Source organism: Lactuca sativa, chromosome 4 (genome assembly GCF_002870075.4).
Source record: "Lactuca sativa cultivar Salinas chromosome 4, Lsat_Salinas_v11, whole genome shotgun sequence".
NCBI classification, from domain to species: domain Eukaryota; kingdom Viridiplantae; phylum Streptophyta; class Magnoliopsida; order Asterales; family Asteraceae; genus Lactuca; species Lactuca sativa.
The window spans coordinates 325,742,098-325,814,186 of record NC_056626.2 but is presented as its reverse complement, the minus strand read 5'-3'; the positions used below and the strand labels follow the sequence as shown (position 1 = coordinate 325,814,186).

Here is a 72,089-nt window from a genome sequence, read left to right as displayed (position 1 = left end):
GCATGACCGAAGCCTCGACTGCCTCGACTTCGGATGGGACGGGTTGCTGGGGAGGCGGGTCGGATGGGACGGCGGGTTGGACGGGACAGCGGGTCGGACGCTTCGGACGGGTCGGACGCCTCGGATAGGGCGACGTGGACGATCAGAGGCCAAGTCTCTCGGGTACGCAGGGCGTAAAGGGGTACGCAGCGCGTACCTCGGATGAGGACGCTGACTCCTCTTCGGATAAGGTCCGATTTTTGAATTAAATAAATATATAATTTATTTAATAAACTTCAAAAATTCATATCTTCTTCATACGAACTCCGTTTTCGATGGTCTTTATATCCACGCATAGGTGAGACTACGCTCTACAACTTTCGTTTAGACTCCGTCGGCAAATTCCGAAATTATATTTTTTATTATTTATTTTAAACTCATCGTGTTTAAGGAATTTCTTTGAAAATTCATAACTTCTTTATCTGATGTCGGTTTTTGCCAGACTTTTTACCGCTGGAATACCATTATCGAGACCTTCGATTCTCGTTTAGGTCATTCCGGCCAAAAGTCGCTCGATCTCCGATTCGAGTTTTTAGATGTCTGTTGCTAAGCCGAACTTGGAAAAAATCATAACTTCGCTATATGAAGTCGGATTTGGGCGTTCTTTTCACGTACGATCATGGTTCAAAGACATTTAAACATAGAAGGAAATTAAATAGAACTATTTGTACATTTTATTATGAAAGTAAATTTTATTACTCAAAAGTGGTTACAATACTTGACCCTTTTTGGTCATTACAAAGAGTTGAAATATCGGGTTGTCACAGTTTACGGCCGTAAACTCATGGTGGGGTCAAATATGGGCAAAAATGACTTCAAACACTTAGGGGAATTTTTCTAGGTTTGGTTCAAAGTCTTGGAATGGATTTTTATGATCAAAATGACACATTTTAGGGAGTTTACGGCCTAGCATGGTCTCATGGCCGTAAACTCCTATAAATCCATGAAAAGTTGTGTTTTTGGATCCCAAACTAATCACATGTGATTGCTAAAATTGTACCAAAGCCTTATATGCATTTGTTTGAAATTTTGAAGGGATTTTTGGAGTTTACGGCCAATGAGACCCTTCTCATGGCCGTAAACTCTCATAGAGAGTAAATCCTTGTGTTTTAATGCCAAAAACTTGTTTGTATGGACTTCTAAAATTCATTCCAAGGCTTTAGGGGTGGTTTAATGACATTTTGACATGGTTTTATGAGTTTACGGCCAATGGCTATGTGCTTAGGCCGTAAACTCCTAAATGTGATGCATTTGATGTGTTTAAGGCCTCCAAACCATTTTTAGATGATTCTAGGATTTACCACAAGGTCATTGGTTGAGTTTCAGGGCATTTGGACATGTTTAAAGACACTTAATCCCCCATTTAGAGGAGTTTACGGCCCAAGCACATGCCTTGGCCGTAAACTCTTATTTGTCCCCCAAAAATGATGTTTCAAGTGTCCAATTGCAAAGATCTAAGTTCTATAATTCATAACTAAGCCACATAAGTGATTTGGAAGGGTTTAAGGGGATGAAAACCCTAGATATATGAGTTTACGGCCCAAGAATGATCCTTGGCCGTAAACTCCTTCAAACCTCACAAAATTCATGTTTTAATTGATTAGAGTCCATATCTAGAAGCCTTTTAGCCATATCTAAGTCCCAAACTTGTCAAGGAGGGGTTTAAGGGCTCAAAAACCCACTTAATATGAGTTTACGGCCCATGAATGCTCCATGGCTGTAAACTCATGAATATGGTCACAAATCATGTTTTGAACTCGAAATTGAAGGCTAAGAAGGTTACAATACAAGCTAAGGAATGTACCTTAGAGATTTGAAGCCTTAAATTTGAGTTTTGGACGCTTAAACTCGGATTTAGGAGAGAGGTTAGAGAGAGAGTAGAGAGAGAAGGAAAAAGCTTCAAATGGATGCTAGAACACGTTTATATAGGTCTTAAAACTTGTACGCGGTGGAATTCTACCCGATACCGACGTTAAACGCAGCTTTTGGTCGCACCCGATTAAGTTACCGTCACCCGGCGGGGACATTTTTAAAACTTATGAAATAATTATATTCGGGCTAATTACGTGAGTTCCTGAGTGATTTAGACACTCATTAAATTAAAATCAACGTATAAGTTTATATAATTAACTCAAAGAGAAAACGGAATGAATTTGATAACGGCGACCTTTTGGGTAGAACGGGTTTTGGCGACGAACAATTTCAGGTTGTTACATTATCCCCCCGTTAGAGGGAATTTCGTCCCGAAATTCAAAGAATAAGACATAGATCATGAGTTTGAAATGAGACTCGAATGGATTTGTTACATTGGATCTTCACTTTCTCAAGTGGAATCGAGTCTCTACTGGGCGTTCTAGTGAATTCTCACTATCGGGACGTGTCCTTGTTTCGTACCTTGACTCTCTCTCAATCTATGTTATCAATCGGTTTTCTTATGGAAGTTCCAACCCTGGACGACTTCGGTTTCCTCAAGGAATTACTAGGGTTTCGTTGGGTAGAAGCTTCTAAGGATTCGAGACATGATGTACTGGATAGATGTTAACAAGTTCTACGAGCATCCGAACCTTGAAGATTGTAGAATCAATCTCTACGAAGATCTCGAAAAGTATGGCGTGGAACTAAACTTTAGACGTTCGAATGAAATTCTCGGAAACTCTTCGGGACAAATATTTTGTCACACCCCTGAACCAAGGATGGCGGAAACGTCCAGGGATGGAGGACTTCATGTGTAGTATCATAACAACAATGGTAATAGTGATGAAAGTAAACACAACCAACATATATATATTATATATATATATATATATATATATATATATATATATATATATAATTGAAAGAGTTACATCATCGTATGAATTACATGTTTCAAATTCAATTACAATATGTTGACAAAATATGATAAGTTTGACGCCTCAACGTCCCATCCTCAAAAGTACTTTGTTACCTGCTTAGCGATTTCCTGAGAATACAAGCAGTTTGAAAAAGTGTCAACACAATGGTTGGTGAGTTCATAAGTTTTTGTATATCTTTATGAAAAAGCTCGTCATGTAATGGTATAGTTGTTCCAGAAAAATCCGATATTTTTCTTAAAATGAATAATGTAGTCTTGTATCCAAAGACTGTAATGTATGAGTAATCTTCCATATTTACAGAAAATAATGTATGTTTATTTCAATTCAATCGCATATGATATTAGTGAAACTCTCGTAATTTCTTAAATTTGTTAATACTTTCTGTACGTGTAGTCCTAAATCTCAGGACCAAGAAAATAACAAGTATTGTCCATACTTAAAGTTATAAATGTGGTATCACATGATGTGTAGTCATAAATACCAAAACCGAAAACGTACAGTAATACCTGTACTTATTGAGATAAAAGTGATTTTAAAATCGACATAAAACTCATTTAAGTTTTATAAAAATCCCGTAAGCTTTATGTATTGTTATATCCTTATGTGAGCCGCTATAATCATACTATGACTAATGAACCTGCCACGACGTTTCTCAGGCGTCGTAAAACTGAAATGACATTTGTCACCCGTAGACCTGCAGGTCCAACTGTAGCTAGCAGCAAGGTGTGGGGTGTCAAACCCAATATAGATCTATATACAACTATCACGTTCTCCCTCCAGGAGACTCTGATTATAACTAACAGGATTTTATATCCCGCACTCGGACGTACGGAAAGAGAATGTCTCACAATTTAGGTTAACAAGTTTACAAGTTGTATGCGGGAGTGTAAAATCTTTCTGTATGAATGTACCCTTTTCGTACGTGTGTGTTATGTGATGTATCATAAACTATACCTATTATAGTTTATCCAAAATGTTTGTAATATGTAAGAACTCTTTTATGAAAAAGCGTTAGGATTATGAAATCCACTAAACTATGCTTTTTATAGTTTATATATATATATATATATATATATATATATATATATATATATATATATATATATATATATATATATATGTGTGTTCTAAATAAATGAATAATCTTATCATGAATGACTCATTTTCAGTTTATGATGATAAACTAACAAGGTAACACATTCAATATGTAAAACTTGACATTATACACTTTGCTCAACATAATACAAAGTGTTATAAAAATTATAAGCTGTTAACCAATTTCCAGCCTTTCTACACTGTTTTTGAAAGTTCATAGAAAAATCATACGAAGTGGAAAACTAAATCCGTAAATTCTGGGAGTTCCCAAAATGTGTCTAGTTTACTCATAATTTTTATCATGATTTTTAATGACCTGCAACTTAGGTGGAAAAGTCCATAATCACAGACTGGTCCGGATTGGTGTTTGAAATGATAGGCAGTTTTGTAAAAATCACCATAAATTGTAGAAAAATCGTATGAAGGTGTGCAAGTAGTCATTTTAAAGCTAAGAAGTGGAACTATATGCACCTAAAACAGTTTTGAAAACTAAAATGTTTAAGATGTCCAAAACAGTCCGTGAATGGAGTCCAACTTTTCTGATGAAAACTGTTAGAAGAATTTAGTTATGTTCTTGGTGTTTTAACTTGTATTCCCCCCCCCCCCCCCCCCCCCCCCCTAAAAACTTGAGAAAATATGAAAATGTAAGGGTATAAACTCACCTTAAGTGTTTTCAGTAGATGATTGTTGAAGAATGGAGGTGCTTAACTCAAGGACACTTGGAATGTCTTGAAGATTTTCGAGAATCTAGCATGATAGTTATGGAGTTTGTATGAGCTATCAATGATTTGAGTAGAATGAAGTGTGAGAATCACAAGGAGGGTGGATTACACTTACCAAGAGTGAAAGAACACTTGATGATCAGCCTTGAGATCGTGAGTTAGAGAGAGAAGTTGGAGAGAAAAAGTTGGAGTTCAATCTTGGTGTAATTGAGAGTGTTTGAAGAGAATGAGGAGAGAGGTTGTAAGATCAGCCCTTAGATTGTGGGGGTGACTTGTGAAAGGGAGTAAAAGATACAAGGTATGGTGGGGAGGAGTGTGGGTTGTCATGGAGTGGGTGTGGGGGTTGCTTGCGTCATAAACTAAGGTAAGGTCAACACTCTTCTTTTGTACTTTACCAACTCCTTTTTAGATAAGGTTTTATCCTTAAAATGTGATTAAATCATTAATTTAGGGGTCTTATAATTAAAAATTAAGTTTTGGGTGAAAATCCTATGTTAAAATAATTAAAAATGGGTTTAAAACGCAAAAATACGCAAAAACGGGTGAAAAATGAGCTTTCCCAACGAGACTCCTCGGATCTCGGCCGAGGTTCGGTCAGAAGGGGCATGGTTCGGACGCGAGAGGCTGAATCCGGAGGCGGGAAGCGAAACGAAGGCTCGGTCCGATGAGAAGCAGTCCGAAGCGAAGGCGAGGGTTCGGTCCGAAGTGAGGCCAGAACCGAAGGAACTGTTGTGAACAGTAATGAACAGTACTTTCGGTTCGGACCTTCGTTCTATGCTGGGTTCGGTTCGGACCTTCCTTCTATGCGCGGTTCGGCTCGGATGAACAGTGACTTCGGTTCGGTTCATGGGTCAGCAGCTTCGGTTCGGCTCATGAACAGTACTCTCGGTTCGGTTGATGAATAGTACTTTCGGTTCGGAGGGTTCGTTTCCTTAAGTCCGTTTTTCGCGTAGACTTCCGTTTTTGGGCTATTTTTCGCCAAATTCGAGGGTCGGGATGCCCCGAGTGATTATAGAAAGTTGGGAGAGATTTCGAGAGAGATTTGAGAGAGATTCCTCGTTCTCAGAGAGATTTGGGAGAGATTTGACGTACTTGGAGAGATTTCACATACAAAGAGATATTTGGGGGAGATTTCACATACTTAGAGAGATTTGACATACTTGGAGAGATTTCACATACAGAGAGATATTTGGGAGAGATTTTCACATACTTAGAGAGATTTGGGAGAGATTTGACGTACTTGGAGAGATTTCACATACAAAGAGATATTTGGGAGAGATTTCACATACTTAGAGAGATTTGGGAGAGATTTGACATACTTAGAGAGATTTGGGAGAGATTTGACATACTTAGAGAGATTTGGGAGAGATTTGACATACTTGGAGAGATTTCACATACAAAGAGATATTTGAGAGAGATTTCACATTCTTAGAGAGATTTGGGAGAGATTTGACGTACTTGGAGAGATTTCACATACAGAGAGATATATGGGAGAAATTTCACATACTTAGAGAGATTTGGGAGAGATTTGACATACTTAGAGAGATTTCACATACAAAGAGATATTTGAGAGAGATTTCACATACTTAGAGAGATTTGGGAGAGATTTGACGTACTTGGAGAGATTTCACATACAGAGAGATATATGGGAGAGATTTCACATCCTTAGAGAGATTTGGGAGAGATTTGACATACTTGGAGAGATTTCACATACAGAGAGATATATGGGAGAGATTTCACATACTTAGAGAGATTTGGGAGAGATTTGACATACTTAGAGAGATTTGGGAGAGATTTGACATACTTAGAGAGATTTCACATACAAAGAGATATTTGAGAGAGATTTCACATACTTAGAGAGATTTGGGAGAGATTTGACGTACTTGGAGAGATTTCACATACAGAGAGATATATGGGAGAGATTTCACATCCTTAGAGAGATTTGGGAGAGATTTGACGTACTTGGAGAGATTTCACATATAGAGAGATATATGGGAGAGATTTCACATACTTAGAGAGATTTGGGAGAGATTTGACATACTTAGAGAGATTTGGGAGAGATTTGACATACTTAGAGAGATTTCACATACAAAGAGATATTTGAGAGAGATTTCACATACTTAGAGAGATTTGGGAGAGATTTGACGTACTTGGAGAGATTTCACATACATAGAGATATATGGGAGAGATTTCACATCAGGAGAGATAGAGTGAAAACGATTGAGAGCGTTTTCGTGTGGGATGAATGAGAGTGTCCGGCTTTGAAATGTAAAGTCCTTAAACCCCGTTGTGCCATGTTTTAGGATCTTACACACTCCCTATGAGTATGCAACATCGTTTTATTGTTTTTGTTCATTGTTTAGCACTAATGCTAAGGAAATTTAAACACATGAACTTTCCAAGTGGTGTTTTCTCATTAAAATAGTGAGTTATACAGTAATTACATAATATAAACCCTATCATACAAGGTTTTAATTGAGTTGACCGGTTTGACTCGTTGACCTTGTCCGGCTTAGACTTGACCCGATTTTGACTATTGTCACATATTTAGTAGAAAGGGCTACTAACTTCTCGTTTCTTAATGATCACAGAAACGAGGGATGTGTGGTAATTCGTATAAGGAAAACTCTTGAGTTTTAAAGCATGAACAATACGAAGGTTTGATGCCGAAGATCATGAGAGTTGGGTTGAGGAAAAAAATATAGACAGGCGACCCTCTCGAAATCAAGATAACAACATGAATGAGACTCAGTCATTCCATGTTAGATGTAGCATCAAAACATTCCCGTGAAAAGTTTCCCATTTAACCGAATGGAACAGAATAGTCCTCTGGACTGAGGATTCAATCTATAGGTATGAAGTTAGGGTTCTCAATCTCATTGGTTAGTCGTCTCGACGGTACACATTTCGATTACATACGAGGGATTAAGTTTAGAAAATATTCGAATAGATAGATAACAGGTTTCCCTTTTTGCACCCAAAAATTGAAAAGAGTTGCAAGTATAAGAATTATCAAAGAGAGATATACCTGCGGCAGCAGAGGGATTTGTGGTTGTAGCTGTCTTGGGACAATTCCTTTTGAAGTGTCCAACTTCACCATAATTGTAGCAGGCCGGACTGATTCCCACTCCGGATGATTGGTTTGATGGTTTGGCTGGTTTTCTGCAGGTTCGCGCAAGATGGCCCTTATTGACACAGTTGTCGCAGATCCTTTCGCGACATGGACCAGGAATGCGGTGGTGGTAGTTACACTTACCACACCAAGGAAGGGTACCAGTGTATCCACTGGCGGGAGTGTGGGCTGTGGAACCGACAGCTGAAACAGCAACAGGGGCAGTAGCAGCATGGACTGCTACCGTTTGCTGTTTCTTAGAAGACCCTTGCGTACTCTGGGCCTTTCGCTTGTTCCAGGATTTCTTTTTATTTCCACCTCCACTAGTGACTGGCTCGGGGGTGGTAGCTTCCTCATCGGAGTTGTCTTTGTGATCTATCAGGATTTTCGCAAGACATTTGGCACTGTCATAAGTGTCTGGCTTCGCAGCCAAGACATTCCCTTTTGTTGGCTGGGTCAACCCCCAAATGAACCTCTCTATCTTTTTACTCTCCGGGGTAACCATTCCCGGACAAAGTAACGCCAAATCGTCGAATCTTGAGGTATAAGCAACTATGTCGGAACCCTTCATCTTAAGGTTCCAAAGTTCATGTTCTAGTTTCTGAAGTTCGCCCCGAGGGCAATACTCTGCGAGAAGAAGCTCCTTCATAGCTTCCCAACCTATAGCATTGGCTACAGGTAAAGTTAAGGATTTGACTCGGCCATTCCACCAAGTCAGGGCTTTGTCTAGGAAGGTACAGGCGGCAAACTTGACTTTATCAGACTCCGAACAGCCACATATTTCAAAGATTGATTCGATTCTCTCGAACCATCGGGTTAAGGCAATGACACCTCCTGTGCCATCGAAGAATGTCGGTTTTGCGTTCATGAAGTCTTTATAGGAACCCCGTTTTTGGTGTCCCTGGCTATCATCTGGGTTTTGGGTTTCACCTCCTGAACCCCTAGAGTTCAGTTGAGGTAAGAGAGCTGATATGGTAGTGGAAATGGTTGCCTGAAGTGTTTCCCAATCGATCTGAATAGGAGGTGGTGGCGGAGGAGGATTGCTGTTGTTCGTTGAGCTGGGTCTCTTTCTTGGAGGCATCTTGATCTAAAAAGATCAGGAAAGAGAGGATCATAAGTCCTCTGAATTGAATCAAGAGATATGGGATAGGAGATATCTCATCAAGGCAAATATAGCATCATACTAAGCGATAAAGCAGAGAGGAGTTATCAAGATAGAACATTTTATTGCTAGAGAAATAATCAAGGAATAACGCGTATACAAGGATTTCTACAAAGGATCGGCTAGAGAAATACTCCCATAGTATTTCATGGTTCGCTGCAGCGACGATTTGTTGTTTGGGATATTAGGTAAGTTTTAGGTATGCCGCATGCCACAGTCACTCCCAAGCACATGTTGGCCGTGTCTCGAATGAATATAGTTGGCCAGGCTACATTGACCCTAGACACGACTACATAACTACCCAGGTTTAACCGCAACGTACAACACCCATTTACTTATGTTTTGTTCTACTTATAGTTACGGATTTCGACGGCTCGGCATACTTAAATACTTTTGAAAATACTTATATATTGTGGGATACTTTTAGTTCAGAGCACTTAGGCCCCTTAATGTTTATAGTCTTATACCATGTAAGGTTTGGTATTCTCTGTTCACTATAAACAAGGGCTCTGATACCAATCTGTCACACCCCGAAAACCAAAGGCGGAAACGTTCCCGGGGTTGACTCCACGTTGAGTATCAAAATCCAATGTACATAGTAATCACAGTAAACAACCATTACATTACATATATATATGAAAGTTTACATTTGGTTCAAAAGTAATTTGTACAAAAGTTATACATATATCATATGAACAAAACGAGACGAGTCTTCAGAGCGTTCCGTCTTCATCAAAAGATATCGCCGGGTACCTGTCTAACTTGGACCTGAGAATACAAGCAGTTTGAAAATCAGCATAAAGCTGGTGAGTTCATAAGCGGTTTTGTTTTGTGAAAATGTATCGATTTCCTTTAGTTTTCTGAAAAGGTTTGACATCCAAGAAAATCCCATATTTTCTTATGTAAAGTAGTTAAGTTATCTTTCGTTACAGTTCTATTACAAGTTATAAGTTAACCCCAGGAAAATCCCATATTTTCCTAAATGCAAGATTGATTGAATAACACAGAGTATAGTTTAATATACAAAACTATAATTTAGACGAACTGTAAATAGAAAGTATTTTGAAAACCTTGGGACTAACATCCCGAACCAGTTATAAGATAATTCGATAAAGACCATGGGATCACTATCCCGAAAATAGATATAAGATAACTTGATAAACCATGGGATCACTATCCCGAAACTAGATATATGATAGATTGATAAAATCATAGGATTATCATCCCGTATAAGATTTAGTTTCAAAACCATGGGATTACCATCCCGAACGAGATATAGACACAAGATCATGGGATTATCATCCCGAACGAGATATAGACACAAGATCATGGGATTATCATCCCGAACGAGATATAGACATAAAACCATGGGATTACCATCCCGAACGAGATATAGATACAAAACCATGGGATTATCATCCCGAACAAGATATAGATTCTAAACAAAATCCTAGCTGTGAATAAGTTTATATTAATACGTATTGTGAGTCGGGTAACCATGCTGATATGACAACGAGACCTCCTTGACGTTAGTCAGACGTCGAATGATATACAAAATTTGTCACCCCAGGCGTGCCCGCCTAACTGTAGCTAGCAGTTAAGGTGTGGGATTGTCAGTCCCGAACAGATCTATTCACAAATTCCTCGCTCTCCCTCCAGGAGACTCTGGTTACACTTCCGGAGAGGATTTACTTGATCATCCATAAAGGGTAGTGACTATCTCACAAGCTAGTATTAAACTATTCACAGGATTCTCATACGATACCAAACATACAAAGATTTCAAGACATGATACAATGAAAATAGTTACATACAGGAAACTATCTGGCAATACATTCAAATGATACGGAGATAAACTGAATCAGACATAGTTTATCAAATAACTTTATACAAATATCAGTACATGATATAAAGAGAATTATAGAACCCCAAATTATTCCCATAATAATTTGATTAGTTTGGTTATTTTCTTAACTAAAATCCATTTAGTTGAAATCGATAAATCATTCCTTATGCTCAACATAATACATAAGGAGTAAAAGAGTTTCTAAGTTTGCCAGATAATATTTGAAACATATTAATGTTATAATTCGAAAACAGTTATAGTTTTGCTTGTATTCCCCCCCCCCCCTGGAAACATTGAAAAACACGGAAAAAGGCGTAGGGGTATGAACTCACCGGACGAGAAATGTGACGATTTGGATGCTAAGAGTTGATCCGGGGCTTGTAAATACACGAGGTTCCTAATTATAATGTAAAGATACACATTTGTATCTAATTAGGACTTAGTTTATTTATATGATAGGGACACTTGCTTCAAGTCGCGAAAACACTCTGATACGAGTGTTTGGAGGGACCCGGGTGGCGTTTAAGGACGTGAATGATGCAAGGGACTTAGGAAATGAGTTGGGACTTCAAAGGAACACCCCCTTTAGGGAGTTTACGGCCACAAGACCCATTCCCCATGAGTTTACGGCCGTAAACTCATGGTGGGGTCAAATATGGGCAAAAATGACTTCAAACACTTAGGGGAATTTTTCTAGGTTTGGTTCAAAGTCTTGGAATGGATTTTTATGATCAAAATGACACATTTTAGGGAGTTTACGGCCTAGCATGGTCTCATGGCCGTAAACTCCTATAAATCCATGAAAAGTTGTGTTTTTGGATCCCAAACTAATCACATGTGATTGCTAAAATTGTACCAAAGCCTTATATGCATTTGTTTGAAATTTTGAAGGGATTTTTGGAGTTTACGGCCAATGAGACCCTTCTCATGGCCGTAAACTCTCATAGAGAGTAAATCCTTGTGTTTTAATGCCAAAAACTTGTTTGTATGGACTTCTAAAATTCATTCCAAGGCTTTAGGGGTGGTTTAATGACATTTTGACATGGTTTTATGAGTTTACGGCCAATGGCTATGTGCTTAGGCAGTAAACTCCTAAATGTGATGCATTTGATGTGTTTAAGGCCTCCAAACCATTTTTAGATGATTCTAGGATTTACCACAAGGTCATTGGTTGAGTTTCAGGGCATTTGGACATGTTTAAAGACACTTAATCCCCCATTTAGAGGAGTTTACGGCCCAAGCACATGCCTTGGCCGTAAACTCTTATTTGTCCCCCAAAAATGATGTTTCAAGTGTCCAATTGCAAAGATCTAAGTTCTATAATTCATAACTAAGCCACATAAGTGATTTGGAAGGGTTTAAGGGCATGAAAACCCTAGATATATGAGTTTACGGCCCAAGAATGATCCTTGGCCGTAAACTCCTTCAAACCTCACAAAATTCATGTTTTAATTGATTAGAGTCCATATCTAGAAGCCTTTTAGCCATATCTAAGTCCCAAACTTGTCAAGGAGGGGTTTAAGGGCTCAAAAACCCACTTAATATGAGTTTACGGCCCATGAATGCTCCATGGCTGTAAACTCATGAATATGGTCACAAATCATGTTTTGAACTCGAAATTGAAGGCTAAGAAGGTTACAATACAAGCTAAGGAATGTACCTTAGAGATTTGAAGCCTTAAATTTGAGTTTTGGACGCTTAAACTTGGATTTAGGAGAGAGGTTAGAGAGAGAGTAGAGAGAGAAGGAAAAAGCTTCAAATGGATGCTAGAACACGTTTATATAGGTCTTAAAACTTGTACGCGGTGGAATTCTACCCGATACCGACGTTAAACGCAGCTTTTGGTCGCACCCGATTAAGTTACCGTCACCCGGCGGGGACATTTTTAAAACTTATGAAATAATTATATTCGGGCTAATTACGTGAGTTCCTGAGTGATTTAGACACTCATTAAATTAAAATCAACATATAAGTTTATATAATTAACCCAAAGAGAAAACGGAACGAATTTGATAACGGCGACCTTTCGGGTAGAACGGGTTTTGGCGACGAACAATTTCAGGTTGTTACAAAATCTCGGTCCCCTACAAATAGCAATCGAAGGCAGCCAATTTTTGTTTACAATTTTCACTTCTCTTACCCTATGCTTTCCTTTAAGTTGCAATAAATACCCCTAACCCTAAAATACTATCCTAGCATCATAAGCAAGTCCCGAAGAGCCTGAAGATCCCGAGAAAATGATATTTTCAAGTTGAAACTTCGCCCACGCAAGGCCCGTTTTTCAACTAAAATCCCTGGTTTTGTCAAAGAAAGTCATTTTTAGGGGCGAAGTGCTGCCCAAATTATCATTTTATCATTCGGTTATTTCACGGTGAGTTCAATATAGGGACAATTGTATGTTATATGTTATATGCGCAATGTGCTTTCCCGTGTTATTATGATAATGGATCTATACCTTTGGCCAGACGTGAATGAGTAAGCATCACTTTGGTACTAGTATGTAGCTTTTGACCATGAAGTGAATGAGTAAGCATTCACTTTGGCATTGGCAGAAGGCTAAGTAGGGCTGAAGCCTGATAGCCAAAATGTTTATTCAGAAATCATTTATTTTTCCATGCCACATGGTCTAAAGTCTTATTGATGTATATCATGTTGAAATTGTCGTATTTCATTGATTGTAAATCTTTGAATCAGATTATTCGTTGATATGGAAAGCATGTCATATGGTACTCATCTGCCTTTGTTGTTCCTTGTTCCTCTTTGCTTCGGTCATATATATATATATATATATATATATATATATATATATATATATATATATATATATATATATATATATATATATATATATATGGCATAACGTTATATTGTAACTGTTGTTGAACTCACTAAGTGTCACCGCTTACCCCTCTCAGTGTTTAATTATTGCAGATGATAAGCATCCAGTATAGTTAAGTACTGTTAGAAGATGTAGAATGGATAATATTATAGCTTTTGTATTTTGTGTATAAATTCCTGAGAAATTATGTAATATATAAAACTTTGTAAAAACCTTATTAGTCGGTTTGTAAAAGACTTTGCAAAATTCATAACTTCTTCATACGAGTTCCGTTTTCGACGTTCTTTATGTCTACGGTTTCGTATTTATGAGTACATTGACTCTTCTTTACATTACTTTGGCTAAAAAGTAACATATCTTTGTTTCGTATTTTATGACACATATTGATTACTGTGTCAAACGCGATCCTTCGAAAAATCATAAATTCTTCATACGATGTCATATTTTGGCGTTCTTTATATTCACGGGTTCGTAATCATAACTACTACAACTTTCGTCAAGGTTATTTATCCTAAAGAATCTTTTATTTTTAAATTTTTATTTAACACAAATTGTTAAGATTAAAATAAGCTTTTATACAAAATATTATATACTTATAACATCTGCCCAAAATTTATGCACATAATATATATATATATATATATATATATATATATATATATATATATATATATATATATATATATATATATCACAATTATATAAACACATATCATGTTTGAAGAACTCTTATTCATTTATTCATAAAAAATTACATTATCAACTAACATAAATAAAAATTCTTTTACAACATACCTAATGAAAAACGCGAGCGTTACACCTATAATCTCCATTTTTAGTACATTAATTAGAGAATATCTCATGGAGAAGATATGTATAGTGCACAAGGTAACTAACAAGAGAATTGTATTCTTACCCCAACTATATAATGTTTGATGTAAATAAATAAGGATAAATCTTGTAATTGTATTTGCATCTACAATGGCGATTTCAAGTACCGTGTTACTGGGAAATATCTTGAATAATATATTGTTAACACAAAGGAGAGGATGTGTACTTGTAGAAAGTGGGGCTTAATTGGGATCCTCTACATACATGTTTTTACTACCCTTTATGGTATGACAGAGCATGGGGAGGAGGTTGTGAAACCAAAAGATTGGGTGATGGTATAGATTAAGAACATGGAAGGAAATGTAAAGCTTCAAACTTGATTCAAATAATGGGAAGGAAAAGTGGCCAACGCCTGAAACACCAACCATACTAAACCCTCCTACACACCACAAATATGTACAAGTTATTTGGCATTATGTTGGCATTATAACATTATATGTTTTATATATTAATTTGTGTGTATGTGTAGGTTAGTAGACCTAAGAAAAAGAAGAAGATTGTGTTTATGAGCTACCAACACAAGGAAGTCAGTCTGAAAATCAACCTACCAAGCTTTCAAGGAGGTAACTTAGGTTGTGTTTGGCGCACCACAGCAAGCTGATAAACTAGCCTATTTTTCGAGCTTTTTTATGTTGTCGTGTTTGTTAAACCAAAAAGTGGCTTATAAGCTAGCTTTATGAAAAGCTACTTAGACTAGCTTTTTATGAGTTTTTTTTTTTTTTAATTTTCCAAATACACCCCTTAATTAATTATAGAAATACATACTCTTATATGTCCTTTTATGTAATTTTATATATTTCAGCTAACTTTTCAGCTAGTTTTACCAAACATTATTTTTTATCAGCTAGTCTTTCAGCTTTCAGCTAGCTTTTTATTTAACAGCTAGTTTTTCATCTATCAGCTAGTTTTTCAGCTTGTGCGCCAAACATAGCCTTAGTGTGATTTATAAGAGATGAAATAACATGGGTTATAATTCAAGGACTTATAAAGGGTAAGGAGGTTATATTGATCATATAGGGAGATATGGAGTATGAGGGAGTAGATCAGGGATTCAACAGGCCAACATGAAAAGGAAAGCAACTATTTATGGAGGTGGAAGTAGATTATGGATGCAACATGTACTGGAGGACGAGGGCATGTTTGTTGTTTCTTAATTACACTTGATGTTTATCTATTATCTTTTAGGAGTTATGTCATAACTCTAGTTTTTTGGTTTGGTAGGGTAGTTAAGTTATGGATTCCTTTGTTAAGTGGGTTAGAACTATCTCTTTTTGGTTGAATGTTTAACTTAAATATCTTTATATGATATTTTTTGTCTTTTGTTACAAGATTGTTGTAACTTACAATGCTAATGTTTTTGTTGTTTAGATTGGTAAAATGCTCAAAAGTATAATGTTTTGTCTTTCCCTATCAATATGGTCACAAACCCTTCAATATTGTCAAGTTTTTGACTCATTTATTTCATATGGTTTAATCTCTTGCCTAATGGATACACTATTGATAAAATGCTCAAAATTATAATGTTTTGGTTCATAATAAAGTATTTGTAAGGACTTATCTCGTTACTATGTATTAACATCACAACAACATATTACACATATGAATTCAATAATTCTAAACACAAACACCTTCACAATCAAGTCAACATTTTTCATTGCATCATGATTTCCATTTGCAATTCAGCAAGTAACAATAAGCCAATTACGTACACTTTAAACTTGATAAACATCCCATACAACTAAACACATTTTTTACAACAAAACCCCATTCTTCCTCTAAGAACCTACAACACCCCATATATACCTAATCCTTTATTAGATGCCAAAAAACCAAGCAACAAGGAACAAACCCCACAAAAAAAACAAATACTTATATTTCTTAGCATCTTACAACTCATTCATGGACCTAAGTAACTTAGGAATAACTTCAACTACTCTTTGACACATTGGGGGATCCAAGCAACCACAAAACCATAATTGTAAAATGATATGAATAATTCGATGATTCTCATTAAACACAATCTAAAATGCAAAGATATACAATACAATATCTTCTAATATACCCCCGCAGTTTGAGCGGGAGGAAACCGAACACTCAAACTGGATTTGAAGCACTAAAATAATTGTTTTGGAAACCCTTCGGTGAAGATATCCGCATATTGGTGGTCTGTTGGAACGTGAAGCCCACAAATTCTTCCAATCTGAACAAGTTCTCGAATAAAATGAATGTCAATTTCGACATGTTTGGTATGTTGCATAGGGTTATCAAAGAGGTAAACAACTGGAATTTTATCACTACAAAACGATCATTGATTTAGTAATAAGAACATGCAACTCGGGTAATAGGTTTTGGAGCCAACTAGTTTTGACAGTAACATTGGCAACGCCGTAATTTCCTGCTTTAGCGCTCGAGCGAGATACGAGAATCGGGACACCCCACAATCAGCGCCAGAGTAAGCTTTGATGTGAAGGTTTAGGGACACATAAATTTGAATCCCTTGATCAATTGTTCCTTTGAGATATCGAAGAATGCATTTAAGGAAGTTAAAATGTGATTCCCGATGTACATGCATAAATAAACACACTTGTTGAACAATATACGTATTATCAACTCTCATGAATGTTAAGTATTATAGGGTCCAACTAGACTCCAGTAAAGAGTACCATCTTGTAGAGGTTGATCGGATGTAACACTAAGCTTTGATGAAGTGTTAGATGGAGTAACATTGGGATTGCGATCCGTCATTATTGCCATATCAAGAATATATCTTGCATATGTAGATTGAGACAAAACTAGGCCCTACGAGTTTCGAGTGACTTGAATATTGAGAAAATGATGAAGTGTGCCCGAATTGGTCATTGCAAATTCCCGAGATAACAAGTTGATGCCATTTCGTAAAAATGAATCAGAGAACGTAGTTAGGATAATGTCATCTACGTACAATAAGAGGTATGTTGTATCTTACCCTTTGATATTATCCAATGTGATCTATGGACCTCCCCCTACAAAGCAAAACAAGTTATAAATATTATGGTCCTTATTGATAACTTTACTCAATATGTGTAGGTATACCCTCTCAAATTTAAAGCTGAAACCCTCACACGTTTCTCCCAATTTCATTCAATTATTCAAACCCAATTCCACACTAAAATTAGAAGTTTTCAATATGATATGGGTGGTGAGTTTGATAACCACAACTTTACAATTTTTGCATTCCCATGGCTTTACATTTTGATTTGCTTGCCCTCAAACGTCCTCTCAGAACAGGAAAGCCGAAAGAATGATCGCCACCTAAATGAAATCGTTCTTGTTTTACTTGCTCATGCATCCTTACCACCATCTCTATGAGTTGATGCTCTTCATGCAGTTGCCTACTTACATAACATCACACACACCAAAATCCTCCACAACCAAACAACCACATCCATGTTATATCGCCGAAACCCATCATATAGCCATCTTCATGTTTTTGGTTGTGCATGTCAAAGGAGGAATTATGGTTTTGGGTTGAGAGGTTCTAATACCATAAAGTGGTATGAATAATTTGATGATTCTCATTAAACACAATAAACGAATATATAGATACATCTAGGCTAACTTCCTGAAATATAAAGATATACAACAATAATACAATATCTTCTAATAACATCTTCTAATAAATTGTTCCCCTTTCGTGAACAACACCATAACCTCCGACCTAGATTAAGATTTGTATAAGATGTCACGATTACTGCTTCGGTACCACATACACTAATTACCATATTCATAATATCTTCGTGAACCAAATGCAGAAAGAGAAGGAAGAAAGAGATGAAGAAGGATGTAATAAAACTTCTCTTCTAACCTTTTACTTATGCATGATAAGGCCCCCTCAAGGAAGTGATAGTTTTTTTTGTCATGTAAGGCCGGATGGTATCGTATGCGGGGAAGGCTGCGGGAAGAGTCCCGCAGTGCGGAACACCGCACCGTGGGTGCGGGGAGGAGGGTGGGGGTGGGTATGTCACGTTCTCACTCCTCTTCCTATTGGTTGTTTAATTTTTTTTATTCAAACGACTATATAACCGTTATATATATATATATATATATATATATATATATATATATATATATATATATATATATATATATATATATATATATATATATATATTCTTTTATCACACTATAAATACCACAACATCCAACCATTTTTTTAACTCATACCTTCTTATTCTCTCCAAAAAATATTAATCAAAAGGTCATCATCTTCATCATCCGATTCGATGGCTCTAGAGGAGACTAAGTTTATTGGTTTCATCATGGCGAAAATGGTTGCATACTTTCAAAACCGACTAGGCGAAACATCACGTGCACGATCTAAACCAAGAAAGTCGCGGTTGCGTAGAAATCGCGAAGCTGGACATGATCATCTTATAGAAGATTACTTTGTAAATGACGCCATCTATGTTGTAAAGTTTTGACGTCGGTTCCGGATGAGGAAGGAACTATTCTTACGAATTGTTGGCGATTTGGAAGGCCGCTTTCCATATTTCCAATGGAAATTGATGTGAGACGGATAAAAGGTTTCTCTCCAATTCAAAAATGCATGACTGCAATTCGTCAGTTAGCATACAGCATGGGCACAAACAAATGTGACGAGTATTTTAGGATGTTAGAGCGTATCGTGCGGGAGTGTGTGTACAAGTTCTGCAAAGCGATCTGTTTGGTTTATGGGCAACGATGTTTGCGTAAACCAACTATGAATGATATCCACCAATTGTACACGTTGCATGAACGAAAACATGGATTCCTTGGAATGCTTGGTGGTATCAATTGCATGCATTGGAGTTGGTCATTATGCCCCAACGCATGGCGTGGTCAGTACATGAAAGACGACCACAAAGAGCCGACGATCATTCTAGAGGCTATCGCATCACATGATCTTTGGATATGAAATGCATTCTTTGGTCCAGCTGGTGCAAACAATGACATCAATGTGTTAGACCAGTCACCGGTATTCAACAATATCTACTTTGGAGAGTCGCACGATGTACCTTTTCAAGCAAATGGGGTAGCATATAAGCGTGGATACTATCTTACTGACGGTATATATCCTCCCTTGTCTGTTTTTGTGAAATCCTTTACATGTCCTAACGACCTGAAAAGGAAAAAGTTTAAAGAGGCGCAAGTGTCAGCTAGGAAGGATGTGGAGCGAACATTTGGTGTACTTAAGAGACGTTGGCAAGTACTAGCAGTCGGGGTAAGGTCATATGAAATGAAAAGGTTACAACACGTAATATATGCATGTATCATATTGCATAATATGATTCTTGAAGACGAAGGAAGAGCGATATGTCGGTACAACGAAAATGAAGTTTTGTCAAATGTCGAAGGAGTAGTCGTTGGTACACAAGAGTATAGGGCAAATAGAAGAGAAGTACACAATCGCGACATTCATCATGCCCTTCGTGCTGATTTGGTGGAGCACGTTTATAGGACTCATATTCAGCCGCCGATAGAGTTTTCTCACGATGATTTGTTTGAAAAATCAGACGAGGATTCTGATATGTTTGTCGAGAGTGAAGATTCTGATGATGAGAGTGACGTTCAAGAGAATGATGAAGACGATGAGGTCAATGGCGAGGACGATTATTCCGAATGACGTATTTTGGTTTTTTTTTTTTTTTAAATTAGGATATTAGTTATGTTTTCTATGTTGTGGTTTGTTTGATTTTTTGTTTATGCGTTTTTTTTAATTTTCTACTTATTTAAATATTAGGTTTAATGTAATTTTATTTTAGTTAATGAAATGCTTTTTATTTTTAATTAAATTTTATGTTTATTATTAATTAAAAATTATAAATCATAAAAAACAAATTTATTTAAAAAAATAATAAAAAAAACAAAATAGTGAGGGAAACTTCCCACCCATTCCTTGGGTTTAGGTGAGGGAAAAAAAGTGAGAGAAAGGGTGATGTGGCCCACAAAAAGTGAGAGAAGTTTCCCTCCCATTCCCTCCGGTCTAAGGCTATGGGGAGTGGTCACCACCAACCCACCAGAAAAATGGTGCCACCTCTGCACCACGTCACCTTCACCACCAACCTACTCCATATAGGAAATGTCACCACTAACAACATTCACTTTTTTATTTTTTATTTTTTAAACATTATATTAAATAAATAACATAATTTATAAAATACATAACTTTTTTTTTGTTTTTTGTAACACTATATGAAATAAAAAACATAATTTATAACATAAATAAATTTTTTGAAAACACACAAAAAAAAACATTTCATTAATTAAAAACATAGAAATTTAAAACCTAAATTACTAAAATACACATAAAACCTAACAATCTTATATTACACTACTTAATTAAAAAACAAAAAAAAAGTAAAACATAAAAACCGTAGACAAATACTACTCGTCGTCATCGTCCTCATCATCCTCATCCGCCTCGTCGTCACCGTCTGCATTCTCGTCGTAATCATCGCCCTCATCCTCTTTGTCTCCATCGTCATTTCCCCTTTGGAGTTGTCTCCTAATATGTGTTGGAATAGTGTCTAAGGCTGCAACTATATTAGGCAAGTATTTGACCCGGTTGTGCATGGTCCTTTTGGGTTGCCTTCACCATAACAACTTGATATGATGATTTATTAAGAGAGAATAAATATTATTAATATATTATGGGAATAATATAAAGAATAATAATATTGTTATTTGATTAATATAAGTCATAGAATTAATTAGAGTTAATTTGGTGACTTAAAGAGATTAATTAAATAAGAGGGTATAAACTGTCAATTGTTAGATAGTTAAACTTTAGACTGTAAATCCATATTGGATAGATAGTGGACGGATTCTAGAAGCTATGGATAGCTTCGAATCGTCCAAGGTTATCTAAGGAATGGATTTGGATTGCTTTAAGAGAAGATTATCCAATTAGGGTTTAAGATGTAACCCTTAAGGAGTCTACAAGTATAAATAGACCCTATGGCAAATGGAAATCGGCACTTGATCTAAAGTAGAGAATCCCTGGCCGATTTCCTTCCCTCTCCTCTCTCTCAAATCATCCTCCTTGCCATTTGGTGTTTGTAAGCCATTAGAGGAGTAGCAATTGTGACTCTAGAGCTCCAAGACAACAAGGTCATACAAGAGATTCAAAGGTATGATTCTAGATCTGGTTTAGTATTGTTCTTATTCCTAATTAGTCATTTGAAGTCTTGGATTCAAAGCATGTTTAATTAGAAAGCCTAGATCCAAGCATTAGGGTTTTGCATGCGCACATAGGAAAGTTCTTATGGCTAAAACCCATCAGTGGTATCAGAGCCTAGCTTGGTTTTCATTAAATTGTTGCTTATTTGTTTGAAACTTAACTTCAAAATTCGATTTTGTGTTTCTGAGTCATGGACTCGGCAAGTTGGCCTGACTCGGCGAGTCCCTTGGTGCACTCGGCGAGTCCAAGCGTCAGGAATGGCCAGATTCGGGATTTCTTCATGATTATCTTATGGAAACTTACCTTAATCATATTAGATCAACCCTAATCCGATTTTTTGATATATATGACTATAATCTTGATCTAATTAAAGATATTTATCAACTAATAAAATATTTAATTTCCTTATATGATAATTAATTAATTATTTTGATTATTTTGGTAATTATCTTGTAAGAAATCTTGAATAAATCAAATATAGATAATTAGGAAATTAATTGTTAATTAAAATTTATTTGTTATTTGATCCTTCATGTTTTAAATGCTTAAAACTTGTCCTCAAGTTTTGAAATTTATATTTTGTGATTAAAAGTTTTAATTTAGACAATTTAAATTTCAAACCCTAGATTTTAAAAGGTTTAAAATACAACCCTATACTAATATAATATTACAAGAATAATATATATATATATATATATATATATATATATATATATATATATATATATATATATAACACTAAATGCTAGTCTTACCGTTAGTAGGCCTCATTCACGAAGCCGATCTATAAGGTGGGTATAAGGTTGCGGCCTATAAAATGGCGCTTAATGGGTGTACACTCACACCCACCGCTTGCTTGATCGGTGGAGGGTCGTTAGCCGAATGGGTAGGATAGGGCAACCTCATCCTCTCATTAAAAGTATAATAAGTAATACAAAGTAACTACACATATTTTAAAATTTCCCAATCATAGTTACTTTAGGAAAAGTGAATTGATGCAATCCCATGAAATTACACTTTGCACCATTTCTAAGAAGTTAATGGAGCGTGTGTGGTTTATCGGCACACAAATTGGTTCTAAGCAAAGGTGGAAAAGGGTGATTCATTGTTTATCATAGTTCGATGGAGCGTGTGTGGTTTACTGGCACATCGAATAGGTGATCGTTACAATGAAGGCACCATGTGAATTTGCATGGTAATTCACACCCGCTTTGTGATCCTCGGTATCCCAGTCACAAACTAGAGGGGCATATCAAGATTTAAACATGCCATTGAATAGTTTCAATGAATCTCATCCGAACCTAGGAATTCTCAATACATTTAGTCCTATAGTTAGGTTTTTGGTGGAGAATTAGTGAATCTTCATTCACTTACCTTCAATTTATTTGCATGTTAGATTACGACATCCCTTTTCTAATATGTAAATGTTGTTGTTGGATCCTAGCCCTAATTTTTCTTATTGGGTGATAATTAGGGATTCATATTCTAATCTATCTTTGTTCTTTCTATTTGTAGATGTCAAACGCAAACAACGCTGCTGCTAGCTCTTTCACGTTGATGAGCCTTTGCCAAAAGGTCACCTTCGATGGAATGAACTTTAGCGAATGGATAAGATACATTCGCACCATTGCTCGCTATGAGGATAAGGAGTATGTCCTCGATGAGAAGCTCGAGAAAATCAACCTTGAAATCACTACTCCGGCTGAAATTACCGCTTTTGAAACTCATGAGCGCGATGCAACGAAAGTACATTGCATCATGATAGCCACCATGAACTCCGAATTCCAAAAGTCCTATGAGGACATGTACCCGTACGAGATGCATCAAGACTTATTGGAGAGATACCACCAAAACGCGAGACAAGAGCGTTATGAGATTTTCACTAACATGATTCCCGCTAAGATGTGTCATGGAGAGTCTCTTACCGTGCACCTGCAAAAGATGCAAAGGTATGTCGACCGCTTTCGCAAGTTAAATGTTGACTTTGGGGAAGACTTGGCGATCGACATGGTGCTTCACTCTTTGCCTCCGATGTACAATCAATTTAGGATGACCTACCACATGAACAAAGAGGAGGTCACCCTAAGCAAACTCCAAGGTCTCTTGAGTGTCGCTGAGAGCAACTTCAAAGACAAGTCTGTTGCACCAACTCCCAATCCACCCGCTGCTCCTGTCTTGGCTATTGGTCAAGGAAAGGGAAAGAAGAGGAAGGCTTCGTCTAAGAACTATCGCAAGGTTAAAGCCCGAGATGGTGCCTCTTCTAGTGGGACCAAAGTTGATCCTGCTAAGCCCTGCCCTAAGCCTAAGGAGGAAGAGTGCCACCACTGCCACAAGATAGGACATTGGAAGAGAAGCTGCCCAGAGTACCTGCAAGCCATCAAGGAAGGAAAGATCAAGCCATCTTCCGCAGGTATATACACTATTAAATCTAACGATTCTAATCATGCTATTTCTTGGGTTCTTGATACCGATTGTGGTTATCACATTTGTTCTAATGTGCAGGGACTAAGAAGAAGTAGGGATGTGGAGCAAGGAAGGATCAATCTAATCATGGGGAACAGAAGATCGTCGCTTGTGACCAAGATTGGAGTGTATTCTTTAGTGCTTAGGAATAATTTGTGTTTAGATTTGAACAATTGTTGCTATTCTCCAGAAATGGCTAGAAACATCATTTCATTTCATGGTTTGTTTAGACAAGGTTTTAGATTTTCTTTTAATAATGAGAATGGTTCTATTTTAGCTTATCTAAATGGTGTCTTTTACTTTGAAGCTATACCATGTAATGGAATTTATGAAACTGTTATGATTGTTGATAACTTAGGAAATGATGTTTTAAACATAGATTCTTCCACTAGTATGGATAAAGCATCCTTGTGGCATTGTCGTCTTGGACATGTCAACAAGAAACGCATAGCCCAACTCCAAAAGGATGGAGTGTTGGAGTCATTCGACCTTAGGGAAGATGACACGTGCGAGTCTTGTTTGCTTGGAAAGATGACTAAATCACCCTTCACGAGTACGTGTGAAAGGGGTGAGGGTCTATTGGACCTGATACATACTGATGTATGTGGACCATTTAGATCAACCACGCAGGATGGGAACCGCTTCTACGTGACTTTTACCGATGACTATAGTAGATATGGGTATATCTACTTAATCAAGCAAAAGTCAAAAACCTTTGAAAAGTTCAAAGAGTTCAAGAATGAAGTGGAGAATCAATTGGGCAGGAAAATCAAGATGCTTCGATCCGATCGAGGAGGAGAGTACCTAAGTCTTTAATTCCATGATTATCTCAAGGAGTGTGGAATAGTTTCACAATTGACGCCTCCTAGGACACCGCAGTTGAATGGTGTGGCAGAAAGGCGTAATCGAACCTTATTGGATATGGTTCGCTCTATGATGAGTTGTGCTTCACTATCAATCTCTTTTTGGGGGTATGCCTTAGAGACTGCCGCCCATATCCTTAACCGAGTCCCTACTAAGAAGGTTACCAAAACACCTCACGAGATGTGGACAGGGAAAGCTCCCTCGTTAGCACATATCAAGGTTTGGGGTCGCGAGGCTTTCTTGAGACGAGATACTCACGACAAGCTCGAACCTCGAAGTGAGCGATGTATTTTCATCGGCTACCCGCAGAAATCCTTCGGATATCTCTTCTATAGACCGAAGGACAATGTTGTCTTTGTTGCGAGGAGATGAGTTTTCTGAGAGAGAGAAATCATAGGCCAAGGAGACAGTGGAAGGCAAATCGAGCTTGAAGAAATTCAAGAGTCGATAGATGAAGGAACCTTTACCGCTGGCACTCAACCCGAGAAGGAAACTCTGGTTGAACCGATTGACGAGTCCTTACCTCTTAGACGTTCCGATAGAGTTAGAGTTCTACCCCAGTTTTATGGTTTTCATATAACTACCAAAGGAGACACGTATATTAGTGATGGTACACTAATAAATCTTGATGAACCTAATAGCTATAAGGAAGCCATGGCAGGCCCGGAGTCTGCAAAATGGAAGGAGGCAATGGATAGTGAGATCCAATCCATGCATGATAACCAAGTTTGGAATTTGGTTGATAATGTGTCCGGACGTAAGACCGTTGGGTGCAAATGGATCTTCAAGAAGAAGACCGACGTGGATGGAAATGTACACACATATAAAGCGCGATTGGTCGCGAAGGGCTTTACTCAAACTCTCGGAGTTGACTATGATGAGACCTTCTCACCAGTTGCGAAGATAAAATCTATAAGAGTGATGCTAGCAATTGCCGCATTTCATGATTATGAGATTTGGCAAACGGATGTCAAGACCGCTTTCCTTAACGGAAAGTTGGCTGAGGATGTTTACATGGCTCAGCCAGAGGGGTTTGTAGATCCGAAGCATCCGAATAAGTCCATTTATGGACTTAAGCAAGCGTCTCGCGGATGGAATCTTTGCTTTGATGAGAAAGTCAAAGAGTTTGGATTTGTATGAAGCGAAGATGAATCTTGTGTATATGTCAAAGCCAGTGGGAGTATAGTTAGCTTCCTCGTTCTATATGTCGATGACATATTACTCATAGGAAACGACATCCCGACCCTGCAGGAAGTTAAGTTCTGGCTCGGGAAGTGCTTCGCTATGAAGGACCTCGGAGAGGCTTCTTACATTTTGGGAATAAGGATAGTAAGAGAAAGAAGTAAGAGACTAATTGGACTTAGTCAGAACACTTACTTAGAGAAGGTACTAAAACGTTTTAGTATGGAAAACTTGAAGAAGGGAGAATTACCGATACAAAATAATGCCAAGTTGAGTAAGACTCAAAGTCCGAGTACCGAAGCTGAAATAGCAGAAATGAGTCGAGTACCATACGCTTCCGCAGTTGGCTCAATCATGTACGCTATGACTTGTACTCGCCCTGATGTAGCCTTCGCTCTGAGCATGGTTAGTAGATATCAAGGGAATCCTGGCAGAGCCCATTGGATTCCGGTGAAGAATATCCTTAAGTACCTTCGGAGGACGAAAGAATGGTTCTTAGTCCTCGGAGGGAGTGATGACTTGCAGGTGCGAGGGTATAGTGACGCCAGCTTTCAGACTGACGGGGACAACTACCGTTCGCAGTCGGGCTGGGTTTTTACCCTGAATGGAAGAGCAGTGACATGGAAGAGTTCCAAGCAAGAAATCATAGCTGATTCAACGTGCGAATCAGAGTACATTGCAGCGAGCGAAGCGTCGAAGGAGGCAATATGGCTGAAGAACTTCATCGGTGATCTTGGAGTTGTACCTGCCATAAAGGAGCCCATGGAGATTTTCTGTGATAACGAAGGATCGGTTTCCTTGACCAAGGAACCGAGGGATCATGGTAGATCACGACATATCGACAGAAAATATCACTTTATTAGACATCGTGTAGAAGAGGGACAACTCGTAGTGAAGAGGATATCATCAGAGGATAACCCAGCAGATCCGCTTACGAAGGGACTGAGTAGGGTTAAGCACTTGCAGCATGCTAGGAGTATTGGGCTGAAGGATGATATTAGCATAGATTAGATAGTATTAGAAACGTGTAATAGATAAATGTAATTAACATTTGATGATTAAATAAAGGAGTTTTATTTATGAGTAATGTTACTGTCTTATGTTAATTATTTAACTATTGTTTCACTTTGCATGTTTTGACTTCCAGAATAATTGAGTTTATTAAGAATGATCGAATTATTCAAATTGTCCACAATCGTTCATATGTTGAAAGTAGATATGAATGAAGATTGTCATGAATTGGTGTGTAGATTGTCTAAATGGTATTAGACATAGCAAAAGGTTGTTGCAACGTTCATGAGTGCTTATGAACGAGTTTTGAGCATTGGAACAAACCCGCGCTTGCTGGAATCACCTTATGGAATAAGATATAAAAGGGTGATCGCAAGACGATAATATCATATAGTCTTAAAACCTAGATATATGGTTTGTTGTTTGTTAATTGATTGTACATTGATAATGCGAAAATGCATCAGTAACTCGGTGTTATAAAACGCATTGTTGTGTATAGTTGGGTAATGAATAAGTAAATGCATATAAGTCGACGTTTATCTGTAACTTTTATCTAAGAAGGTAAAAGCGATATCTCGGCCGCTCGATGATTTGATTTGACTTATGTGCCAGGCCCGGTCAGAACTGAATTGATGTGTTCGATTAAGTTCTATGTCAAATAAATCAGAGATCGAGAAACCTAAATGCTTGACTAATCATTCCATAGAATTGTCAGCATGATATCTAACAGAGGACTGTACGATCCCTTATCTAAAGGACAAGATTGATTAGATCAGAGTTTGACAACGTCTTTGAGAGCTACGATTGCAAATCGAATTGTACTTGTGCATATAGTTACTAGACTTATCCATGTGGGAGACTGTTGGAATAGTGTCTAAGGTTGCAACTATATTAGGCAAGTATTTGACCCGGTTGTGCATGGTCCTTTTGGGTTGCCTTCACCATAGCAACTTGATAGGATGATTTATTAAAAGAGAATAAATATTATTAATATATTATGGGAATAATATAAAGAATAATAATATTGTTATTTGATTAATATAAGTCATATAATTAATTAGAGTTAATTTGGTGACTTAAAGAGATTAATTAAATAAGAGGGTATAAATTGTCAATTGTTAGATAGTTAAACTTTAGACTGTAAATCCATATTGGATAGATAGTGGACGGATTCTAGAAGCTATGGATAGCTTCAAATCGTCCAAGGTTATCTAAGGAATGGATTTGGATTGCTTTAAGAGAAGATTATCCAATTAGGGTTTAAGTTGTAACCCTTAAGGAGTCTATAAGTATAAATAGACCCTATGGCAAAGGGAAATCGACACTTGATCTAAAGTAGAGAATCCCTGGCCGATTTCCTTCCCTCTCCTCTCTCTCAAATCATCCTCCTTGCTATTTGGTGTTTGTAAGCCATTAGAGGAGTGACAATTGTGACTCTAGAGCTCCAAGACAACAAGGTCAAACAAGAGATTCAAATGTATGATTCTAGATCTGGTTTAGTATTGTTCTTATTCCTAATTAGTCATTAGAAGTCTTGGATTCAAAGCATGTTTAATTAGAAAGCCTAGATCCAAGCATTAGGGTTTTGCATGCGCACATAGGAAAGTTCTTATGGCTAAAACCCATCAATATGTGCTCGGTCAAATCGTGCCGTAAATTGTCATGTGTTTCATGATTTTGTATTTCCAAAACCCTAGAGAAGTATGCCGGGCAATGTTGACTGGAGTCTCAACAACGGATTATTGATTTTGATATCGATGATTTTTTCAAAAAGCGAGGTCATGGTTTACAGTCGAAATCAAAGAATTAATCGGAAGTATTTGGAGTCAATGGTTTGATACCGAATTCGATTTTGGGTTTGATATTCGATGTGTTAAATTGGGTTTGAATCAAAAGATTGATAAATGAATGGATGTCGATTGTTGATGTTTGCGATAGGCTTCACATGGGTGAAGGATTGAACAATTGTGTTCGCATCTGGTTAATTGATTTTGATTTCGCAAGATTGGAGTCGAAGATCTGGATTGTGTTCGCATTTATGGAATGGTTTCACATTTGTGTGAATAAAAAATTGGGTTCGCATATATAGATGTGATATGGAGGTCAAAAATGTTCGCATCTGTGATATGAGATAAAGCTGCGAAGTTTTCTTAAACATGGTTCGCATACATGTTTCAGTCACATGCGAAGAATGAATATGCGAAGCACCCTTTCAATGAAGAAGAAAGATAATAGTTTCGCATTTAACCCCTGATCTTTTCACGAAATGACAATTTATACCCAACTTTGCAAAATGAGCAATTAAAGCTGAGAAAATTGCAGAATTTTCAGTTCTGGTCCTTGCAGTTTGTGCGAATTTACGCTTTATGCCCGGTTTCGCAAATGGGCTAGAGTTTTGCATATTTGACTGTTTTAGGCGCAACGGGTCCCTGCAAGTTTCAGAAAGTGACAATTTCTACCCAGATTTTGAAAAATCTTGCAACTTTCACCCAAAAAGTCAAAAATTTTCATAAATTGGAATTTTTTTGTGGCTTTTTCGTGATTGTTTTTCCATGCAAGATTTTTGGTGATTCATTTTTGGTACACATCAAGGGGGAGTATCGTGAAGACTATTCCTCAGGCGCTTCTCATCCTTAGTGGGTTTTATAATCATTTTTTGATTATAAAAAGGGGGGAATGATGGGTATTCGAAGCTTCTCGGGTTTATCGAATATTCATTTGCGGATTTGAAGACCGGTGTTACTTCGAAGGGGAGTTTGGTCTTGATCGCGCTAGCTCGTTGGAGATTAAAGCCAGACATCTAATCCTAACTTTGAGGGGGATAATGTTAGGGTGCAAAGTCATGCTTGGATGTAGTGTTTAGGCTTTCCTCTTTGTATGTGTAAATGGGTTGAGTCTTTCCTGTAAATAGGAAGTGAGTGACTCCCATTATGTAAGAAGAGTTCATTTGGAGTGTTAGACTAGAGAGAGAAACTTTGTACAAACCCATTTGTATATTCTTTCTAGATCTAGTAAAAGCTTACAAAGATTTATTTACTCCTTGCGTTCTTGAATTTGTATGATGAATCACTAGATCTTTCCTAATTCCGCACATGCCATCATAATCAACACAACTACAGTATTACTGCATGTGGTTTAAGTACATCGTTCCCGGTATATGAACAAATAGCTCCGCCCTCTTCTTCTATTATCATGTTATGTAAAATCACACAAGCAGTCCATCGTCGTTAGTTTTACCCTATCACATGTTCGTACCGGATGCTTGATTATGTGCCACCATTGTTTTAGGACTCCAAACGCTCGTTCGACGTCCTTCCGTGTAGATTCCTGTGCTAACTTGAACAATTTTCGTTTCTCACCGGCTGGAAATGAATAAGACTTAACAAATGTAGCAAACTCTAGATATATCCCATCACCTAGGTAATATCCATACTTGTATTCATTTTCATTCACAATGTATGACATATCTGGTGCTTTACCCTGCAAAATATCGTTAAATAATGGAGACGTGTGAAGCACATTCAGGTCATTGTTTGACCCCGCCATACCAAAGAATGCATGCCAAAACTATAGGTCGTTTGAAACAACCGCCTCCAGTATAACAGTCGGGACCCCATGATCTCCTCGCGTGAATTGACCACGCAATGCATTGGGATAATTTGCTCACTCCCAATGTGTACAATCGATACTACCAAGCATCCCTGGAAAACCATGTTTAGCTTGATGCGCGACATACAACTGTTCGACATCACTTTTAGTCGGATGTCGCAAGTATATGTCACTCTAAAGCTCTATAACATACTTACAGAAAAGATATGTACAATCTCGACCCGTCCTCTCAGACATTTTCAGATACTCATCTGATGCGTCTACGGTTATACCATATCTCAATTGTCTAAGAGCGGTCGTACATTTTTGTATTGTGGTAAAACCACGTTTACCTCTAGCATCCCATCGTAATTGGAAAAACTCATAATTACGTTCCAAATTTGAAGTTATACGTAAAAATAAATTTCTACTAATACGAAAACGTTCTTCGAATTTTGATAGGTCATAAAGACTATCAGAGACAAAATAATCACGTACCAAAAGTTCATGTGCCGCCTCTCGATCCCGATTGATATATTTTCTATGTTTCTTCTCACGGTGTGAAGTTTCGTCTCTCTCATGAATCACGTCTTATGCCGCAGACAATAGTGTGTGCAACACCAAATCGTCATCAGAATCACTATCCATTTTTTGTTGAATTTGTATGTTTGATTTGAGAGAATTTGTATGTTTGTTTTGAAAAAATTGTGTAAAAGTGGATGTATATATATACAAAGAGAAATGAAATGAAAGAAAAAAAGTTTTTTTTTTTTTTAATTTAATTGTGACAACCCGAAATTTCCATTTTGAACAAACCATATCAAGCCAATAGAGGTTAGAACAGTTTCAATGAAATTCCAGACTTCGGGTATAAGTTTGGCAGTTTTTCAGGATTTACACTTAAGGAGATATCAGGAGAGTGGATGCACTAGGGTTTCATGCAACACTGTTATTCCAACACCCTGTTATATTAGAATTCATTTCGGGAATAAAAATATTTTCTGCCAAAAATATCTCAGGACTATAAATAGAATTCTGAATCAATTTCATTCATTATTCGCATTTTCAACTAGAGAAAAGTCATTTTCTCTCTCACGGATCTTCGGGTTTTTATCCCAAAGTGTGAGTACCTCTTGCTAGTAGTGTTAGATAGCTTATTATATGTTTATAACATGATTTAGATAGCTAAATAACTAGATTTAGGAGTTTTACTCCCCAAGGTGTTCTTGGGCGGTAAACTCCCGAAACGAAGCCTAGTCTTTCCCCCGTGATATGCTACTACCTTGGACTCATATATGGGTGTATTTGGGACATGAAAACAAAAAAGAATCACCAAGTTTTGGGTGTTTACGGCCCAAGAAGATCTTGGACCGTGAACTCCAAAATCATGGACCAAAGAGTGCTTTTGGCACTCCTAAAGTCTTGGACAATTACCAAGGATTACTCCTACATAAATCAAGGACATTAAACCATCAAAAACACCTTCCAAAGTGAGTTTACGGCCATGACATGGTTCTTGGGCCGTAAACATGATTAAAGGGCACCAAAGTGTGTCAAAGGCCTTCATATGCTTGGGATAAAAGTCTAAGACCTATACCACATGTGCAAGAGACTTGAAAGCATAAAAAACACCTTTCCTTAAGAGTTTACGGACGCAAACTCTAAGGGAAATGGCCTTAGGGCCGTAAACTCCTCAAAGGAGTGTTTCTATGCCTTAAACCCTTCCAAGAATTAAACCACCAAGTTGGAATACTTCTAGGGATCATTTAGAACTTCAAAACACAAAATGCCACAAGTTTGGGAGTTCACGGCCGTAAACTCAAGAGTTTACAACCGTAACCTCCATGTGTGAGGATATATGGAGAGTAAACTCATGTATAGGGTCCTTTGGAACCCTAAACCCAAGTGCCTTGTCCCACAATAGCTTAGATGCAATCCTTAGGGCTTATAACACTTATATAAAGTGTTTATTTTGTTCTAGGATGTCTTAACATTATCAATTAGTAATTTAAGACTAATTGAGTGCATATATGTGTGATTATATGTTCATTAGGATCGTAGTGCGTATACAAGTCCTCACTTGACACCTAACAATCCTACACCGTTCAGTTCATCCAAATCACCATCTACAGGTGAGTTCATACCCCTAATCAACGTTTTAAATGATTTTAAATGCTTTAAGGGGGGGGGGGTACAAGTAGAAAACAACATGTTATTAAATCATTTATATGTATTTTATAACTGTGTTTTAAATCAACAGATTTCACATACTACAAAATGTGATGCATGAAATGGTTTTAAATCTTAAAAATACTTTGTTATCAAATGTATTACTTTTGAAATGTTTATTAAAGTGACACCAAGTCATTGTTAATTATTGTTCAAAACTCTTAGATGTCTTACAAAACCATTTTTACCTTCTTGAACCAAACTATACTTATACGCATATGTTCATATATATATATATATATATATATATATATATATATATATATATATATATATATATATATATATATATATATATATATATATATATATATATGTTAGAGATTATAGTTTTCACCCTTCATTTAGTTTCCAACACTCTTGGGTAGCAAGAGTGTATAAACCTACTTGAACAACCAGTTACCTTTCAGTTAACTATCATAGGGATAGTTAGAAGATATCAAACATTATTCCTATTACAAGGAATCACACAGGAGTCAGTTCATTCATGAGTCTATACCAGTACACTTACATATGCTTACATGATATATGAGTACGTTTACCTAGGATTACATGATACATGAGTACGTTTACATAGATACATTTATCTGAATACGTTTGCATGAATACCATACCTGAGTACTGTTACATAGATACATTATCCTGTATTCACTTACCTGGATACTGGTACCTAGAGTTATTAGGAAGATTTATTCGTACCTTCTGTGTAAATTTTCCTGCCTATCCATGTTCGATGGGATGTCTAGACGAGACTAACCATTCCGGAATCCAGTTGTTAGCAACACTGGGTGATGAACATCTACGGATGTCTAAGGTTATCACTTATGTTAGGAAGATTTATTCGTGCCTTCTGTGTAAATTTTCCTGCCTATCCCTGTTCGATGGGATGTCTAGACGGGACTAACCATTCCGGAACCCAACTGTTAGCAACACCGGGTGATGAACATCTACGGATGTCTAAGGTTATTACTTATAATAGGTGGATCGATATCGGAACTAACCATTCCTCCATCCTGCTGTTGCAACAGAGGATGAGATGAAAATCTTCGGATGATCATTAGGTTAACGCTTGTATTAGGAGTCGGCTACGAGACTAACCCTTCCTCCAACCTGCTGCTGCTACAGAGGACAATTGGACCATCTTCGGAGGTTCATTAGGTTATACATGTCGCTTACTGCGATGGCGTGTTAGTCCTGGTAACCAGGGATAACACTTACATGGTTATATTTTTCCTATTTACTTTATTTTGTGATATATTCACATAAACGATGAGTTAGACTAATTACTGTTTGTAGTAGTAAAAAAGAAGGAAAAACTATCATTATCATAACAAAACATTTGGGTCTTGTTAGAAGACTACATTGTCATAACAAAACATTCGGGTCTTGGTAGAAGACTACATTATCATAACAAAACATTCGGGTCTTGGTAGAAGGCTACATTATCATAACAAAACATTCGGGTCTTGGTAGAAGACTACATTGTCATAACAAAACATTCGAGTCTTGGTAGAAGACTACATTGTCATAACAAAACATTCGGGTCTTGGTAGAAGACTACATTGTCATAACAAAACATTCGGGTCTTGGAGGAAGACTACATTTCATACTAGTAGGAAATAAGGGATTTCTTAGGGTTTTTCATACTTATATTAACTGTCTTACTTAAAGGTTTTACATGACATTCATAACAGCTTTACAAAGCAAGACAATGACACTTAAATACTTATGAATTCACCAGCTTTAAAGCTGATACTCTCTTTCAAAATAACTTGTATTCTTAGGTCATCAGTTAGACAGGTGCGATGGCCAGGTTTTTGAGAAGATGGAGCACAGACAAGACTCGCCTTATTTTGATTATTCATTTTATTGTTGTACATTATGAAAGAACACACATGTATTAAAACTTTACTTTTAATGCAATGGATGATGTTGTTGCTTGTTTACTATTTTACACTGTTGTGATACTGTACATGACGTCCTCCACCCCGGAACGTTTCCGCCGTTCTTGGTTTTGGGGTGTGACATTAATGCCCAATGGTCGAAATTAAAGGGGCCAATTAATTTACGCGTCTTCGTCCGTCATGGGAGCCACGCCACCACCAACCCACTGAAGCCAGGGGCGGAGTTCATGCGTGGAGAGAGCCTCAAAGTAAGCAACTCACGCGTGGAGCTCCCTCCATTCCAGACACATGACTCTTTTTACCGGAGGGGACATAAACATGATTTACGTTGAGGGACCATTCGTGTACTAACATGAAACCATAGGGACCATTCATTTTACAAAATTCAAAATAGGACGAATAATGTGGTATACCATAGGGATGAGATTTAGAACCGGAAAACCGGACCGGAACCGGAATCGGACCGGAACCGGAACCGTTAGAACCGGAATATATAGAACCGATTCCAGTTCCGGGTTTAAAAATTGGCTTTATCCGGGTTCCGGGTAATTCGGGTTTGGGTCCATCGGGTCCGGGTAAACCGGGTCTAAAAACCGGAACCGGTTTTTGGAACTGGAACCACTTTTAAGGCCGGAACCGGTTTTTTGTGAAACGTTTAAAAGATGCATATCTCATTCATTTCAACTCTGATTGACATACAGTTTTTTCCAACATGTAGTTTAGAGTTTGTACATGATTTTAGAGTATAAATTTGCCATTTTTAGTTTTATATTCATTGACTTACAACCGCTCAAAGTCAATATATCAAAGCTGGCGGTTTTTAATTTTTCAATTTTTTTGTATTCGGTGAAAGTTTTAAAACATTCATATCTAATTCGTTTGAAGTCGGATTGACATGTCGTTTTTTCCAACTTGTAGTTTACAAGTTGTATGTGATTTTAGACTATAATTTTGTCATTTTTGGTTTACCATTCAATGATTTATAGTCCTCCGAAATAGGGATATCAAAATTGAAAATTTTCAACTTTCAGCTATTTGTTTTTGTACTTTGTATTATGTGAAAATGTTAACACATGCATATCACATTCGTTTAAAGTCGAATTGACATGTGGTTTTTTCTAGAGTTTATTTTAAAGTTTGTACATGATTTTAGACTATAATTTTGTTAATTTTGGTTTCATATTCAATGAGTTACAATCCCCCAAAGTCGGGATATCAATATGAAAATTTTCAAAGTTCAACCCACTAAGTAGTAAGTAATTACCAAAAAATTCCGGTTTTTCCGGTTCTAAACCCACTTTATCCGGTTTCAACCTACTCACTTTGATGTTTCCGGATTTTTCGGTTCTAGACCCGCTTTACCCGGAACCATACCCGGAACCGAATCGGAACCGGTTCCTATATACCGGTCCGGTTTCCGGTTCTACACAATCCCGTTAATCGGTACTGGATTTTCCGGATCCAGGTCTATTCGGTCCGGATTTGGACCCACTTTCATCCCTAACTATACCGTATACCACATGAGCCAAATGTGTAATTTACTCTTAAAACTATTTAACACCTGAGTCTAGACTCCAGACTCCAGACCCACTTGTAATACGCGATTTACGGCGATCCATGTAACATAAACTTTTCTTCGATTCGGTTTGGGTTCCGGACCAGTTTTGGTAACACTTGTTCAACATCATCGCTAATCCGCATACGTTTGGTTTGAAAACCTGCAACTGCAACTGAGACACACCACAGTCAACACACACAGTGGAAAGTGAAAAGTGTGCTAGAATCCCAAATGTGGAGAAGAGGCTTTTGCAGCACCACTAGTTCCGCCTTAAACAACAAGAAATGGGACGCTCTAGTCATCGGCGGTGGTCATAACGGCCTTACTGCCGCTGCTTACCTAGCTCAATCAGGCCTCTCCGTCGCCGTCCTTGAGCGCCGCCACCTCATTGGCGGTGCCGCCATCACCGAAGAACTCATCCCTGGTTTCAAGTTCTCCCGTTGCAGCTACCTCCAGAGCCTCCTTCGTCCTTCTATCATCAGGTTTCACTAAATCATTCAAAATTTTTTTTTCCTTTTTTCTATTGTCTGATTGACCTATTTCTAAACTGGTTGTTTGATTGATTTTTATATTTAATTTGATGAAATTGAAGAGATCTGGAGTTACATAGACATGGATTGAAACTGTTGAAGAGAAGTCCTTCATCGTTTACGCCGTGTTTGGATGGACGCTATCTTCTTTTAGGTCCTGATGCTGAGCTAAATCATTCGGAGATTTCAAAGTTTTCGAAACAGGATGCTGATGCTTATCCAAGGTTCTATTCCTGTGTGACTTTCCTATCTCGATACTACATTATCATATTATTAAGAACACCAACTGTTTGCTCAAATGAGTGTGATGAATTGATGTGATCGTATTTCTATCTCCTCATAGCTAACTTCGACTTCATTACCATGGATTGATGAAAAACTTTCTTATAAGCTACATAATTTCACTCAATTCATATTCGTTATGATGATTGATGGATTGTAGAATCTAGACTGTAAACCAACTTTCTGATTCAACAAGTGGAAAAAACTTAGGGCTCCAAAGAACCTCGTTGATTTTGATTATTTGTATGTTTCTTTTACAAATCAAAATATAATCTGTTACCTCCTCTGTTTTTTACATATAGGTATGAGGATCAGCTAGAGAAATTTTGCAAGTTTATGGATCCACTAATCGATTCATCACCACCTGAAGTTCATCAAGGTGTTTCATCTTTCAATTCCCGATTGAAACACAAGTTACAAAAATCAGAATTTTGGGCACATTGTTTACATCAATCTGTCTCCATGGGTCAACAAGGGCTTGTGTAAGATTTCCTACCCTAGTGAAAAACAAGACTTTTAGGTTTTATCACATCAATTTGTTGTTTATATTTGCTTAAACTTATGTATTTATTTCTTTTTACAGAGATTTTATGGACCTTTTACTATCACCAGCATCAAACGTCTTGAATCGTTGGTTTGAGGTTGTTAATTTCTCCTCATTCCTCAATGATTTTAAAGACAATTTATGCTTTTGATAAAATTTTGATCTTTTATATGTGCATAAAATGCAGAGTGAGGTGTTGAAAGCAACACTTGCTACAGATGCAGTGATAGGAACAACTGTAAGTAACAAGTACCCTTTCTATTAATCCAATGTTTTATGCAATCACCATGGTTGACTTTGACTTTGACTTTGACTTTGTAAATCAGGGAAATACTCAAACACCAGGGAGTGGATATGTTTTGTTACATCATGTGATGGGAGAAACTGATGGTGAACGTGGAATTTGGTCGTATGTAATGTTTTATTAATAAATCAATACTTTTTTTTTCACCAAATTATACTTCTTTTTTTTGAAGTATTTGTATTTTCTTTTATATTCTCATATAATCCATAACTGATATGTGTTTAGATATGTTGAAGGTGGAATGGGCTCAGTGTCTATGGCCATTGGAAATGCTGCTAAAGAAGCTGGTGTCACCATACTTACTGATGCTGAGGTATGTCATTTTAACATATATTTGGAATAATTAAACATTATTTTTATAGTTTATAGTTTATAATTTATAATGTTATATCCACTTTTATGATTATTTGTTGTTCAGGTATCAAAGCTTATGATCAATGATTCACACACAGTAACTGGGGTGAGTGAGCTTTGTTATACAATTACAAGTTTTCAACACTCAATCATAATGAAGAAAGATTGGTCAAAATCTAACTTTGACTTTTTTTATCAGGTTATTTTAGCTGATGGAACACAAGTTCAATCTTCAGTTGTTTTATCAAATGCTACCCCTTACAAGACTTTCATGGTAACTTTTTTTTTTTATTTTCATTCTGTAAATATTTTGTAACTTGAGCTACAAGTAATTAAATTTAATTACACTTTTATAAATTCTGAAACAGGAATTAGTACCTGAAAATATTCTCCCTGATGATTTTACACGTGCTGTTAAACACTCTGATTATAGTTCCGTAAGTTTATTATTATTATTATTTTCGTTATCAAATATTATTATTCTTGTAATAAATTTTTATGATTTATAAAAATGTATTAAACAGGCAACAACTAAAATCAATTTAGCAGTTGACAAATTGCCAAATTTCAAGTCTTGCAATTTGAATTATCCTGAAGCTGGTCCTCAACATATGGGAACCATTCACATTGGTTCTGAAAGGTTTGTTATTTTTCTTTCTTTCATCTTTTTATATTTAATTTAAATTCTTATTATATAAAATAATAAAATAATCATATTTGTTCTTTAGAATGGAGGAGATTGATACTGCATGTCAAGAATCGATGAGTGGGCTTCCATCAAAAAGGCCTGTAATTGAAATGACAATTCCTTCGGTTTTAGACAAGACTATATCTCCACCTGGTATTTATTGTATAAACTTTTAAGTTTTATTTATTTATTTAGGTTTTGGTAAATAATAGAAAAATATTTTTGAATGATTTTTTGAAGGGAAGCATGTTATCAACTTGTTTATTCAGTATACACCGTATAAACCGAATGATGGAAGCTGGGAAGATCCTGCATATAGAGTGAGTTTTTATATTTTATAAAAATACATTATTAAAAATTACAGAAAAATTGTGTATTTTATGATTATTAAGTTGATTACTGATGTTTTTCACAAGTTATTGTGGTATGACATTTGATTTTTCAGAACTGGGAACAATTTTTTTGTAGGAATCGTTTGCGCAAAGATGTTTCAGATTAATTGACGAATATGCCCCTGGCTTCAGTTCATCGGTTATTGGCTATGACATGTTGGCTCCACCAGACCTTGAAAGAATAATTGGTCTCACAGGTAAATTGAATATATAAGTTTAAAAAAAAAAAAAAAAAAACTTCCAAAGGGGTAAATTCGTAATTTTGTTAAAAACATTGGATGTGACAGGAGGGAATATTTTCCATGGTGCAATGGGGTTGGATTCTCTTTTCCTCATGAGACCTGTAAAAGGATGGTAAGTAGCAACAACCAGTGGCCCTCTCTAATCATCATATTTTTTTAAGAGTAAATGACATTTTTGGTCCCTAAGTATAGCTGAAATTTGCAAAATTGGTCCCAAAAAGTTTTCTCTTTCAGTTTTAATGCTTATTTGAGGTTTTTGTAACGTTTTTGGTCCCTGTTCTGAAATGACTATAATTTGGGACCAAAATTGCAAAATCAGCTATGCTCAAGGACCAAAAATGTAATTTACTCTTTTGTTAATTCAGGTCAAATTATAGAACACCGGTGAGAGGTTTGTATCTATGTGGGAGTGGGGCCCATCCGGGTGGTGGTGTGATGGGTGCACCAGGGCGCAACGCTGCACGTGTGGTTATAGATGACATCAAAGGGTAAAATGGTAATTGTTTATCATTATTGATTGTAGTCTAGTACTAACATGTAGTGTTACTTCATGTATTTTTTTTTATCACAAATCTTATTGTTTTTTTTTATCGAGTAAACGGTGTCGTGATTTAATAATTTTGTTCTAAATTCCATGAAGGAATAATGTTTAAGTTGTTTTTCCGTGGGATAATTACAAAAATGAAGTGTAAATTTAAGAAATCGATGCAAATCATGTTGCACATCCTTCCAAATGGAAAACGCAATATGGGGTGTGATAATTGGGCAAATTGCATGTTCAAGTTATCCAACTAATTCCGAAATTGGGCTCAACTGGGTTAATGCAAGTAGTAACACCGATAGAATGATCAACATGGGAAGTATAAGTGGAGTATAGTTGCCAATAAAAATAAAAGTTGATTGTACTCCAAGACTGCTGTTTGCATCTCTAATGGTATCTATGTGGCTACGCCACTGTTTAGCTATGGAAACATGTGATTACCACATCTTGAAGACCCTAAACTTGACTAATCTAAAAATAACACGAAATAAGTCATTTAATAAAAACTCTAATGCAACGTATTTGAGAAGGAAGAAGGAAGGTTGAAGGTGATTTTCTCCGTGGAAGGAGTTTTAGAGAGAGTTTGAAGTAACTTAAGAATAATCACCTTTGGACCATTAGAAAGTAATCTCTCCCATTTTCAAACTAGGGTTTGGAGGAAATTCCAAATCAGAAAATTTATCATGTTAGGTTTGTTTAATGAAGGTTTTATGTTGGTTTTAGCTCTTAGGTTGCTAATCTACTTCCATCTCTCTCATATTCCTGACATGATTTTGAGCATAAATGGTTTTTTTGGGGCTTCAAAGCCCTAAGAATGGTGAAATATGAAATTTCAACTCATTTTCGTGAAATTGATGTAGTTTCTAATCCATCATTTATTAGAATTTGCATAAATGCGTCTATTTTTGGGAAATTAACTTTGATTTAGGGCTTTAACAGTGATTCAAGCTTCACTTATTACTCAATCTAGCCTTTGATCTATTCATGAGTTTGATGCTCTAAGCCAAATTGAAGCTTAAAAAATGTTTTGACAAGTCGATATATCATATAATTGAAAAATGTTTTGAGTTTTTAAACAAAACTTTAAAAAGCTTTTAAAACGCGTTACGAGTATGATCTACAAACCGCTTAATTCATGAGATTTGTATTAACAGGAAAATAATATATAATGTTAAATGCTAGTAATTACTTTGGACTCTTTTGGCATTTAAAAATACAGTTCTTGTTTGGAATTTATATCCCTACCTCCTTTGTAATTAGTTTTATAAAGTACAGCTCTTGTTTAGAATTTATATCCTCACTTACTTTGTAATTAATTTTAATATAAATCACAAAACTACTTATGTTTTTTTATAAACATTATTGTGGGGTGTTTAAGAATCTTTTTATATTTTATAAAATAAAGAATTTAACGGATTTGGTTAAAACCTAATAACCTATTATTGCAAAATCGGATTTGATATTGACCAAAAAAAATAGCGACTAATATATATTAGAAGATTACAATTTTTACCTCGTGGAAAATGAAAAAAAATGGTGTAGGAATGAATATTAGGGACGCATTCCTACTCGAATAGAAAAGTATGATTTCTTTCTGCAGTAAGCAATGTTTTTGGATCGGAATGGAATCGTACATTCCATTCCATTCCCTCCTCAAATACTTCAATGCCCAAAAAAGGAAAAAAGAAACAGAATAGAAGATTTATTCGCGTGATTCTCCCAATGGTAAAGATTCGGTCAAAAAAATCAAGTCAACGTTATCCACTTGACGGGGACAAAAGGGCAAAATCGTCCAAATCTTAACCTACTTCCCCAGCAAGTTTCTTAAAATAGTGTCCCCATAACCTTCTTCAACCCTAAAAACGACGGCGCCTTCATCTCATGACCACCGTCTCCGCCGTAGACAGCGACGACGAAGAGATCAATCCGGTCACAATGCTTTTACTAGACAACGACGATGATGCTCAACAGCAAAACGGTAAGAAGCCCGAACTTGCTCCGACACCCATTCAACACCAAAACTACCACCTTACGTCAATCGATTCCACCGTCGTAATCCGCCAACTTCCCTCCCAAGGCCTCTCCTTCCAGCTCTGGCCAGCCGCCGCCACTTTCGTCAAACTTCTCGACAGCTACCACGCCTCCAACACCGATCCATTCTCCGCCGCCATCACTACCGCAAAACGCCATCCACGCCTTCGCATTCTGGAGCTAGGATCCGGAACCGGCATCGTCGGGATCGCCGCCGCCGCCATACTCGGCGCTGACGTCACCGTGACGGATCTCCCTCACGTGCTGGTAAATCTCAAGTTCAACGCCGACGCTAATTCCGAAGTATTAGCCCCACGCGGCGGCGAAGTCCACGTGGCGCCGATGAGTTGGGGGGAAACGGAAGAAATGGAAGCAATAGGGCGGGAATACGACTTGATTATTGGTTCTGACGTGGTTTATCATGATCATCTGTATGAACCTTTGCTTCAGACGTTGAAATTCTTGTTGTTAGACGGCGGAGGTGACGCCGGTGAGAAGGTGTTTCTGATGGGTCATTTGAGGCGGTGGAAGAAGGAATCTGGGTTCTTTAAGAGAGCGAAGAAGCATTTTCAGGTTGAATTGATTCATGAAGATGGTCCATCTAGTGATTCTAGAACTGGTGTTGTTGTCTACCGTTTTGCAAGGAAAGATACGGTTTTGAGATGATATATCTTCTTATGGAATGAAAGAAAGATGTGAAAATCTCTAACTTTCTATAGTCAATAATACTTGTAACGTACAAATCATCAATGCACTCCTGGTTTGCGTTATACTAATCTCAATTCTCAAACTCGATTTAATGGATATCACTGAGTCATGAGACTTGAAATGTCGCGAACATAGAACGATTGTGCCAAACAAAGTTTTGATAAAAATAGGCACGTGTTCCACACGTGCACCGAGTAGTATCTTTTGGAGGATGAAGCTGTTTTTTTTTATTTTTTTTAGGAAAAGGCAATCGAATCAGTGGACCCCATGGTAACCCAGAATTCTAGCTTTTTTAGCGCGCAAGTTTAGCCCCCAAAAGGATTTCTAGGAAAACCCTTGCACATTGGACATAATTTTTAACATGTTCAAAATTTTGAAATCCTAACCTCAAACTTATGAAGGTATCAAACCGCTAGACATCACTTGCGACAAAGCTGATTATACCGCAAATAACACCGCCACGGTACCACGAGACTCTAATTGGGAAAATGACTTAAAGTGACAATTAATAACACCGCCACTGCACCAATGATTACGATTTTTTTTGATTAAAATGACAATGAAAACTGTTACTACCATTGCTATTTCTAATTAGAAGTCTCATGTAATCATTTTTCTCGAACCGCAAATGATAACTATTAGCAACGTCATGTTGTTTTGTGACATTGTCATTTTAATCGGTAAAAATCTAAATAGTTCAAGTATTGGTTTCTGAAAAATGACAACAATAGGTATTTAATTATTAGATACATAATCATTATTATTTTAAAATCAAAATAAAAAAATTGATTTAATTATTAGATACAATTAAAAATTTAGTGACCTAAAAAGCAAATTTGCAAATGTTTGCCATTTTAAATCATTTTTCTCATGTTAATATTACATTAAATAATGATCAATTATAAATAATTAATAAATATGATAATAAAATTAGAAAATGTTATTGACTCTTCCGTGAATAGAAATTGGTCAGTTAATAGCGTCGGGATCTCGGTAAGATCACGGTGGGATAGTGTTTCGTGGGTGTTGGCAAAATAGTGATTTCAAATAGCGCTCAAAATAGCGGAGCCGCTAATATCATCGAGATTGGCCGCTATTTTCCGCTATTTCGACTCCGAGATCTCGGTTTTTGACCGCTATTTCACAAAATTGATTTTAGCTATGCCGATTTCATTTTCTTTCTGTTTCTATCGCCTCTTTTCCTTCTTCTATGGATTAATTTTATATAAGGGAACGATTAACTTATTTATAAGGAATATTTAATTGATTGATTTTACATGATATTTAAAAACCGCTATCTCACTGCGAGAGCCGCTATTTTAAATCACGGCAAGCGACCGTAATTTATTTAAAATGATTTATTAAAAATAACTGATTAATAATTATAAATTTTTATTATGAAATTTTAATTAATATATATATATATATATATATATATATATATATATATATATATATATATATATATATATATATATATATATATATATATATATAGTATTGGACGGTACCGATATTGTTTCTAGGTATTCGATACTAGGGGTGAACAACCGAAGCGGCCTCTATTTGGAACCGGAACCGGTTTTTGACTAATAATGGGAACCGATAACTAGATTGTTTAGACTACACCGGTTATTTGGTCAAATATATGATTGGAACCGATACATGTTTTTATGCAGTCGATACAACTAGTTAATGCTTTGAGCCGAAATGATCATATTATACCAAATCAACCAGCAAAAATTAACTTCATACATAAAAAAAATAATGTGTTTATATAATATAAAATGAAATACAAACAATAAACTCAATGTTGAAACAACATTACTTCGGTATTGATACCTTGTGTTCTGGGACTTGTTACTCAATCAATATGTAACTAAATAATGTGTTTATATAGTCTAAAATAAATCACAAACAGATAACTGCATGTTGAAAAAAAATCTTGTCATTTCTAACTCAAAGGAGAGACTTATGAAAGTTTAAAGAATATGAGAAGTTCAATTAAAACACCTTTTGGGTCGGTCCGGATTTTTACCTAGACCCAATAACATCGAACCACCAAAAACCTGCAACTAAATCGAATATTTTGGTTTTTGAAAAAATGGAAACCAAACCATTGTTTTTATGTTCGGTTTTAGTTTTTTTGGTTTTTATACAGTTTTTTGGTTTGCGGTTCGTTTTTTATTCACTCCTAAATTTAAGAATCGAAAATCGGCCCTCTTAATGAAAACTGAAAACTGGTCCAGTTCGGTCTAGTATGACTGGGTCAATTTTCACCCCTATTGGGTACCATACCCTCGAAACCTGATTTTCACATTGTACAAGCCTTTAAGTTGTTGATACAATTCCATAAGCATGGAATACAAGGATCAAAGGCGGAAAAAAAATCCTAAAGTGTAAGCAGTACATTACAAGTTTTGTAGTACTAACCAAAAAGAAACAATGCCTCCACTATCAGTGTTCTCAATTAAGTTCGATAATCTTTATTCTAATATTCTAATAAAAGAATAGCTATTTTGCCATGTGTCACCATGTTAGACATTTTAATTAATATCATGATACTTGTCAATCTATTGACACTTGTAATTAATATCATAACACTTGTCAATCTATTAATTCTTCATTTCAAATTTCAAATTTCAAAATTTAAATCACATTTTAATTACATTAAATTAATAATATTAGAATTAAAATAAAATAAAATTTATACTAATTATAATAAAATAAAATTTATACAAATTATAAGATGATATATTTTACGTATTTATATGAATTAACGATTATAATTTTATATATAACTAAAAATATATATTTTATTTAATAAGTTATTTAAAATAATTAATTAATAGTTTTGAGTTTTTACTTAGAAAGTTTAATTAATTTTGTAACCGTGGTTCACACGGGTTATAAACTAGTTATATAATATATATATATATATATATATATATATATATATATATATATATATATATATATATATATATATATATATATATATATATATATATATATATATATATAACCTAAAATGCTAAATGCGGACTCAAATACCATGGTCAAAACTTATATGTCCAAAATATCTAACAACAAAACGATTAAAAATTATAAGCCGGTTATTTTATAAATAAACTCGAAAATACTAAAAAAAAGTATTAGAAATTACATTTTAGTCATCTGAGCAACAATAAGGAAACGTAACAAGTTTTGTTTTCACCGGTAAAGGATGTCAAACTCTTTAGTATAAGAGACTTTTAGCTCATTCAACGTACGTATAGGAAATCGGTATCCATTGAAACCAAATCGGTTCCTTCAACGTATGTATAGGAAATCACTCAAAAAGTCGTTATCAATCTGGTGTTATTTGGATTTCGGTTTAACCAACTTTTTTTTTTTACATCTTAAAACTAACCATAACCAAACCAAATAAGGTTTGGTTTAATCGGTTTTGGTTAATTCGGTTTCGGTTTATTAATTAAATTGAACAAAATTTCACATGTAAAAATAAATATTAAACTTAAAGAAAAAACTAATTACTAAACTTTTACCAAATGAAAAAAAATACACTAATACATAACATATTAAATCTAGTCTTTCATCATATGTTGCCTTAAAATATCGATATAGTCATACAAGTTGTAGAGGTATGTTAATATAACTTTAGTCAAAACAAATGACTAAAAGTTAATTGACATTTAACTAATTAGTTGTTTTCTTAATACAATATATTAACAATTATAAATTCATAATGGTTAATAATTAAATAATATGTTGTGAAAATATTTTTTAGTAACTATCTATCAATTTAAATATAAAATATTAATTTATAGATATAAACTATAAAATATATATTAATTAAATAACTTATTCGTTTTTCTAGTTTAACCAAAATCATGAAAATTTAACCAGAATCAAACCAAATAAGATATCCTTATTCGGTTAACTAAAGTGAATTAACCAAATAACTAAATAACCCAATCCAAATAAACCAAACATCATTTGATTTGGTTCGGTTATCAGTTTCGTTTTTTTTATCACAGCCCTAGTTATAACATTTGGATTTTTCAGGTATTATTATTTAAATCCTCTCGTGCTTTTAAAATTTGAAATCGTAAATTTAGCCTCACCACGACGTGATGTTTAGAGCATTACGTGGTGATTTAATGACCATGGCCTGGCGCCACCGTCCACACAAAACCCTAAGTTTCAAGCTTTGGTCCCTATATAAAGGATATGAGGGATAGGGTTTCACCCACCCTCAACCCCCATATCTCCAGAAGACACCCCCCTGTAAAAAAAAACTAGCCTCTTGTGATCTTTCGATATTCATTTTGGTGATTTGTGGCTTTTAAAGGAGAAGGAAGGTCTTGAAGAGCATTGAACCACCAAGCTAGCTCATCACCATCTTAATAAAGTTTGCAACTTTATGTATCAATGAAGTCCAAACTTCATTAAATGGTTCACATTTGGACTTCTTTGTTTATTTGTTGACATGCATGGGTTTTTACCCCCCATTTCCCTCATTTTGATTGATAGCTTCATTTTATTTACTTCTTTTTATAGTTTATTTTAGCTCATTTCATTCGCATTTTAGTTAATTTCCACGCATATTTTCCTTTTTGTTATTTTATGACCATTTCGGGTACTTTCTAGTTTCCTGAGCATAATTGCAAATTTTTTGGAGACTAGCGGAGCGGAATCTTTGGGAGGCAATTGGACTTGGAGGACAACGAGGATTTTGGGCTTGATGGCTATGGAGGAGAATTTTCGAGTGTGTTGAGATCGTTGATTGGGAGTTTGCGGAAACTATGAGTGATTTAGAGAAGACAAATTGGGCTCAAATTGAAGAAAACTTGAAGAAAAATAGCCTAGAAGTTGATTGGACTTGAATTGGGCCAATTGACTAGTTATGCAGGCCTAACTGTTGAAGTAGCCCAAAACTCCGTCACTCTTACGCGGCCCGCGTGGATTCCTGTTGGGGCATTTTCAGAATTTCAATTGAAGCTCTATATTGGGAAGGTTGGTGTGCCACTTTTCACAACTTTTGAGCATCCGAACTTGGGGGCATTTTGAAGGCCAAAAACCTTGAAGAACTTCATCATTTTACTCTTGAATCTTGTAATATGTTGGGTACTATCTTTCTAACTTTGTTTATTTGAGTTTAGCCATGCTTGGCTAAACAAAACCTGGGTTGACTATTGGTGAAATCCTTTGACTTTTTGTTGAATGTTGATGATTCCATGAACTTGTGTTTGAATCTTTATGAAAATGTTTTTTGTTTTAACATCTTATCACTACTTGTATGCTTTTTATTCATGAGTTTAAATGTGTTTGTGGTGATTAGTTAGCTAATTTCTTGATTAAGTAAATGATCTTCAAATTAGCAAGCAACAAGTGATTTTTGTGTTGGTTTTACTTCACACAATCATAAAAGCATTTTCTCAAACATGGTAGTGGAAGCTTTTGACTCCTCTTGGATTTGGTGACTTTTTTGTTCTTAATGCTAGTTGGCTTTCACTAATTACATGTTTAATGGAAATTATGACTTTGACTAAGGAAATTGTTATGAGCTTCTCTAACCATTTTAATAATTAAGAAAAGTTTAGGTAATCTCAAGCTTCTTGGATTACTATATCCAAATTAAAGATTTAAAACAAGTATTGCACCATTGGATTCTAATGATATGTTCATTAAAAAGTCCAAGTGAGGAAACCTTGAGTCAACCATCATTCTCTCATTGATTTTATATCAAACTCTTACTTTTGTTGAAATGTCCACTAAATTCTTAGTTTAATTCTAGTTTTATTTCAAGTAATTTCAAAAGAACAACCCCCCCCCCCCCCCCCCCCCCATTTTATTTTATTGTTATTTTACAAGTATTTTTACAAAGAGATTTTCATTGAGTAACAAATTGAACCAATCTCTGTGGATTCGACCCCTTTACCACTATACACTATTTTAGTGCAAAAGATTTAGAGTTATTCATTTTGTTGGCCTCGACAACCACCATTGGTCTTGTTTGAGTACATGATATGCATTTTACATACATGTCCATAAACCAATGATTTTTATGAAGCTTATTAATGGAAAGAAGTTTTGTGGAAAGTATGAGTGTTGGGATTAACGGATTAAGGACTTAATCCATTAAGCTATTTTGACCTGTTCCCATGATGTGTCATTATGCTCGCCACGACGTGGTGGCGGGTTTCTTACGCGATTATTTTGTCGTGTAGCTGCCACGATGCGGTCAGTATTTGGCCACTATGTGGTGGCTGACTGTTAACCGTTGACTTTTAGTTAAATGAGTAGTTTTAGATGTAGACTATGGTTTGGCCTTTTATGTTATTAGGTGGTGTGTAGCACCAACCTTAGGATTCTACGAGCTGTGGTGTAGTATGCTTCGTAGAGAGACGTAGGACACTAGGTGTCATTGTATGTTGTAAGTCTTTGTAACTTGCATCGAAGACCATGGTTGGGTCATGGCATAAAAGACTGCATAGTGAGGTTGTAGCAACAGAAGTGAGTGTAAGACTATGGTTGGATCATTGCATTCACATGACTGAAATAGATTGTTGGTTGAAATAGACCTTAGGGTTGGGCCCGTAGGCTGAAATAGGTCGTACATGAATGATATGTGGTATTTTGGGGAACTCGCTAAGTTTTGTACTTACGTCTTCAAGTTTAAATGTTTTAGGTACCTCTAGTAGCAAAGAGAAGAATCCGACGTGATTGCATTGCATCCACCGGAGATTCCGCACTATCTATTTTATGTTTACTCTGATATTTTAAGAATAAATTTATACTTTGGTTATTTTGTGAAAGAATGAAATGGATGGTTTTTATCTTATTAAAAAAAATTATTTAACATTTTTGGGACGTTACATTAGTTATCATCATCACAAGCCACTACTTATTCATGTTTTTGTTCTTGATATGATACATGATATTTAAACTTTTCTTTGTACCTTGTAAATAAATGCTTCATCTTCATTCCAACCACCCAAATCATCTTAATTAGGCATGTACCATAAATGATGATTTCGTTTATGGATCCAATAACAACGTTAAGTACACGTAATCATTTAGTATGTCAAATGTACCCTAATTATTGTCATACTTCAAATGTATTTCAAGATACATGTGGAAAAAGTCCGGTTTTGTGACGTGTCTCTTAGATGTTTGTCGACATCTAAAACTTCTCTGAAAAATAGATGGACCAAAGGTTTTGATGATGTCGATAATTTTTGTTTTTGTCTTGAATTTCTCAAAAAACTCCACTATGTCCTTTTATGACACCAAAATTTGAATGTTTCGAAGCTCTACCTAAATCATTTGTATATGAAATATCTATAAAAAAAAGTTTATTGGTAAATATAAAAAACATTCTAAAATCATAAAAAAATAACTTGAATTTTTTTATAAATAAAAGAATCAAAATTTAATACCTTAGAACTTCACATTCGACAAACGTCTCTCTTAACTCCAAGACTGTCTTCAACAACTCGTAAGTGGAGTTCCATCTCATAGGATAATCACTACACAAGAACTTCTTCGAGCCTACTCGACACTCTTTCATACATTTCTTAAACTTTGTAATTCTGTGGATGGATTGTCTTATATATCTAACAACTTTTTTGACATAATCCATATAGTAGTTTTTTTCCTTTTAGTCCATCTTTGGCAATAATGTTTAAGATATGGGTCATGCACCCTATCTGAAATGGTTTCCACCGTCATAATATTTAGACAATTTTTTTACCTTATCGTTTGAAATTGTGTTAGCGACGGGCATGCTCGTAATATTATTTATTCCCCATCCATGTATATAATCCAATAACAAATGGCCTAAATTATCCCCTTGTGAATATCTAAAAAAATGGTAAATCGTACTAGCTGAGCAACCTATGTATCCCTCCTTCCCCTCCTCCAGACCCACATGAAAGGTCAATTACGAAACATTAGTAATATTAGGGTTTGTCATGGTTTAAACCATGGACCTCTTGTGTGGAATTTCACACCTCAACCAGTAGACTTTTATTCACATGAAATGAAAAACCAAACTTAAAAAATGTTTGCTATCTACAAATCTAATTGAAAGGGCAAATGAATAAGCACCATCATAGTCTTATCTATTGATAATAGTAAACTTGTCAAACCGATTTGTTAATATATATATATATATATATATATATATATATATATATATATATATATATATATATATATATATATATATATATATATATATATATATATAGGGTTAAGTTCAAATGAGAACACTATTTAATGTGAGAACGTGAGAACACTACTTTATGTTACTATTCTACTATAAATTTTATATATACAACAATATGACATTATTCATCAACAAATATACGAACAATCACACATTAATATTCACATTAAAATTTTGTATATACAACTTTATGATATTATTCGTCACCGAATATATGAACAATCACATATTTAACATTCACATTAGAATTTACTAAATTACTACATGTATATATAAATTTTATAGTAGAATAGCAATATAAAATTGAATATATTCATATTATAATTATTACAATACTATACATATTAAATTCATAGTAGAATAGTAACATAAAGTAGTGTTCTCACGTTCTCACATTAAAAAGTGTTCTCATTTGAACTTAACCATATATATGTCCACCTGGTTCCAACCAGTTAACATAGTTTACATGTATTACACATTTTGGTCCTAAAATAAACCATCTTGTTGCAAAAATTAAAAAAATGCATAAAGAATATTGCATAAATTAGATACAAATTCACAAGCTTATTGTGTTAAAAAAAACCCCGACAAAACTGAATCTCGATTAGAACATGAAAGAAACATATTATTAACCATATATATATAGTGCCTTTAGCCTGTTGGACGTTTAACTTATTGAATTAGGCAATGATCTGGAGTTGAAAAAAACATGTTTTTATCGCTTCCTTAAAAAGGATCCTTTTCTGGTGGCTTTCATGTTCTGCGAGTCACGAAAACAAACAAAGTGGACAATGGTGTTTCCATTCGGATACACTGCAAAAACACTCGTTCCAATCTTTTTATTGCAAAGGGAACATACACTATCACCCGTGATCTTCAATTCTCCTTTTCTTTGCTTATACAGATCGTCTTTAACCTATAAAAATTGTTTTGTATTTAGATGACATTATATGTAACACGAGAAGATAATCAATTAATTAAACATATATAAATATACCTGTAGGTTCTCACATTGTCTCAAACTCTTGATCACTTGAAAATTCCGACATGATTCACTCGTCTTCTTCATGAGTGGTCCCAGAGATGGAAACAACCTCTGGAATAGCAATGTGCTTTCATTTAATTAAAATACTTGCTTCCCACATTATGTAAGGGTTAAACCTTAACAAAATGGTCTTTTTTTAAGCGACTATTTTCGATGTATCCAAAGTTCCATTCTTTTTACAGACTTTAAGATTTTAATACTATGAAAGTTGTTCCAAATTGGTTACGGTGACTTGTTATAGCAAGTTTACATGTTACTCAACTTTTCTTTTTTACAAATTTGGCCCATGTTTTAATTTTTGTTACGGATTGGGTCCCAGGTTTTTTACAACTTTGTTTTTACATGATTTTTTTACAAATTTGTTTTGTAAAAAAAAATTGTATTCACTTTTATGCATGTAAAGGTTGTAAAAACACCTTCTTTACATATTCGTTTATAAATTCGTTCTTTTACAAAGTTGTTTATATAACCTTTTTTTTGTAAAAAGCATGTAAAGGTGGTGAAAAAAAAAACACGAAAGTTTGTGAAAAAAACATGTAAAATTTTGTAAAAAGCATGCACTTATTCATTTTCACAAAAGTGATTTGTAAAAAAAAAAGACATTCTTATAGATAAAGTTATAAAAACCATTTAAAAAATGAATACGTAAAAAATTTTAGAAAACAAATGTTTAGAAACTAATTTGTAAGAAAAAACCAATTTGTAAAAAAAATGTAAAAACAAAGTTGTAAAAAAGTTTTGTACACGTTTGTAAAAAGTTAGGACCAAATTGGTAACAAATATTAAAACTTTGACCAAAATTATAAAAAATAAAATTTAGCTATAGGAGGTCATAGTGACCAATTTGGATCAACTTTCATATTTAGTAGTTAGTACCTTACCTCTCGGATATTAAACAATATAAAAAATTAAAAATGGTATTTTTTTTACATAGAAAATACTAGTTTTTAGCCATTTTTGGCAATAGAAGAGAAAGGAGGGGTGTAAATTGTAATATAAGTATAACCTAACCTGTAGCTTAGTCTCTTTAGGCAAGAGTCTAACAGTTTTCGCTCCATGAAGCCGGTCCCACCTCTGACTTAATACATCCAGCACTTCATCAAGCATAACTGTTGAGCTTCTTTCCTCAATAACATCATCTGTATCATAATCACTTCTCCCAGATTCACCACTACTTGCTTTCATTCTAGAATCTTCCGCGCTTTCTATCTCTACAATCTTCTTACCTAACCCTTTTCCTTTACCCCTAACTGATGACCAAGCACTCTTCAAATTACCAGTGCTCGATGAAGTCACCAAATTCGTGATCCTTTTTTCGATGTTTTTCGTTGTTTTTCTAGGGTTCATGTAAACTTGCATTAAAGTTAAGTATATGTTTCCTTGAGCTTTTCCATATTGTTGATGAGCTCCTCCCAACTCGTATACTCGATCGCAATACGATAGGGCCGATTCAGGAACATGAAGCTGTAATCATAACAGAATTCCAGTAAATGACCATTTTACCCTTTTGAACCATTAAGTAAAAAAGAAACAAACAAAATAATACCTTATGAACGTATATGGATAATGCGAGTTCATGCTGATTCATTTTTCCTAATAAGATTGCCCTTTCTTCATATAAAGCATCTGGTGGGATTCTTTTTAAAAAAGCTTCAGGATTATATTCTGAAATACCCTGTAATGCAGTTATGAGTTTTCTCCTTGGTGGAATATACAGTTTTTCATCCCACTTGTTTTGAGCAGTGAGGTCAGCATGCCAATCAAGCACTTCTGAAAGATAAATTTGCACCTACAAACACAAAAAAAAAATCATAACTTCATTCACATAAGAGTTAAATTTTGTGTTAATAAATGAAATGAATTACCATTTCATTTTGAAGATGTGGTGAGATTCCATCTTCATTCATTGAGAGCATTTGTTCCAAATATGTGGCACGTAATGTAGGAGCATGTTGTTTTAGGTAAGAATTAACCAAATCTGCAGGGATATTTCCTGATAGAAAAAGCTCAATTGTTTTTGTAGGACAACTTTCAAGAACAAATGTTGAGAATTCTAACACAAGCATATGATCAATCCCACATAAAGGCTGCATATGAAAACCATCAAAAACATCATTTTGTCTTAGATTGTGTTTGACATAATAAGAGAAGTATGAACTTACTTTGAGATAGTCGATTATCATCTCAGGTTTGAACTTATTCTTGGTGGTGATTTTGGGTTGTTCTAATTTGGAATCCTCCACTAATTCATGAAGAAGTTTAAGAGCTTCACGATGCATTGAGTTGTATTTATAAAGCCCTAACAAACAAACATCATGATTTCCTTTCTGCAACAGCTCCTCACATATCTTCATATCACAGTAGTTAAAACCCTTGAGTAATTCCAAAACAGCAACAATTTGACCAGTCAAAAGTAAAGCTTGCAGAAGTGCAGTGTCACATATTCCTGCTATCTCTCTAGCACCAGAATCAGTAGGAATATTAACTCGTCCCTAAAAACACAAAAAGAAATCAAAACTACAAAAAAGTTCAAATTTTTTTTATCCAATTGGAAAAAGTTAAGTTATTAGAGTTGATTTACCTTGTTTGATTTCTTGGAACGTGTAGTCTGGCCCACAGCATCTGAAACAACTTCCTCTGTGCCTTCAGCAGCCGCCTTTCCAACAATGTTGGGCCTCTTTTTTTTCAAATATTTTATGAGAGCTGTTAGAGTATTGTGGTTCATTTTCTTGGGTTCAAGAGCAGGAATGTCATCAGATTCCATTTGACTGATTTGAGAACTTGGAGAACTGTCTGTATAGTATTCAGTTGTACCAGAGTTGACTCTTGATAAGGTCGACTCCCCACTAACATCAGTACTTTTGTCAACTGGTTTGGGAAGAACAATAGATGGATATAAAGAAAGCACATAGGTTATTTCCACTTGGGATGCTGCAAAATGATACATGGCTTCTTCATAGCTATCGTTTTCAAACAGATAGTGTGCATATCTGTAGAATTGGACAAAAAAACAGGTGATTATCATTATCCATAATCAATAGTATTCAGGTTAATTATAAATTTATAATTACCTGATATGAATTGATTGCTCCTTTGAGGCTCGTAGACTTGAATCTTCTGGTGGAAGCATCTTACATAATACTAAAGCTTCTTCAAAGTTTCCAGATGCTGTCAGTTGTACAATCTGCATTAAACATACAGTAATTTGCATACACTTCCAGTAATCTTTAAGATAAAAGAAGCATACAATTTACATAAGATTGCATACAGAACTATTTTGATTAGTATGAAACAAACCTGTGCACCAAGAGGAACAGGGAACAATCCAAATAAACATCTTTCTAAGGAAACGATAATCCCATTATTTCCTTGTTGAATATGGCGTACATTGCGTAGAACAATAGTTTGTATCAGTGGATAAGGGACTCTCAAAGATCGTATCTGAAAGATTCAGGTGGAATAGAATGTGTAGATAGTAATATTTCAAGATCATGATGGAATTAAGAAAGTAGTATTCAATTTGGTGGTGTAGATTGTTGAGATACCTCAATGTGTTTTGGTAAAAGTGCAATAACATAGGGTTTCTGAATGACAACTCTTGAGGGTGGCTCAGACCAACAAATTCTGCCTTCCTGAATGAGCTTACCATTTTGATCTACAAGCACACCAAGGTTATCCTGACAAAAATGTCAGATCATTAGTTCATGTTCATATATGATGTAATTATGATCCTTTGATGGCATTTAAAATGATGAGAATGCATAGTACCTTCCCTAGAAGAAGTTCTCCGGATGGAAGAGGCACCATTACAGGTGGAGCAATCCTCCCCCATGGGAAGATCTCGTATAGTGCACCATTTGTGGCATTCAGTATCGTGTATTCTCTTCTAACTCCCACACATATGTTTTCCCCACACCAAGACATTGATCTGACTGTATCTGGAACACCAAATTCTTTCACCTCCACGAATCCCCTCACTCCTAGAGATACAAAACAGATTTAGGGTAAATGTATAGTTCCGAAATTCACATTTGCACTTACTCTCAATTGGAAATCAAACAGAAATTCACCATCGTGTCTGAAAATGCAAACTCTCTTTTGCCTAGCGAAGCACAAGAACCCTCTGCGATCTTCCCATGAATATGCACTGGCTCCTTTTGCCTTCGAAATCACCGTTACCGGCTCCAAATTGGGTAACCTATGGATCGCAATTGACTCAGATAGAGACAGCAAAAGCTCTCTTGACGCCAATAGCTCCATTGACCACACCTGTTTCTTCGAGAATCCATTGACGTTTCTTTCAAGCACGTACAGTTCCTTCTTGAGTTCCAGCGTTTGATAGAGGCGATCGGATGAGGAAGATCGATTGGCGGATTCTGAACCATAGATTTGTAGAGATCCGTCGGAGCAAGCGAGTAGTAGCTTTGCGCCGTAGTATTCGACGGCATTGATCTTCTTCGGACAATCATTGAGCAATTCGCGAGAATCGTATGCAGTGTGCACCATTTTTGTGCTGCTCCTTCAAATTATGAGCAACGATGAACATAACCTTAGCCAGGTTGTTTCCACAACGACGCCGTATGAGGCGTACTATATATATATATATATATATATATATATATATATATATATATATATATATATATATATATATATATATATATATATATATATATATATATATATATATATATATATATATATATATCTGCAACTGCCTCGTTCGGTTATGGATGGCGGTTAGTCTCGTACAGGTTTATAAGCATCATAGTACAATCACATGATGCACAAATACGGTACAACCTCTTTGGTTTTGTTTTTGAGTAAATTACGCGAATGGTCCCTATGGTTTAGGGTAATTTGCACGCTTGGTCCCTAACTAGTTTTTTTAACTCGGAAGGTCCCTATTATTTATTTTTGTTATGCGTTTGGTCTCTATTGTTTATTTTTGTTACGGGCTTGGTCCTATCTTAGCTAAAAAGACTATTATTTCAATAGGGAAAAATGGTGAGGTAGGTAAGATAAGATGATGGCGAGGGTACACGTTCTGGGTCAGCATTTCCTCATGAGTCGAGATATCCCACTCATGATTTGGAGCTGGGAGCGGTAGTGTTCGCTCTCAAGATCTGGCGACACTACATGTACGGGGTTCGATGTACGATATACACGGACCACAAGAGCTTGAAGTATTTGATGGATCAGTCCAACCTAAATATGCGACAGAGGAGGTGGTTGGACGTGGTCAAGGATTATGATTGTGAGATACTGTACCACCCGGGCAAGGCTAATGTTGTAGCCGATGCACTGAGCCGTAGGGCGGAGAGCGCCCCATTGCGAGATGTATGTTTGAGATTGACGGTGATGACTCCGGTTTTGGATGCTTTTCGAGGGGCCCAGGCTGAGGCTGTGCAGCCTGAGAGCCAGAAGAGGGAACGAGTTGTCGGGCTGGTATCGGAGTTCGTTACCGATAGTTGGGGGCTTATGACATTTCAGGGTCGGATTTGGGTACCGTCTATGGACGGGATGCGTACCATTTTGATGGAGGAGGCTCATCGATCGAAATTCTCGATCCATCCCGGGGCCACTAAGATGTTTTTGGACCTGAAAAAGGATTATTGGTGGCTCTGTATGAAGAGGGATGTCGCATGGTTTGTAGAGAGATGCTTGACCTGTCGCAGGGTTAAGGCCGAGCATCAGCGTCCACATGGTAAGTTGCAGCCATTAAAGATTACCGAGTGGAAATGGGAACAGATTACCATGGACTTCATCACCAAATTGCCAAGAACCGCGAGGGGTGTCGATGCAATTTGGGTGATTATGGATAGGTTGACAAAGAGTGCTCACTTCCTAGCCATCAGTGAGAGCTCTTCCGCGGAGAAGTTGGCGGAGATGTACATGAGAGAGGTGGTATCGCGGCATGGAGTGCCGATTTCGATTGTCTCAGATCGAGATGTACGTTTCACTTCCAGATTCTGGAAGAAGTTTCATGAGGAATTGGGTACGAAACTGCATTTTAGTACTGCGTACCACCCCCAGATCGACGGGCAGAGTGAGCGGACGATTCAGACGCTCGAGGACATGCTCCGAGCATGTGTGTTGGATTTCGGCGGAAGTTGGGACACGTATTTGCCCTTGCAGAGTTCTCTTACAACAACAGCCATCATTCGAGCGTTGGCATGCCGCCCTTTGAGCTGTTGTATGGGAGGAGGTGTCGGACCCCTATCTGCTGGGGAGAAGTAGGGCAGCGCGTGATGGGTAGCACCGAGATCGTGCTTCAGACGACAGAGCAGATCCAGCAGGTCAGACAGCGGTTGTTGACCGCTCAGAGTCGTCAGAAGAGTCATGCGGACAGACGCCGGTCCGAGCTTGAGTTTCAGGTCGGCGACTTTGTGCTCCTGAAGGTCTCTCCTTGGAAACGAGTGATTCGATTCAGGAAGAGGGGCAAGTTGGGGCCCCGATATATTGGTCCTTTCAGGGTGGTCGCGAGGGTAGGCAGGGTAGCCTATCGTTTGGAGTTGCCAGCAGAGTTGGGTCAGATTCATGACACTTTCCACGTGTCGCAGTTGCGAAAGTGCGTAGCCGACGAGTCGGCAGTAGTGCCACTAGAAGATATTCAGGTGGATGCGAGCCTGAATTATGCTGAGAGACCAGTGGCGATCAGAGATCGGAAGATCAAGGTCCTGAGGAATAAAGAGGTGCCACTGGTGCAGGTCCAGTGGCAGCATCGGAAAGGGTCAGAGTTAATTTGGGAGCCGGAGCGTGAGATGCGTGAGCAGCATCCGGAGTTATTTGCAGAGTGAGACTTCGAGGGCGAAGTCTGATTCTAGTGGGGGAGAATTGTAACACCCGGATTCCCAGGTATTATTTTTTATTCTTTTATTTTTGGGTGATGTGAGGAGACTCGGTGAGTTGGAGTCTAAACTCGCCGAGTAGGATCACGGTTCTGCACGTGGGTTCGCGTCTGGACTCGGCGAGTCCATGCTGTTTAATGAAACCCTAATTTCCAGGGTTTGGGACCTATTTAAAGGGGCTTATGGCCGTCATTTGCGGCCACCAACCCCAGAGAGAAACCCTAAAGAGATCTTGAGCGTTTTGGGAGAGAAAGGAGGCCATTGTTAACCTTTGAAGCATTGTTTGGCAAGGCAAAGGAGGTTCTAGCTAAGAGGAGGCAAGGGAGGTGGACATCCTTCGAATTTGGAGCTCAGAGCATCACTTTGGAGGTAATATTTTGGCTCCCTTTCTGTTGTTATGATGAACATGGGGGTTTAGGGTTTCTTGACCCCTTTGTTGGTTAGATTTTATGTCCATCTCGTCCCTATTTGTGATGAGGCTTGAAATGGGATCCATAGAGGTCTAAAGAAGCTTTATTCCTTAAGCTTTATGAGGATTCATGGGAGTTTTGACCAAGGGTTATGAGATATGGGGCTAAAACATCATATAGGAGCAAATAGATGTTGTTTGAGCATCAAGGTTTGGACTTTACGTGATTATCATGCTTGGGGAGGCCAGATCTATGATTGTATGGAACAGATCTGACCTCAGAAGTGGGTTTGAGTTTATGAATGGCATGAACTCGCCGAGTCTGAAGAACAAACTTGGCGAGTAGTATGAAGTTTGCCCGTAACCACTCAGTGAGTGGTCTTGTCGAGTTGAGGGAACGACTCAGTGAGTCAGGGTGAGTCGGGGGAACTGAGTCAAGCCGGAACTCACCGAGTTGTTCTTGAGACTCGACGAGTTGAGTCGTGGTGGCCCCGTGATTCATGCCAGGTGGAACTCGTCGAGTCAGGGAGGTACTCGGCGTGTCAAGAGAGGATCCAAGAGAGTCAGTGGACACGTATAGACTCGCCGAGTCGCCCTAGTGCACTAGCCGAGTCCGGTCAAAATTAACCGTTGACCTTGTTGACTTTTAGGGTTGAGTGCAGTTGTATTTATGAGTGTATTACTTTGTGTGATTAGGCGGAGGCTAGATCACATTTATTCCGAGACATATATTTACCGAGACATCAAGGTGGGTCTTCTCACTATACTTACCTAGAGTGGTATATTGTGTAGACCAGAGGGTCTTATGTGTTATGTATGAGATTATGTGCTATGTGTTATGTGTATGTTGTTATAGACCGGGCCGAAGGGTCCAACGATACAGACCGGGCTGGAGGGCCCAACGAGCTATGACCGGACCAGAGGGTCCAACGAGCTACGGTATTGGAGGGTCCCGCAGAGACATATCGACCGGAGGGTCGTATTATAGCCTTGAGTGGCGTATGTGTTGTATGCGGTATATTTGGGGAACTCACTAAGCATTTATGCTTACATTTGTTGTGTGATGTGTTTCAGGTACCAGTGATGAGCGCGGGAAGGCGCCGACATGATCCGTACACACTTGAGGAGTTTATGTTTTAGATTTTGGGGAGATGTCCTTGTGATAAATACATTTGAAACAATATGTTGATGTTATTTTGTGAAAAATGATTGTTTTGAAAATGAAAAATTTGTTTTGAAAATTTACGTTGTTACATGAAGGTATCTCGTTGGAAAAGAGTGATTCGATTCAGGAAGAGGGGCAAGCTTGGGCCCCGATATATATATACTGGTCCATTCAGAGTGGTTGCGAGAGTAGGCAGGGTAGCATATCGGCTGGAGCTACCTACGAAGTTAGGTCAGATTCATGACACCTTTCACGTATCGCAGTTGAGGAAGTGTGCGGCCGATGAGTCGGCGGTGGTACCATTAGAGGATATTCAGGTGGATGCGAGCCTGAACTATGTTGAGAGACCGGTTGCAATCATGGATCGGAAGATCAAGGTTCTGAGGAACAAGGAAGTGCCCCTGGTACAGGTCCAATGGCAACATCGTAGAGGGTCCGAGCTGACTTGGGAGCCGGAGCGAGAGATGCGTGAGCAGCATCCAGAGTTGTTTGCGGAGTGAGACTTCGAGGGCGAAGTCTGATTCTAGTGGCGGAGAATTGTAACATTCGGATTCCCATGTATATTATATTATCCATTTATTTTGAGTTTTGGGGAGGAACTCGGCGAGTTGATGTTTAGACTCGCCGAGTAGGATCGCAGGTTCTTATCCGGATTGGTGACCGGACTCGACGAGTCAACTCGTGGACTCGGCGAGTCCATGCTGTTTAGTGAAACCCTAATTTCCCGGGTTTGGGACCTATTTAAAGGCTCTTATAGCCTTCAGTTGCGGCTACCAGACCCTTGAGAGAAACCCTAGGAGAGCTAGAGCGTTTGTGAGGAAGGAGAAGCCATTTTTGATCCTTGTGTTGTTGTTCTTGCAAGAAGAAGGCGACCAAGGCAAGAGGGAGCTGAAGAGGGTACTATTCTGAAGATTTCAGAGCCAAGAACTTCATATTTGAGGTATAGAATCAAACCTTCTCCAGTTTTGGTGTCAACCTTTGGAGTTAGGGTTTTCTAGACCCTTTAGAGGCTTGATTTGTTGAGCATTTAGTCCCTTCTCGTATTAAGGCTTTGGATCTAGATCCAAAGAGGTCCAGATACCTTAACCCCTTGGATCTTTATGATTGATATTGGGAGACATGAGCTTAGGGTGTCATATTTGAGGTTATTTCTTCAAATAGAGTCTTTTGGCCTTTGCATGGGCATCAAGTTCTGAACTTTACGTGATTATCATGCTTGGGAAGGTCAGATCTAAGGATTAGAGGAACAGATCTGACCTCAGGAGGTCTTTTGAGTTTGAGCATGGCATGAACTCGCCGAGTCCAGGAACAGACTCGACAAGTAGGAGTGGGTTTCCCCGAGGATCACATAGTTGATGACTCGCTGAGTCGGGGTAATGACTCGGTGAGTCAGAGGAGATTTAGAGGACTTGAGTTCACGACTGAACTCACCGAGTCAAGAGTCGGACTCGACGAGTTGGGACGGGTTGTCCTGCGATTCATGATCAGTGATGATTTGAAGAGTGGAGGGTTGACTCAGTGAGTCAAGTAAGTGCCAGGATTATGAAGGACACGCATAGACTCGCCGAGTCACATTTGTGCACTCGACGACTATGGTCAAAGTTTGACCATTGACTTTTGTTGACTTTTAGGGTTTGGTCAACAATTGGACTAGTGGACTGTTTGAAGGGTAAAATGGTCTTTTAGCCTTCTTAGAGGACATGTGAGAGTCTAGTCTAGCCTGGAGAGCTGTTATTGATTAATATGATTGTTTATGTGTTTAGGCAGAGGCTAGATCAGTGTATACCCGAGTCAGAGATTTACCGAGATATCCGAGGTGAGTCTTCTCACAATACTTTACCTTGAGTAGGTAACCAGAGTTATGTGACAGAGTATCTTATATGCTATGTATGTTATGTGTTTCACTGCATTATTTCTATGTGATCTATGTTGTGCATGTTCCTGAGTTTATAGAGTTAGGACCGGAAGGTCCATAGAGTTAGGACCAAAGGGTCCACAGAGTTAGGGCCAGAGGCCCACAGAGTTATAGCCTCGAGTGGCTAATATGTGTTATATGTGGTATTTTGGGGAACTCACTAAGCATTTATGCTTACAGTGTTATGTGTTATGTGTTTCAGGTACCAGTGATGATCGCGGGAAGGCGCCGACATGATCCGTACACACACACGCGGAGTTTTATATGTTTTTTATCATGGGATACGTTTTATGTGATTAAGATGTGATACATTGAGATTTTATAATAATTATGAATGAAAAGATGTTTTGAAAATGTGAAAATTGTTTAAATTTTTACGGTGTTACACTGAAACCTTGGGCTTTTTGCCCGAACTCCCTGTACCCGAATCCGCCTCCGGCTTCCTCTTCTTCTCAATCTCAAGGTCAATTTCTCTCTCTCTCTCTCTCTCTCGCCCTAGAAATCATGTCATCCATCGTTTTACAGCTGGACCGGCTCACAAACCAGCGGATATCACTCTGCAGCATCTCATGATAGCGGGCCTTCATCATTTCCTCATCAGCTGCGTACTGAGGAACGACAAGTTCCCTCTCCGTGAACTTGGCGGTAATCTCCTCCACTGTCTCTATAGTCTGAGTGAGGTCCTGAAACTCCCTGGCTAACTGCTATACCTCAATAACCGGTGCGAACTCAACTCTGAACCTGGCAGTAAAATCAGCCCAGGTCATGGAATCCAACGCTGCGTCATCTCCAATGACATGTCCGACCTCCTCCCACCAATCCCGTGCCCTGTCCTTCAGAAGACAGGACCCCAATATGACCTTGTCCCCCTCGGGACACCTGCTCATGCGGAAAGCGTTGGCCATATCCGCCAACCATCTAGTACTCGCTATGGGGTCCCGCGCCCCGTGATAATCTGGAGCTCCACATGCCCGAAACTCCCTGAACGTAAGCGTGCGTGACCCCATCATGGCCGCCACCTCGGCACAAAAAGTGCCCAACCTCTCATCCATCAGCTCTAAGATACCCTCCTTGATCGAACCGAAAATCACAGGAGTCTGCTCAAGTATGATACGAGTAATCTCTGAAGAGAGAAACTCCCTGGTCTGCTCATCTAGATGCTCGGGTCCCGAGCCTGATCCTGATCCCTCTCTGGCACCTGAACTGCCGCTTGCTGGTCTAGGGCACAAAACCACCATTCTGAAAAACACATTGCGATAAACGTCAAAAACACTTATATATCTCGAGGGATCACTACTATTTCAGGCCTTCCGGTCTCATCCCAGCCTTCCTCGATTCAAATACGGATCCTCTGCTTCCAGTAGTATGTTCCCCTACTACCTTCCACATATATCCGTACTTTCCTCAAGAACTACCTCGACTCCATCAAGCCACTACTACTGCTGCTGATCTCTACTACTCTCATCCTAGGCTTGCCCTAGGGAAATCTCTGACTCAACCCAACCAGTCCTCAGCTGCTGAAGGCCTCCTTGTAATGCCAATTAGCCATTACCTGAATACCATCACATGTGACGAGGCTCAGATAATCCTTCGAGTAAAAGACTCGTCCCTACAACGGTTAGACTCAAACAAGAGTTGCGCAGCAGGGCCAAATCCAACACTCTAAGATTATTCAACCCTGATCACATGCGATGTGATGTATTCACCTAATGGTTAACTCCCATTACTCGGAGTCCCACAATGCACAAAGCAAGTAGCATTCAGACACAGGAAAATACGCAAGTAATTATATCCTCATAACGAGAAACTGTACTAGCATACAATACTAAGCTCATACTATCAGGCATAACCTAAACAGGCTATCCTACTGTTGTCTACTCAATACTAGCATGCAATTCTCATAAAGCTGAAACACATAAAGCAGGCACATAAGGCATCCTCCTAGATCCTTAGTCCTATACTAGCATGTTGTTCTACTGAAACTGAAACTGATAACATAAACTTGTATGGGTAATTTGGGAGTACTTACTTGAGCTCGGCTGATCGCATGCACCACACCCTTTTCTCTTTATCAAAACTCTTTTTGTTTCTAAGTTCTTTTTCAAAAATGTTTTTCTTTTGAAAATCTTTTACCATTTTCTTAGTTTGAGTTCAGACGCACCCGAAAGTGTATCCGAATCCCTCAAACCAAGGCTCTGATACCAACTTGTAACATCCCAAAATATGACCCAAATTTTTTTCGTTTTAACGCTACTAAAAATCATATACTTAAAGTTATCTCATAAAAACCATACGTCAATATCTCAAACCAAAAACAAGTATCATGATAAAAACTGTATCAAACTGTATCAAATCACATCTAAGGAAAAACTGAACAATCTCCCAGGAATAAAAACTGAAGCTGTGGTGTGTGCGATGCCATCATCCTGAGCTCTTCCTTTTGTTTGCGGAAGTACCTAAAACCAAAACTGAAAACTGTAAGCACGAAGCTTAGTGAGCTCCCCCAAACTACCACATACCATACAAACATATAAACAACTATTGGGCCTTGCCCGCTGCATCGGACCGAAGTCCGGAACTGTCTGGGGCCTTGCCCCCTGCATCGGACCGGAGTTCGGAAACTGCATCGGACCGAAGTCCGGAACTAACTGAACATAGCATAGCATAAACATATCAACTAGAATAAACACATATACTGCATACTGCATCGGGCCGTAGCCCGGAACACATAACACGTAAATCCTGTCTGAGCCACGAAGGCATCAGACATACTAACTACTACATCAGACCGAAGTCTGGAAACTGCTGCTAACTAAACGGGTCGGCATTATGGACGTAGACCCATTCCTACTGGAAGGAAACTCACCTAGTGATGTTGACTGCTGAACTCCTGAATGAGAAATCCCTAACTGTTGCTCCGACTGCTTCCCGGCTATCATAGGAAATAAAATACTAAATCAGAATAGGGATTCTCCTATGGGTAAAATGATCATTTTACCCCTGCTATGGCATGGGTCACAACATGGCCCAAATCCTCAATTCCTTCCAAGTCCGTCCATGGCCCCACTATAGGCCCACTAATGGCCCAATTTTCTAAATTGGGCCTAAGTCCTCGTATGGGCCCTAAAAGTCCCACAATAGTCTTGGCCCATAATCTAACTTCTGGAAGTCCAACAACAAGATAGGCTTTCCAAGCCTGCTATTGGCCCATTAATGGCCCAACTTGCTATATTGGGCCCAAATCCCTTTATTGGGCCTTACTCAAGTCCAATACTAACTCCTTGGTCCTGAGCAACTGAATTCTGATGAACCATCAAGGCCCAAGGACCCTAAGTCTGAAACTCAGCCCACACCGAGGCCCAAAACACTCGAAGCCCAAACTGGCAGCGTACGCGGGGCGTACACCAAGGTACGCTGAGCGAACTAGCTGCGGGCTTGTACGCGACGCGTACCTCCTTGTACGCCCAGCGTACAACCCTGTTAAGCCAAAATCTCATTAAGTGCTTAATAATCCGATCCAGAGGCTACAACTCCAAATCCTAAGCTTGTTCCACGTCTTTAGCCATAAAGTTGCTTACTTGATGGCTTACAAGTCTCATAAAGGCTAAAACTTCCATAAATAACATTCTACTTCCAAGGAGCTAACTAGATCTCATGCATGGTTCCATATAAGCCACAAAGACTGAAACTTTATTGCTAGGAAGATGTTTCTAAGCCTTAGGGATGGCAATCCAAGCTCCAAACCCGACTTACAAGATCAAGACTCAACCTTTGGACCTAAAAAGGTCCAAACTTCCATAACCTAGATCTAGAAGGAAAGAGGAAGAAAGTTCAGAACTTTATACCCTCCTTTGCTGACCAAGAGGATGCTAAGTCCAAATCCTTGAGCTCAAGCCTCTTCTCCAACTTCTTCTCTTCCTTCTTCACCACTTCTCTTCACTAAAACACTCACCAAAAGCTTCTTCACATACAAGGGAGGATAAGAACGAATTAGGGTTTTCTTGAGGGTGGGGAGACTGATGGGAAAACAGGGAAGGAGGCTATAATGGGGTTTATATAGCCTTAAACCCCTAAAATTAGGGTTTTCATCTGGACGTGTACGCTGGGCGTACCATATGGTACGCTGCGTGTACGCTCCTCCTCCCCGCGTTTCATTTAAGCATTACGCCCAGCGTATGACTTATGGGCAGCCTAATTCTCGGCCCAAAACAAATAGGCCCAAACCAAAAATAGAACTCTATAATAGCCCAAAATAAAACTTGATAAATTGAATAAATTTATACCTCGGAAGACGATCGTTACAGCCGGAAAGGTCACAAACACCCAAAACACTCACTTCCTTATCTCAAAAACCTCCTATCTCATGCATGGCTTGATTCCAACGTCCAAGATTGGATTTATATGACATAACACCACTAAATATACTCAAAGGGACATATATTAGGCTCTGGAGTTCAACAACTCATAAAGCTTCAAGCTTTGCGACCAAAAACCCTAAAATGGACCCAAAACAAAAACTAGCACAACAATAAGCAAGTTCAAAACTTGATACCTCTGGAAGATGCGCCAACAAGAGAAGAACATAGATCCAAAAGCTAGGTGCTCAAGCTATTCTCTTTCAAAACTCATGCATTCTTCTTCAAAAGCCAAACATAACAAGTGATCATCCCACTAAATCCACATGAGAAAGCCACCAAGATTCAAACTTTATGCTTTCTAGAGCTAGATCAACATGATTAGGGCTTAGATTTACAAGCTCCAAGCCAAGCAATGCTTCCTCAAGGAATTCCTTCTTCCACAATATGCACCAAAAACTCACTAAATCACCAAATTGCTCAAGAATCACTCAAATTGAGGCTTAGGGTCGATTTCTAGGGTTTAGATGGATGGAAGCTGAAGATATTAGGGTTTGGTTATGAGATAAGGATCTTAAATAGGGTCCAAGATCCTAAAATAGGGTTCAGGTCTGATTGGCGTACGCCCAACGTACTCTAAAGAACATTCGCGACCACCCTTGGTCAGTACGCCCAGCGTACGCTTTGTGTATGCCAAGCGTACTCGGCTAAGCCTGCAACCACAAAACTTCTGAATGCCGTAACTTCTTCGTTATAAATATGTTTCCAACGATCCTTATATCCACGAAAAGGTAACGAGAAGCCCTACACTTCTATCAACTTTATTCCTCCTGAAGCCCACTCGAACTCATATCCAAAATTCATGAAAAGCCTGCACCAGCGCCTTTAACAATACATTTGGGCTCTAAAGCACAAACCGAACTCTTTTATCACAAAACCTACCTTACCCATATCCCAAAAAGGGCCTAAACCTTTCTCCTTCAAAGCCTCAAAACCATCTCATACTCGGATTAAGGCCCACAGGCCTTAAATAACAAAACTATCTGGAACAGGATGTTACAAAAAGAATGATGGAATTGAAAATTCACAAGGTTGTAATGTGATGATATTGGTTTATTTACAATCATTATTACAGAACAACAAGGTGAGATAGTAGATGTTTGATGTTGTAGATAATAAGAATGGATGGGAATTTTACTTGGTTGTTAACTTGTTATAGAAAGGATTAGAGTTATTTGCCCCAATAGCCGGATGTCCGCTTCTACGACATAAGCTCTCAGGATTGTGTGTGGTAATAATGAACTGAGTGTCAAGTTGCAGTTTTTCCATTACACAACAATATTATTATTATTGTTAAGCCTTATAAAGAGATCATTTGCTTATTGGTTAATTCACTTATTTTATATTAATATAGAGCATTTATGTATTCTTTTATTAAAAATCATTGTTAAGTTTTGTAACTTGTACTTGAACAGTAGATCTTATTCTTTGATTGTATATTTTCCAAGGGTCTTTGGTTAAATGTCAAGCCTAATAAGGTATATGATGGAACCTTGCTCTTGATGAGACTTCGCTTCTGACTCTGGGATGGGACCTTCTTGGTTGCCTGGTTGTATCTGCAAGGTCACAAAGAACAAGGGCCGTCAGCCGCTTCCCGGGAGGAGTTCCCGGGAGAACGCTCCGACGGTCAAGTTAGGATGGCTTTAGGGTTTGGGGAGCTTACCTCGCTAGTATGAGAATGCGTCCTTTTATACCTAGCGCCCATGCCTGGTCCGTACCAGACAGGATCGCTTTTTTGGGGAGACAGGATCAGAGGAGCTTATTGGAGGGTCATGCGCCTTCCACTGTCAGAGCGCTCTCATTGGCTTTGACGGTAATGCTCTGATCCCACTGTTTGTCTCCTGGCTGTACTTTTGTCTTGGAGCAAAGAGCGTCACTTGGCGGGCGCGAGCCTTTCGCCTGGGCGTTCCGCTCCCGGGGGCGCCAGCGGGCGCTGAGCCTGCTGGGCTGGATCTGGCTGGTGTGCCCGGTTCTAGGGCTTGGATGCAACTCTGCTGTGCTGCCCTAGGCACGCCATCAAGTCCCCCAGTCTAGTAGACGTAGCGTTGCAGCGCTAGTTACGGCGTTCTAGACTTAACTGAATGACGCGTGCTCGTTTTTCTTTATCCGTCGCTCTGTTTTTAATGGTGACGTGACTGTTGGCAGTTACATCATCACATCAGTCATTTAAATGTCCCGCCTCTTCTTCTTCTTTAAGAGGGTCTTTGCACAGTTTCTTTTGCTGCCTCTGTTCTTTTTTTCTCTTCGTGTTCATTCTTCTTTCCCTCTTATGGCTAATCTTCCTGGGATCGTCCCTTCTTCTGCCGAGTACCGAAAATTGGAGGTCATGTATGGCTTATCCTCCTTAGAAGGTGTGGAATTTCCCTCTGTTGGTTCTAATATCTCTTCTCTCCCTGGAAAAATTGGGGTTTTCCTAAAAACCCTAGATGCTGGCATACGATTGCCTCTGACATATTTCCAAGAGGAGGTTCTTCAGAAGGATGGTTGTAGTCTTCAGATGTTGACCCCTAACGTTGTTAACAAAGTGGTTGCCTTCGAGATGATCTGTAGAGCCAATGGGTATGTTCCCGACTATTTCGTTTTCAAGTTCTTTTTCCGGTTCTGCCTTACCGGTGACAAGTGTACTTTTTTGGCCCGGCGAGGGGGGCATGCCTTAGTTCTTGATGGGCGTACCCCCAAGAATTGGCAAGACAAGTGGTTGTGGGTGAATAAGGAACTGGTTGGGAGTGGTCGTTATTGTGCCAATACTTTCGCCGATACTGTCCCCAAGCTCTTTCCTCACAATCAAGAAGTCGCCGATTACCTGAAAAGTGTGCAAGTAACCGCTGAAGATTACTCCGAAGCAATCATGTCCGGGGTAGGGATGAGCCCCTCCTGGAGGCGGCGTGGCAAAATGGCAGTGTTCTACTCCGTCGTTGATGGCGAGTGTCGCATTCGCTCTCTTTATTTTACTTTTGGTGTTTCTTTTAACCGCCTCCATGTGACTTGCATTTCATTCTACTTTTCTTTAGGTGTTGAGTCCTCCTTATCCATGGATGAGGTGTTGCGTAAACGCTATCGAGGCAAACTGGAGTTTCGTGAGGTGGATCTGTTCGAGCATCTTCCCCCTCCTCGTCGGGCAGATCGTCTCAACACCCCTACTCCTCCAGTCCCTCCAGCGGGCTTGTCGGCGCCTGGGGGAGATCCATTGTTTGCCCGCCCAATTTCCTCTGTTATGCCAACGGGCGGTGTTTCTTCCTCTTCCCTGGAGGACTGTGAGGACAGCAAGGAGGGTATTATTGTTGACGCTCGGCGGATGCAGGCGAAACGGAAGGCTATGCAGGCGATGGGTGAGCCGGTGACTGGCGCTCCTCCCGCCCCCAAGAGAGTGCATACTAGGCACAGCTTTTCTCTCCTGCTGAGCTTGATGACCTCCACGCCAGTAAACTCCACCTCTGCTGGCATGGTTGTGATTCCCGATGATGACGTGCAACAGTCTGAGGGGGTCAATAGGGCGACTGAACAGCCCGTTCTTTCAGATTTTTCTCCAATCCCTTCTCCAAGTGCTCCGTTTTTTCCCTCCAAGCTTTCTTCCCCAAAAGGCTTCAACCCCCCAGGGCCAGTTACAGTTTCCACATATGGTGGCCCCGGTGATGGTGCTTCTGGGTCGGCGGTTTTTGTGCCATCTTGGGATCTTCGCAACGATTCTCGTCTGTTTGTTCGTGCCAATGCCTTGGAGTTCTCGCGCCATGCCTTCCCTCTGGCTGCAGTGGGGGATATGGATGCGATGGGTAGCCCTGCCCTTTCTCACAACATGGCTTATGCTGCGGCGCAAGTGATGTTCTATCTTGTTGCAGGTTCCCGGCGCATCCATAGCCTTGGTGAGATGGAGGCCGCTCATGCCACCTGCGGGTCGCGTGTGGCAAGCCTGGAGCACCGTCTGGGTGAGCTTGGCAATGATCTTTGCTCCACCGAAAAGAAATGTGAATTGCTGGCGTCTGAGAAGAATGTTCTTGATGAGGCTAGGGCTGCATTAGAAGCCAAGGTTGATTCTCTCACTCAAGTGAATGAAGGCTTAATGATCCAGGTTGAAAGTCTCGAGCGTGACGTCGTTGACCGTGACAAGCTTGTGTCGTCGTTACAAGTAGATGTGTGTGTTGTTCGTCGAGATTTGGATTGGCTGCTGCAAATTGGCATTGTGCGTATCGTTGATAAGCTGATAGAGCATCCTGATTTTACCAATGCTATCAGTCTTATCCGCCATGCTGCATATGTGGCCGGGGTTGAAGTTGTCCAGAAAACTTTAAGTGGTGGTGAAAGTGGGGAGGCGGGGGCTAGTTCGTTGTTTGTCGGGCCTGTGGTTATTGTAAGTGATGCTCTCTTATCCTTTGCTAGTATGGATCATGCAAGTCTGTTGGGTCTGGGAGAGATGGGTATTGATGGTTTGCGAGAGTTGTGTTCTTTTGGTTCAAAGGGCACTCCTGAGGATGCTGCGAGTCGTGAAATGGTGCTTGTGAATGACATTGGTGTGGGAGGGAATGGTAAAGATTGTGGTGCTAGTGGTGATGGTCGAGCAGGCGTTGGAGGTGGCGGATGATAGGGAAGTTTTTGATGGGTTGGCTGGGAAAGTGAGTGCGGATGATGTTGTGGAGGGAGCTGTGGTTAGTGATAAGTCTGTTGGTGATGGTGCGCAGCCGTAATATTTCCTTGTTTTGTTTAGTCTATGTGCTTTTCTTTGCAATGGTTGAATTGCCCAGAACAATGTTTTTTCTTTTATATGTATGTGTTTGATATGCACTACGCATTATCTATTATCTCCTTTTGTGTTTTGTGCTTGGCTTATTTGTTTATTGCCTATTGCTCAAGATGTGCCAAATATTTTGTCTTGTTTGCTATTATT

At 37.9% G+C, this 72,089-nt stretch overlaps 3 protein-coding genes across 3 annotated transcripts; 2 read left to right on the top strand and 1 right to left on the bottom strand.

The window, feature by feature from the left end:
* The first annotated feature begins 36,573 nt into the window (after positions 1-36,573).
* LOC111909158 (uncharacterized) lies at positions 36,574-40,557 on the top strand. Its single transcript, XM_023904943.3, has 16 exons — positions 36,574-37,040; positions 37,151-37,312; positions 37,673-37,852; positions 37,954-38,011; positions 38,102-38,152; positions 38,241-38,323; positions 38,444-38,531; positions 38,637-38,678; positions 38,772-38,846; positions 38,941-39,009; positions 39,097-39,212; positions 39,301-39,413; positions 39,501-39,580; positions 39,729-39,849; positions 39,940-40,006; positions 40,260-40,557. Exons 1-16 carry the CDS (start codon positions 36,790-36,792, stop codon positions 40,384-40,386), a joined length of 1,683 nt encoding a protein of 560 aa, XP_023760711.1. The 5' UTR covers positions 36,574-36,789; the 3' UTR covers positions 40,387-40,557.
* Positions 40,558-42,149: 1,592 nt separating this feature from the next.
* On the top strand, positions 42,150-43,236 carry LOC111909159 (uncharacterized). Its single transcript, XM_023904944.3, has one exon. The coding sequence runs from the start codon at positions 42,317-42,319 to the stop codon at positions 43,130-43,132; it is 816 nt and encodes a 271-aa protein (XP_023760712.1). The 5' UTR covers positions 42,150-42,316; the 3' UTR covers positions 43,133-43,236.
* Positions 43,237-51,797: 8,561 nt separating this feature from the next.
* LOC111909160 (vacuolar sorting protein 39) lies at positions 51,798-57,031 on the bottom strand. The gene is made up of 12 exons (XM_023904946.3): positions 56,526-57,031; positions 56,224-56,435; positions 56,001-56,132; positions 55,753-55,896; positions 55,527-55,639; positions 55,037-55,445; positions 54,618-54,947; positions 54,321-54,542; positions 54,002-54,244; positions 53,467-53,919; positions 52,408-52,506; positions 51,798-52,326 (listed from the first exon to the last, which is right to left on the bottom strand). The coding sequence occupies exons 1-12, from the start codon at positions 56,959-56,961 to the stop codon at positions 52,126-52,128; spliced, it is 2,994 nt and encodes a 997-aa protein (XP_023760714.1). The 5' UTR covers positions 56,962-57,031; the 3' UTR covers positions 51,798-52,125.
* Positions 57,032-72,089: the final 15,058 nt, after the last annotated feature.

Excerpts from the sequence above, each read along its gene's own strand:
- LOC111909158 (XM_023904943.3), top strand. The coding sequence starts at position 36,790 with ATGTGGAGAAGAGGCTTTTGCAGCACCACTAGTTCCGCCTTAAACAAC. Across the intron at positions 39,010-39,096 it reads AACACTCTGATTATAGTTCC|GCAACAACTAAAATCAATTT; the intron begins GTAAGTTTATTA and ends TGTATTAAACAG. Across the intron at positions 39,213-39,300 it reads ATTCACATTGGTTCTGAAAG|AATGGAGGAGATTGATACTG; the intron begins GTTTGTTATTTT and ends TTTGTTCTTTAG.
- LOC111909160 (XM_023904946.3), bottom strand. The coding sequence starts at position 56,961 with ATGGTGCACACTGCATACGATTCTCGCGAATTGCTCAATGATTGTCCG. Across the intron at positions 55,446-55,526 it reads GAGCAATCAATTCATATCAG|ATATGCACACTATCTGTTTG; the intron begins GTAATTATAAAT and ends CCAATTCTACAG. Across the intron at positions 54,245-54,320 it reads CACATCTTCAAAATGAAATG|GTGCAAATTTATCTTTCAGA; the intron begins GTAATTCATTTC and ends TTGTGTTTGTAG.
- LOC111909159 (XM_023904944.3), top strand. The coding sequence starts at position 42,317 with ATGACCACCGTCTCCGCCGTAGACAGCGACGACGAAGAGATCAATCCG.